The sequence below is a fragment of the Anopheles merus genome, unplaced genomic scaffold (assembly GCF_017562075.2).
Source record: "Anopheles merus strain MAF unplaced genomic scaffold, AmerM5.1 LNR4000033, whole genome shotgun sequence".
Lineage (NCBI taxonomy): Eukaryota > Metazoa > Arthropoda > Insecta > Diptera > Culicidae > Anopheles > Anopheles merus.
The window spans coordinates 8,423-80,511 of NW_024427613.1; the positions used below are offsets into that span (position 1 = coordinate 8,423).

General features: G+C 41.6%; 1 protein-coding gene and 4 long non-coding RNA genes across 9 annotated transcripts; 3 read left to right on the forward strand and 2 right to left on the reverse strand.

The window, feature by feature from the left end:
- Positions 1 to 7,007: 7,007 nt before the first annotated feature.
- On the forward strand, positions 7,008 to 7,705 carry LOC121601140. The gene is made up of 3 exons (XR_006006023.1): positions 7,008 to 7,083; positions 7,177 to 7,242; positions 7,313 to 7,705. It is a non-coding gene; the product is annotated as an uncharacterized LOC121601140 (long non-coding RNA).
- An 808-nt stretch (positions 7,706 to 8,513) lies between these two features.
- On the forward strand, positions 8,514 to 9,367 carry LOC121601138. 2 transcript variants are annotated; one of them, XR_006006022.1, is made up of 3 exons: positions 8,514 to 8,600; positions 8,695 to 8,758; positions 8,825 to 9,367. It is a non-coding gene; the product is annotated as an uncharacterized LOC121601138 (long non-coding RNA). The 2 variants fall into 2 exon arrangements; XR_006006021.1 differs by having other exon boundaries at positions 8,828 to 9,367.
- An 8,089-nt stretch (positions 9,368 to 17,456) lies between these two features.
- On the forward strand, positions 17,457 to 35,374 carry LOC121601141. 4 transcript variants are annotated; one of them, XM_041929935.1, is made up of 5 exons: positions 17,457 to 17,477; positions 17,644 to 17,801; positions 30,194 to 30,313; positions 30,379 to 32,718; positions 32,799 to 33,796. In XM_041929935.1, exons 2-5 carry the CDS (start codon positions 17,787 to 17,789, stop codon positions 33,018 to 33,020), a joined length of 2,697 nt encoding a protein of 898 aa, XP_041785869.1. In that variant the 5' UTR covers positions 17,457 to 17,477; positions 17,644 to 17,786; the 3' UTR covers positions 33,021 to 33,796. The 4 variants fall into 4 exon arrangements, with proteins under 4 accessions (XP_041785869.1, XP_041785870.1, XP_041785872.1 ...); XM_041929936.1 differs by adding an exon at positions 33,898 to 35,374 and having other exon boundaries at positions 17,463 to 17,801; positions 32,799 to 32,895; XM_041929938.1 differs by having other exon boundaries at positions 17,463 to 17,801; positions 30,379 to 30,540; positions 32,477 to 32,718.
- On the reverse strand, positions 34,590 to 41,362 carry LOC121601142. Its single transcript, XR_006006024.1, has 5 exons — positions 41,108 to 41,362; positions 40,438 to 41,021; positions 35,290 to 40,326; positions 35,131 to 35,202; positions 34,590 to 34,675 (listed from the first exon to the last, which is right to left on the reverse strand). It is a non-coding gene; the product is annotated as an uncharacterized LOC121601142 (long non-coding RNA).
- A 10,390-nt stretch (positions 41,363 to 51,752) lies between these two features.
- On the reverse strand, positions 51,753 to 53,511 carry LOC121601143. Its single transcript, XR_006006025.1, has 3 exons — positions 53,352 to 53,511; positions 52,682 to 53,265; positions 51,753 to 52,570 (listed from the first exon to the last, which is right to left on the reverse strand). It is a non-coding gene; the product is annotated as an uncharacterized LOC121601143 (long non-coding RNA).
- Positions 53,512 to 72,089: the final 18,578 nt, after the last annotated feature.

Sequence of the window (72,089 nt, forward strand, 5' to 3'; positions counted from 1 at the left end):
CACAAACAAACTTATTCTTTGTTACACATAGATTCGGCGTTTAAGCGAAACTTGTTTCAACACGTTTTCCGTATTCTGCATTAAAGCAAATTAACAAGGGAGCAATGTTCATTCTTTTAACCTCACTTTTCACTTGGGTAGTCCTGCATTAGCCGGTCTCATGGTACAGTCGTCAACTCGTACGACTTAACAACATGCCCGTCATGGGTTCAAGCCCCAAATAGACCGTGCCGCCATACGTAGGACTGACTATCCTGCTATGGGGGGAAATCAATAAGTCACTGAAAGCCAACCCCACAAGTGTGTTGGCAGGCCTTGGCCGGCATCGGTTGTTGAGCCAAAGAAGAAGAAGAAGAAGTCCTGCATTTAAGCTAATTTTCAATTGGCTTCATTTTTCATCAGCTTTTACGCAAGGCCGAATTGAATCGGGGTTCACTGCATTTAAGCAAATTGCAATACAAATGTACTTTCAATCACATTTCCCTTCTTTCACATTTCCGAAGTAACAAAACGAAGTAAGCTTACCAATCGTATTCATTGTATCTTGCCGTCTGATTTTATTCCACTGCTAGTTCTCTTTGCTTCTTTTTACTCGTCGCCAAATGTAGTATCGTGATAATGCACGTCTTGACTCCTCGTAGTTCCACATGCGATTGATCTTTATTGTTTTTCCATCTTTCATCTGTCAAGCAACATAACAAGGTTTATATATACAACGTATCTATAAGTGCTATACTACAGTTGGCACCTCTTTGACTACGGCGTAACAAGAACAATGCTGAAGGGATGGAAATCAGGCAAATTAGGAGGGGGTGCCAAGTGGTCTGAAGAAACAATAAGCAATATTGATGCTTTGCTGAAGGAGGTGGAACTTCCTTTAGAGTTTCACCGCAAACTCCGTTCTATTGAAGACATTGGATTGTGGAAAGCTAGTGAGATCCAAATGTTTCTACATTACGCCAGTTTTATCGTTTTGAAGGATGTGTTAACAGATGTACAGTATGACCGTTTTAAGAAGTATAACTGTGCGGTAAAATTGTTATCATCCGAAGTGTATAAGAATGATTGGCTTGAGGCGAAACGCTTGCTAAGAGAGTTCGTTTTAGACTATGGTGTCATCTACGGGGATGTTATCTACATATTTTGTTGCATGTGTATGATGATGTAGACAAATTCGGCCCGCTTTACACCATTTCATCTTATCCCTTTGAAAGTAAGCTCCAGCATGTCAAGAACTGTCTTCGAAACGGTCATAAGGTTTTGGTGCAGGCTGCAAATAGGATATCGGAGCAAAACCCACATACTGCGTCATCAAGTACAGCAAATCTCTCTTTTCCATTTTTGAAAACCAAAACTAATGAAGTAGCATTGCACATTAATCGACAATTAACTCTTTCTCCTGGTATTCAGTCCAATTGGTTTTTGACTCATGATAACTACATAGTTAAATATTGTAGCGCAGAACAAAAAGATTCAACTATAATAATTAATGGGAGAGCATTCAATTATATAACGGAAACCCACTCGTACTATATTTCACCTTTTATGAAGGATATATATGAAGAAACTATAAATAACCCTCGTACCGATGAAATGGTATTTTTACCCAGGGATATAAAGTGTAAATTAGTAGCTATTAAAACTACTGATAACTGCTTAGTGTTAGTTCCCTTTCTTAGGGCGTTAACCGAATAAAACTTTAAAAAAATCGATGTTATAGAAATGTTATTAACGTTAAATTATGAAAAAAAATAAAAAAATACATTAAATTTTATGTATAACATATAAATATTGTTTTACTTTACTTCATATATACTTCATTCATACTTACTTTATTATATATATATATATATATATATATATATATATATATATATATATATATATATATATATATATATATATATATATATATATATATATATATATATATTATATATATATATATATATATATATATATATATATATATATATATATATATATATATTGCTCTGTAATGGGATGGGATCCGAAGCCCTCCGAGGGATAACACAGGCTCTCCCATCCAACTCCTATTCCGACACGTCCTCGTCGTGCAGAGTGGTAACATGTGCCTTCATATATCCTAGCTTGGGTACACGGGCTAGATCCAACCCCTTGGGCGGATGGTGGCATATGGCGAACCAGGAGGGGGGTGGGTATCCCAGGAAACTGGGTGCCTGAACGTCGGGGGGGCAACCCGACGCTAAATAAAACGGCCACGTGGGCGCAGGGCCAGTCACCCAGTCCCATGGAACAACTGACTACAGAAAGCATCAGAAGGATACGAAACGGACTTAACGATACCGACCATACGCAATGCCCCCGGACAACGATTAAAATGGGCTCATGGAACGTACGCACTCTTAGCAAAGCCGGAGCCTTGAAACAACTTGATGACGCCCTAGCCACATTGAGCATGGACCTCGTAGCTCTACAAGAGATTCGGTGGCTAGGGAACGGTGTGCACAACAGGCGTGGTAAGCAATGCTACGATATTTACTACAGCTGCCACGACCGCCACCACGTGCTCGGAACGGGTTTCGCCGTAGGTCCCCGGCTGAAATCCGTAATCATAGATTTCAAGGCTATAAACGATAGGCTATGCACCCTGCGCATGCGAGGCAAATTTTTTAATATAAGCCTCATAAACGTTCACGCCCCTACCGAAGATAAAGAGGAAGAGGAGAAGGACCTTTTTTACGGCCGCCTCGCTAGAACTATAGATGCGTGCCCCAGGCATGACCTCAAAATCATCCTGGGGGACTTCAACGCAAAAGTCGGTAGGGAGCCAATGTACCGCCAATACACTGGCTGTCACAGTCTGCATGAGCACAGTAACGATAATGGTAGTAGATTGGTCCAGTTCGCCGCAGCGAACAATCTGGTTGTAGGAAGTACCAAATTTGCGCGGAGGGACATCCACAAAATGACGTGGGCGCACCCGGATGGCGAATCCTTCAACCAGATCGACCACGTGTTAATAAGCCGCCGACGACAGTCGAGCCTGTTAAACGTCAGAACTTATCGAGGAGCCAATATCGATTCCGATCACTACTTGGTTGGCTTAGTGATACGTTGTAGAATCGCCCGCCCCCGCACCAATGGGGGCGGAGAAAACACGCAGCCTCGGCTCAACACGGACTCTCTAAGGGACATTACTGTCCAACAGGAATTCAAAGCCGCTTTAGACGAGTCTCTACTACCAGAAAACAGATATGAAACTACGAGCGAGAGGTGGAACGCTCTAAAAACAAAATAATAAACTGTGCAAGAAATATACTCCCACCACGTCGTGGCAACACCAAATCTGGCTGGTTCGACGATGAATGCAGACAAGTGACCGAACGTAAGAATACTGCATACCGAGCAATGCAGCAACGGCATAGAACGCGGGCATGCGCAGAGGAATATTCACGGCTCAGACGCGAAGAGAAACGAGTTCACCGCTCTAAGAAGCATGCTTTGGAAGAGCAAAACATGCGGGAACTCGAGCAAACCAGAGAGGCGTACGGACCGACACGAAAGTTTTACCAAGCGATAGCAGGTCACCGAAACAACGTGGTACCTAAGGTAACCTGCTGTCGCAACAAGGATGGAGATCTGGTTAGTAACCAGCCAGAGGTCCTCTCGCGGTGGGCTCAGTACTTTGATGAATTACTCAACGACCAGTTAAACGAACAGCTAGAAGCGCCACTAGCAGATAGTGTCATGCTACTGCCACCTAGCATAGAAGAAACACGAAAGGCTATCCGTCGGCTGAAAAATAACAAGGCACCCGGAACCGACGGAATTGCAGCTGAACTGGTCAAGAATGGAGGTGCACGACTAGAAAACGAGATTCATCAAATTGTTACTGAGGTGTGGGATAGCGAATCGATGCCTTGTGATTGGAATCTCGGCATCATCTACCCCGTATATAAGAAGGGAGACAGGTTGGACTGCAACAACTACAGGGGTATTACGGTGTTGAATACCGCCTATAAAATATTCTCCCTGATCCTTCAGGATCGCCTTGTCCCGCACGTCGAAGAGATAGTAGGAAACTATCAAAGAGGATTCCGAAACGGAAAATCAACCACTGATCAGATCTTCACCATGCGGCAGATCTTGGAGAAAATGGCTGAATACAAAAACGACACATACCATCTCTTCATAGACTTCAAAGCCGCATACGATAGCATAGCCAGGGTAAAACTGTACGACGCTATGAGCTCATTTGGAATCCCGGCCAAACTGATAAGGCTAGTTAGAATGACTATGACCAACGTCACATGCCAGGTGAGGGTGGATGGAAAACTCTCAGGACCTTTTGCTACCACCAAAGGTCTGCGCCAGGGGGACGGGCTTGCCTGTCTCCTATTCAACTTGGCGCTAGAGAGGGCCATCCGCGACTCGAGGGTGGAGACTACGGGAACCATCTTCTATAAGTCAACCCAGATCCTGGCATACGCTGATGATATAGACATCATTGGTCTGCGGCTCTCCTATGTAGCAGAAGCCTACCAAGGGATTGAGCAGGCGGCAGAGAGCCTCGGATTGCAGATAAACGAGGCAAAGACCAAACTGATGGTGGCAACATCAGCGGACCTACCAATAAATAATCCGAATCTACGTAGGCGTGACGTACAGATAGGTGAACGCACTTTTGAAGTCGTCCCACAATTCACCTATCTTGGGTCAAAGGTCAGCAACGACAACAGCATGGAAGCAACGTCCCAGCCCGTAAAGTCTTTTTAGGCCGTCCACAAGGACAGAGGAGGCGTGGTAGGCCCAAACTGAGGTGGCAAGATGGCGTGGAGGCGTCCGCCATTAAGGCCGGGATAACGGACTGGCAGACGAAGGCGCGAGACCGTGAGCGGTTTCGGACACTCCTGAGGCAGGCCAAGACCGCAAAGCGGTTGTAGTGCCGGTTAAGTAAGTAAGTAAGTATATATATATATTCAAATAAGGTTATTTGAATATAAATTTATTCAAATAAGGTTGTGTTAAATTATTGCTTAAGAATTTCCACCGGGAATTCTCTGACAGCTAGTTCCCGCTGTCAGTTGAGCACATCAATCCGGCCTCTTCTATCACAACCGTCGACAAGGAAGGACGTTAATAAAGAACGGGGAGTAACAAACGATAACTGGCGCAGCCGAAGCTTTTGAACGACAAAAAAAACGAAACCCTAATCAACGTTGCTTATCCAGTACATCCAAGGCGGTTCTGGTGATGAACTGGTGAACAATTAACGATTATTTTTGGAGAGTATTGGACTTCGAAAGGCGAACCCGAGCAACCGGTTTACCCATCTCTGGCGGAATACCAGCGGATTTGTGCTGCTCGATAGACGTGACCTCGCATTAACAATACAATTGTGAGCATAGGTTTGCGATACCGAGTGAATAATGGAGAAAACCGTCGAAAATTTGCAAGCGCAGATAAACAATCTAGCTAGGAGGTTAGCGGAAAGACAAATAGTAGAACAGCCCAACCGGCATTATCGCGCGAATTTTAAGTGTATCTATCATTTTTCTCATTCTAACATTCAGAAATTTTTTCTCTCTGCCTCGCTCTTCTGGGTGGTCTGGTTTTGCTCTCAACTTGGCTGTGTCACACCAAACATCCTCATGTTTCATATGGCTCTTCTCTTTCCATCGTTGGAGAGAAACTCTTGCGTCTCGCTTTTCTGGGACTTGTCCAATTTCGCTTGCTACATCAATCGTTCACGCAAGCGTTATCTCGAATACTAGCGAAAGTCGAATTTCGAGGTTTTCAGTCAAGTTATTGCTAATTTTCGTATAATTTTGCATGAAGTGGTGGGTTTTAGTCACTAAATTAGTGTGATTTGATCTGATTTCAACTGAATTTTACAATTTTATACCTTTTGAAATGGTTTTTAATATTCAACCAAAAGGGAATTTATTTTGCATTGGCTATTCGATTTCCAAAATTAGTAAAATTTGCTCAAAGAACCGTCAAATTAAAAAAAAAGCGTAGCGGAATTTGGGGCAAGTGTGCCATACGGGGCAAGAGTGCCACCAAGCATTTTTCCTTAAAAACTTTAGTTTAATGATCAATTGTGTATACAGTTGGTTGCTTTCCAATGACTAGGTATTCTGAGCCTAATTTCATATAGACCAATCGATATTTCCCATTGTTTTAAACTGATTTATATTCAGTTTCAAAATTGAGCAGAATATTATAATTTTTTAATCCAACCAAATAAGCTCTCAAAAATCATGCGAACAATCAACTGAAAAAATATTTACACCACCGTATAGCTGAGAAAACGTGAAATTTTTTGTGGGTTTAGTAGAAAAAAAAATCTTTTTGTCACTGAAAAATTCAATTTCAAAAAAGTTACAACTTTTGGGGCAAGTTGGCCATCTCTGTTTGGGGCAAGTGTGCCACCATCTTTCATAGGCGCGAGCTGTCAAAAATGTAAACATTGTTGTAGCGTGCTGCGGAATGGTGCGCTATTGTGAGCGGATTCCACCCCGGTAAAACAGAACAGTAACAAACCATATTGTGGTACAGTTGGTGGTCAAAAATGGTTCATTGAGGACTAAATACATGTAGGAATACATACACTAGTGGTACAAACGTAATAATTTCCAATTATCTAAGAAACACGGTTATTTTAACCAGGTGGCCGTCTTGTCCCATACGAGTGGCACTCTTGCCCCATAGCCCAAAAAATAACGTCTTTTTGGACCCTTTTTAAAACGCTTCAAAAACTGTTTTGTTTGCACTTTTTTCAAGCGAAACTCATTTATAAGTGAGGAAATAGATGTAAAATGGTTCTGAGATTTAATTCGGCTTTTGAAAAACACGTTTTAGTGAGTTATAACTTGAAATGCTTAAGGTGGCACACTTGCCCCAAGTTCCGCTATAACGAAATCGCGTATTTCGAGTATGGCGTATATCGAGGACTACCTGTATATCCACATGAGGAAGGCGCTGCTTTGCGTTCTCATGAAAAAGTGGTAGTGTTAAATCAAGTTTGCAAGCAGAAGGAAGCGTCGATGCGTACTCGTTTTTTCTCTAGTGAAACCACTACGAAAAAACTATTTGGTAGGTACAGCTTTTAATAAAGGGTTACATCAATCTTTATGAAAATAAATGGTATTAATTATTGTGATATAAAATCAATTTCGTTTTCTATAGAAATCGTACCACACGCACGAACGGGATTGAGCACGGACCACGATAGAAACAATATTCAATTGGTTGGTAAGTATTGCGCTTCGCGTTAAATGGAACAGCTGTTGGCAAAATAGTTAATATTTCCCTCTATCCCTAGGAGTGCCGAAAACAACAGAACAGGAGAGGAAAGAAGGGGGGAACGATCATTCAAAGCGCTAGAGCTGGACGAAGTAGAAGCGGCACGATGGCAGGAACGATCCTCCAACGTGCTAGTGCCTGGTAGAAGAGAAGCGGCAGGAAGGTAGGGACGATCATCCAGCGCGCTAGCGCTGCATATTGGAGCAGCGAGAGGGAGGCAAGCAGGAGCAATTTTAAACGTGTGGACACCATTCGACGAAGACAACGCTGGATGAAAGGAAGAACGAGGAGAGAAGGCAGGCAAGACGGGTACGTGTGTATCCCGCACCGGTTTTCGGCAGTGTGAATTGTGTGAGTATGTAAATTTGTATGTGCGTGTAAGAAGGTAAAATAAAGAGTGTAAGCATGTGCGGAATCGACAAATGAGAGAAAGAGAGAAAGTAAGAATGGAGAGAATGAAATAAATTGAGAAGGGATGTAGCATACAGAAACCAAATGTATGATACACGCTGTCACACGGTTGGAAAAACCTTCTCTATACCCAACCGGCATTATCGCGCGATTTTTATGTGTATCTATCATTTTTCTCATTCTAACATTCAGAAAATTTTTCACCCTGTCTTGCTCTTCTGGGTGTTGGTCACTTTTTGCTCGCAACTTGGCTGTGTTTCACCAACCATCCTCATGTTGCATATGGTTCTTCTCTTTCCATCGTTCGAGAGAAACTCTTGTGTCTCGCTTTTCTGGGACTTGTCCAATTTCGCTTGCTACACCAAGCGTTCACGCAAGCGATATTCTCTCGTCCGCTCTTTGTATCATTTTGCAGGTACTCCCCGATATACGCTATTAATGCGGACCGGAGGCAATAGCGTATCTCGAATATTAGCAAATGTCGAGTTTTCAGTCAAATTATAGCTAATTTTCGTATAATTTTGCTTGAAGTGGTAGGATTTACCACTTAATTAGTTATTTGATCTGATTCAACTGAAGATTACAATTGTACACCTTTTGAAATGGTTTTTAATATTCGATCAAAAGGGAATTTATTTTGAATGTGATATTCGATGTGTCAAATTAGTACAATTTGCTCAAAGAACTTTCAAATTTAGAAAAAAAGCTTATAGCGAAATCGCGTACATCGAGTATGGCGTATATCGGGGAATACCTGTATAGCCACCCGAGGAAGGCGCTGCTTCGCGTTCACATGAAAATGTGGTAGTGTGAAATCAAGTTTGCAAGCGGTAGGCTACGTCGATGCGTGCCCGTTTTTTTCTCTCGTGAAACCAGTACGAAAAAAAAACTATTTGGTAAGTACAGCTTTTAATAAAGGATTATATCAATCTGTATCAAACTGAATGGTATTAATAATTGGTGATATCAAATCAATTTCGTTTTCTATAGCAAATCGTAACACACGCACAAACGGAAGTGAGCACGGACCACGATAGAAATAATCAATTGGTTGGTAAGTATCATCAAGTTAAATGGAACAGCGGTTTTCAAAATAGATAATATTTCCCTCTTTCACCAGCAGTGCCGAAAACAAAAGGACAGGAGAGGCAGGAACGATCATTCAACGCGTTAGCGCCGGACGAAGGAAAAGCGGCAGGAAGGCAGGAACGATCCTCCAACGTGCTAGCGCCTGGTAGAGGAGAGGCGGCAGGAAGGTAGGGACGATCATCCAGCACGCTAGCGCAGCACCTGGGAGCAGCGAGGGGGAGGCAAGCAGGAATAATTTTTAACGCGTGCACACCATTCGACGAAGACAACGCTGGATGAAAGGAAGGAGGAGGAGAGAAGGCAGGCAAGACGGGTACGTGTGTATTCCGCACCGGTTTTCGGCAGTGTGAATTGTGTGAGTATGTAAATTTGTATGTGCGAGTAAGAAGGTAAAATAAAGAGCGTAAGCATGTGCGGAATCGACAAATGAGAGAAAGAGCTTTGTAGGGAGAATGAAGAGAATGAAAGAAATTGAGAAGGGATGTAGCATACAGAAACCAAATGTATGATACACGCTGTCACACGGTTGGAAAAACCTTCTCTATAGTTCTGCTATAGAGAACGATTTGACCGCGCTATAGAGAACACTTTTTCAATACAAAAAAAACCGGTTGCAACGTGACAATGTCGGTTGGGTAGTTCTGCTATCGAGAATGATTTGACCGCGCTATCCCAACCGACATTATCGCGCAACAGTTTAAAATTTTGTATGAGAAAAAACGGGCTCAAAACGTTCTCAAATCGTACTCATTAGCAGCACTAAAGAGCACGTCCCTGCAACGGTGCGACAGCGTGTATCATACATCTAGTTTCTGTATACTACATTATTGTTCAATTTCTTTCATTCTCTCCATTCTCCCTACAAAGACTCTTACTCTCATTTGTCCATTATGCACAAGCTTACGCTCTTTATTGTACCTTCTTACTCGCACATACATATTTACATACTCACACCATTCACACTGCCTAAAACCGGTGTGGGATACACACGTACCCGTCTTGCCTGCCTTCTCTCCTCGTTCTTCCTTTCCTCCAGCTTTGCCTTCGTCGAATGGTGTGTACGCGTCCTGCTTGCCTCCCTCTTGCTGCACCCACGTGCTGCACTAGCGATCTGGATATTCGTCTCTACCTTCCTGCCGCTTCTCCCCTACCAGGCGCTAGCACGTTGGAGGATCGGATCGTTCCTGCCTTCTTTCATCTCCTGATCTGTTTTCGGCACTCCTAGGAATAGAAGGAAATATTAACTATTTTGCCAACAGCTGTTCAATTTAACGTCAAGCACCATACTTACCAACCAATTGAATATTGCTTCTGTCGTGGTCCGTGCTCACTTCCGTTCGTGCGTGTGTTACGATTTCTTTAAAAAAACGAAATTGATTTGATATCATCAATTATTAATACTATTCAGTTTGATAAAGATCGATATAACCCTCTATTAAAGGCTGTACTTACCAAATAGTTTTTCCGTACTGGTTTCACGAGAGAAAAAACGGACACACACCGACGCGTCCTACCGCTTGCAAACTTGATTTCACACTACCACATTTTCATGTGAACGCGAAGCAGCGCCTTCCTCGTGTGGCTATACAGGTATTCCCCGATATACGCCATACTCGATATACACGATTTCGCTATACGCTTTTTTTCTAAATTTGACAGTTCTTTGAACAAATTGTACTAATTCTAGAAATCGAATGTCAAATGCAAAATAAATTCCCTTTTGGTTGAATATTAAAAACCATTTCAAAAGGTATAAAATTAAGAAATTCAGTATAAATTAGATCAAAAACTAATTTAGTGGCTGAAACCTACCACTTCATGCAAAATTATACGAAAATTAGCTATAATTTGACTGAAAACCTCGAAATTCAACTTTCGCTAATATTCGAGATATGCTATTGCCTCCGGTCCGCATTGATAGCGTATATCGGGGAGTACCTGTACAACGATACAAAGAGCGGGCGAGAGGAGAACGCTTGCGTGAACGATTGGTGTAGCAAGCGAAATTGGACAAGTCCCAGAAAAGCGAGACGCAAGAGTTTCTCTCCAACGATGGAAAGAGAAGAGCCATATGAAACATGAGGATGTTTGGTGTGACACAGCCAAGTTGCGAGCAAAACCAGACCAACACCCAGAAGAGCGAGGCAGAACGAAAAATTTTCTGAATGTTAGAATGAGAAAAATGATAAATACACATAAAAATCGCGCGATAATGCCGGTTGAGATAGAGAACACTTTTTCAATACAAAAAAAAACGGTTGCAACGTGACAATGTCAGTTGGGCTTTGTGTCGAACAGAGTGTCGCAAATTCAAGCTGAAACGGGGATTAAATGCTGGTATAATGTTCCTGGCATGGACAATGCAACAGACGATGTATCGCGTGGTCTTCTTCCGGACAAATTAGAATCAGATCATCGGTGGTGGCATGGGCCACGTTGGCTTAGTGGCATGGAAGTCAACTGGCCAAAAAGAGAACCTGCAACAGAAGAAGGCGAATCAACAGAAGAGGAACGAGTAGTAAAATTACCGGTTGCTGCAGTAGCCACCGTCCAAAACTTTAACAGCAGGTTATTTTGACGGTTTTCTACTTACCTACAACTTCGCCGAACTACTGCATACTGTTTACGGTTCATTAAATGTTTGAGGGCAAAGAAACCATCGGAAAGGTTTACAACGAATGGAACAATTCAGGATCTCATTGCTTCAGTTATGCCACTTACAAGCGATGATTTAGATTAGCGGTCGGCAAACTTTTGAGGGAACGGGCCAAATTTAGTAAATGATCTAAAGCCACAGGCCAGGAGAATGCGATTTTTCTATTATTGTGATTTAATTATTACATTATAAAATTTTAGTAACAAAATAATTGGTTAATATTGGATATCAAGCAATGTGATTGGTATTACAGGGTTTTCCAATTGAGTTTAGACTAGCAGCATACTTTTTTTGAATAGTCGCAATAGATTCTTGACTAGCATCCTCTATTTTTGATTACGAGCAATGGATTATTGACTAGGAGCAATTTATTTCAGCAGGTCCCTGCATGACAGCCTAAGAGCGACGGGTTTATAACATCCGGTGTGACAGATCGACTTGAATAATAATCTGTGAATAATATTTAATTTCATCCCAAGTGCCACAAATCCTCTAAACGACCACTAAACGGCTTCTAAACGACTCAAGTTCTCTACTTAAACGGAATATAGAAAGACTTCGTTTAGCAGACGGCAAACGACTCATTCATTCTAAAAATAGCAAAAAAGCTGGTGGCGCTCTCTGTTGGTGGGATACCCCAACCAGTTGAGCTTCATCGCTTGGAGGAGAGCTTTCTCATTTCCTCTGTACTGTTGTATGGTTTCGCATTGAAGTTATGCATCGCTAGAACTAGAACGGCGATACAATTGTTTAATTACTAAACTCCAATGGAAACCACCAGTACTGAAGCAAGTGAGAATTGAGTTATGGTCGTTGGTGTTGATACCCACGTATCTGACCACACGACCATTCAGATAGATTTTTGCTCAGAAAGTTATAAGGCTATATAGGTCATGATAAGATGAAACTTGTCGAAACACATTGCAAGAACAGGATAGCAATATAATGATGAGTTGTAATACGCCATCTATTGATCAAACCAATGAAGCTGTGGAGCTTTCATTTTTTATATGGATATTCAATTTTCCAGTCGTTTAAGCTTAATCTGTGGCGCTTGGGATCTGCTCATTTGTTTAAATAATTTGTTTTACTGTTATATATCATCCACAAAGAAAGATATATTTTATCTGATAGGTTTTCGATGCTATTGTTTTGATTTTATGAATGCACAATACAACACAAAAGCACTTAACAGCCGAATTGAAATATGCAGTAGTGGACCCATAGACATAACCTAACCAAAAGCTAGATTGCACACGTTTTTCAGAGTGACCATATGTAGTTCTATCGATTTTCGATCGAATATCGGTTTACAATTGAGCACACTAAAACTCAATTTTTCTGACCGAAAATCAAATATTTTTCTAAGTATTCACCGTTCAACAATAAAATTGGAATTTAAAAACTTTGGGAGTGAATAAAAAGTTGTTTTTACCGAAAATTACCGAATTTGCTTTAAATTTCCTACCGATAACCTCTAAAAACAATCTGGTCACTCCGCGCCAGCAACCGGCCTGCTGAAATCAATTGCTCCTAGTCAAAAATCCATTGATCGTAATCAAAAATAGAGGATGCTAGTCAAGAATCTACTGCGACTATTCAAAAAAAGTATGCTGCTAGTCTAACCTCAATTGGAAAACCCTGTAAGTGCTTTTGTGTTGTATTGTGCATTCATAAATTCAAAACAATAGCATCGAAAACCTATCAGATAAAATATATCTTTCTTTGTGAATGATATATAACAGTAAAACAAATGATTTAAACAAATGAGCGGATGAAATTAAATATTATCCACAGATTATTATCCAAGTCGATCTGTCACACCGGATGTTATAAACGCGTCGCTCTTAGGCTGTCATGCAGGGACCTGCTGAAATCAATTGCTCCTAGTTAATAATCCATTGCTCGCAATCAAAAATAGAGGATGCTAGTCAAGAATCTATTGCGACTATTCAAAAAAAGTATGCTGCTTGTCTAAACTCAATTGGAAAACCCTGTAAAGATGATCTGCATTATTCGGTTGTTAAAGACCAACCCGTTGAAAGGTGTTAATATCAAACTTATTTCGATAACTCTAATAAAAGGAGAAATGAGATACAAATTTCTCCCATCCTGATAATGAAGGGTGAATATAGTTTAATTATTATGTTGTTTAAAAAGGTTATATTTTAATTTTGCTTCACATAAATTTTGTTTACATTAATCATAGTAAGAAAATATTAATTTAAAAAGAAATAAATGAAGAAAAAAGATCATAAAAATCAGGATTTGAGCGCACGCTTTCTCGATTCGGAACCAAAAGCGTTGTCACTGCTCTATTTGGCAGTTACATTAGTAAGGGTGCAAAACCAGTATTTAAACAAGCTAAGATTAAACAATTTAACAAGCTAAGATTGATTACACGTATCAGGATAGTCAGTCTTACGTATGGGGGTACGGTCTGGTCTATTCGGGGCTTCAAACCATGACGGGCACGTTGTTAAATCCTACAAGTTGACGACTGTACCACCAGTTCGCCCCAAAGGCCGCTTAGTTTGCGTAGTTGTTAATCCGCCCCTGCGTATCTCATAAAAAGGGCAGGGAAGCATTGCAAACTTTTACCTCCATTTAAATAATTGATATTTTCAATAATTTCAATATTTTTTTCCAATAATTGTCACGATAAAACAACTACAGTTTTTCTGAAGTTTGTAAACGTGGTAATCAACGATAATGCTTGTTTTTATCTAAAACCAGTCAGAAAGTATGGAAGCAAGTATAACTCTCAGAAGCACGATTCGTATGAAAGCCTGTTTTTGCATAGGCCAGGGTTCGGTAATCGCTTCAAAAAGCAAAGTGAGGTAGTATAATCGTGTGTAAATGAATAGTTGGGGGTTTGAACAAATCGGTTTTGAAACGGTTTGTAAAAATATTAATAATAATGCATACAAATGTATTTGAAAAATAAGCACCATATGGGTTACCATGGTTGTTAGGTGCCTTTCCGTGGAACGATAGTTGATGGTGAATCTGAATTTTAAAAAAATAAAAATATTTGAAACACGTTTTAAACCAATTTTATTTTGGTGCTAGCACAATAAAAACGTGTTTTAATTTTGTTATTTAATTTTTTTTTTATTTTAATCCAACTACGTTCGATATTTTGTTTAACGGATGGTTATGGTTTTATGAGCATGGTTACTAGGATCATTTGAAGTATATTGTACCAAATCCAAGAATTAGAGAAAGAAAGCAAAGTACACGATAGGAACGAATAGAAAAAAGGAGAGCGCAATCTAGAGCGTAAGGTGCATTTGAGAGATTTGGTGAGAATAATGCTCGCAAAACACGGCGATGTGACGACCATTACATTCTTCTGTCGATTCGAAAATGGCGATTTAATTAACGTTTGCACATTAACTATGGTTTTTACCAAATGGAATTCACTAAAAACTTTGTGTATGTAACAAGTGTATGCATACCAATAATCATTTAGATTTTTGATTTATTTACTTATTTATGTTTTATTAACGTGCGAAAATGTTTATTTATTTAAAAAATAATTTAGCTCTACTCAAACTACCGTACACTTGTACAATGAACATTTGACAGTTTCACGATTTTTAGATCAACCCCCCCCCTACCCCCCCCCCCCTCTCCACAACAATTGAATTGTAACGGAGAACAAAAGCACTGCCCGAGTCTCTTTCAGGCAAATCACTGAATGAGTTAAGGAGTTGCAGGTTGCCAACCTCTGATCAATTGGGTCAATGCATCTTCGCCTGTTATCCGGTTCAACTACTTTCTTTTGCTTCATTAATTTTTCGGACGTACAAATTACTTGTACTAGATCCGTTAAGGTTAGCAAGAGTGCGGATATATTTGTTTTCAACACATTCAACGTTGTGGAAAAGCTTCTTCCGCAATACTGTGCAATGTAATGTAAAAAAACGGAGTTTTTTTTAACTCCCTTGGAACCGCATTTTAATCGGGCGGATGTAGATGAATGCGGATGTTACTTTAGACTTCCGGAACTTTGTAGTCTTGTGGATATCAAAATGCAAAATCAACTTTTGATTACACTGAAGATAATTTAATGTATTAAACTAAGGTGTAACCAAGATGAATAGGTAGGATGATTGATGTTTATGTTCATATTCATTTGTGAAAAGTTTTCGCCGAATAGCTTTACTAAATTTAGATAAAAAAATAAAATTTTGTTGATGACATAGACATCTATATAAAGAAATGACATAGACATCTGCATTAAATAATTAATAAGCAAGGTTTTCGGTTAGATATATAGACATTAACAAATTAAATAAATGTAGATGTAGATAAGTTTTAATGAAATAACAAACCTGTAATGTCAATAATGTTTAAATAAAACTATTTGGAATGAGAACAGCACGAGATGCAACAAATAAATTATTGTTATTAATTGGAATAAATGTATAATTTATGTGTTGTTAATATATGTTAATATACATAAATGTTGTTTAATATGTCCATAACGGTGTCATACATACAAATATTTTCGTCTTTGACAGAAACCTTTTCATCAATGAACAATGTTAGTTTTAAGTTGTTAGATGTTGTTGCAGTAGAAATAAGTAGTGTAATAAATGATACATACACAGTAAAATTTTAAATATATTAAACATTAGACTCAATATAAATTTCTTAATTGTAAGCTACACTTCTGTTCATTCGTGTAAGCACGCATTTTTTTTTCAAAATTATGGATGAAAAATAAGTTCAATCAAAATAACAAAAAAAAAATATTCAGAAGGTACGTTCCAACAAAAAAACATGTATTGCAACCACATCTTTATTTGTTTGCAAATATTTATCCAAGTACATTAATACGTCAAACCGATGTGGAAATTTCCCTTTCTCTTAAATATTGCATGAAAACTATACATGAGTAGATCAGTGGTCTCGAATCTGTGATTCGTTAACTACTTGTGCTCGGTGATGTAAACAGACACAGTCCAGATAGGAATTCATTTTTTGAAATAGAAGCTTATTCTAAAGTGTTGCACATAGCTTTGGCCTGCGGAGCTGTACAAAAGTTTCGTGAAATGCAATTTAAATGAAGAAATGCGATTGAACCCATCGTTTAAAATAGGAACTAAGCAGAAAAGTTCGTCAAAGTCTGTATTTATGAATCTATAAAAATAGTCTTTACTTTGATTGGCTCGTCGTTATTTTTACTAATTGAAATTTACATTATTTCATTATTTTTATTAATATTACGGACAAAGAGAGCGATTGAGTGATATAGAGAAAGAGAGAGAGATATATAGAGAGATAAAGAGACAGAGAGAGAGAGAAAGAGAGAGAGAGAGAGAGAGAGAGAGAGAGAGAGAGAGAGAGAGAGAAAGAAAGAAATCATTGGCAAACTTTGCACGTCACCAAAAAACTATCGTTGTTAATTATCATTTCTTTTGTTTTGTTGTGTCGGCTTTGATAGTGCACCAATGCAATGCAACATTATTTGCTAAAAATTACTACAAGTTCGTGTAATTTTTAGTAAAACTTGTTTGATTATTTGTTCAATGATCGTTGTTTAAATAACTACATGTTTGTCAAGCAATACTGTTCATGATAAAAAGCATAAAATATATGCAGCCGATACCTATCAAGTGCTGGAAACTAGCTGTCGTACCCCTTGTTTCTATATTCAAACTCACCTATCCAAACTGAAGAGAGAGTAAAGATGTGTTGAGAGAAAGTTCAAAATGTTTAAAATAAAAACTCAGCGCAGCATAAACATGAGAGAATGTTATGTAAGGTTGTACGGCGGAATTGCAATTGAGGATGAAATATAGTTGAGGTTCCAAAGATGATGACATGCAGAGTAAAATTGTATGAATGTGTGTGGCTTCACGGTAACACAATTCCGCAACACATGCGTGTTGTATACTCGCGAAACATGTGGATTGGCTGCTTCTCACACACTGAAATGAAAATGGGGAGAGTAACAATTTATAGTAAACATTTCTTTCATTGATCGCCAGTTCCGTCTTGGATGTAAACGCGTACGGTTCGTTGAGTGATACTGATATTAACGTTGATTTTTGTGTACTCGTTGAATATGTTATTTATTGTTATCGAATTCCCTCTAACCTATAACTTTTTCAGAAACATGAAATAAATCCATAGAAATGATAAAAACGTAAAAAATTATTAATTCGTGAAATTTCGTTTAGTTGTAAAAGTGGCATAACTTATACTAAACAGTGGTTAATACTAAAATAAGTTTTGTTTCAAAAGTAAAAATAGCAGTAAGCAGATTGCAGAACAGTTGAAAATATCTACCTTCGACCATTTGTACCTAGAATCAATACAGGACATGGGGAAGTACTGTGTAAGTGAATCTATAACATATATAGTGTAAATTTGTCCAACAGGTAACGATTATGTTAGATTATCATAAAAAACCATAGCTACTTTTGATTAGTGTGATATTATATCACATATAAAATTAAATGCCAAAAAGAAAAGAGGTTAAATGGTAACATAATCGAGTAATTACCCCTGTTTATTCATACGATCGATAATTCACTAGATGATATTTAAAGCAAACATAATTATAAGGCAATAGATATGATAAAAGAAATCGTGAACAAGTGTAAAATGGAAAGTCAAAAAACTTATAAAGAGGTATAAAAAATCTGGTTTCTTATGATTGTTAATTATGGTTCACATGCACTCAATACATAAACAAGCAACAAGTAATCAATGTAAAGCAAACAAGATAGGTTATGAACAATAATGTGCATAGATAGAGAAACAAAAATTGCCAACACATTTGCTTTAATGGATTAAGTAATAGCACTTCTGAGATCGAAATGCATATGATGTTAAACCAAATCAATGGTAACAATTTTACTCATTTTGTAGGATGTTTGAGTGTTGGCATGTGTTATGTGTTTCGTAGTGGAGCAAGTTTATGTATTTTTTTTATTTGCTTGATAGATGTATGCATAAATGACAGATAAGATTTGTTGTTGGTAAAAATATCATAAAGTTTGACCTTTGTCGTATTATTTCTTATTGGAATAATATTAAAATATCTGTTTTATCAATTTCCACCTATTTTAATTCGACATTTTAACATTAATGTACATGATAACCTTCAGTAATAACACACTTACAGTAAAATACTTAATTTAATTAAAATATATTGCATCCCAAAAAATTTTTAGTGACTATTCAAAAACTGTATCTTCGAATCTAACGATATGTCAAATACAAACAATATTACAATTATGAAAAAAAAAATCAAATTTATCCAATTTTTTATTCTATAATTCAACTAAACATTTTTCAATTATAATTATGATAAACTAAAACTCTGAAAAAATTAATTGAAACAAGTGGTTCAGATGCCGGAAAACCATTTATGTTAATTTATATTCAATAGGTAAATATTCGGTATTTTCGAATAAATGGAATTGTAAATGGAATCTTAATTGTAGTAACATATATTAAATATCTATCTCGAAAATTGTTATACAACAGAATTTTACATATTCTTACGGTAAGCTAATTAAAGACGTACAATCTTAAAAACCTGGGAATATATCAATATAACGACCATGTAAATGTGCATACATTATCTTAAACTCATGTTTCATCAGAAAATGTGTTGAATCTTTAAAGTTTCTATCGATTTTTATGTTTTCTTCATGAAATAAAAACATTTGTTTTCGTTCTGCTTTGAAATGTTCGGATAAGATGGACATCTGATGTGGGAATGATGAACATCATGAAGGGTGAGATGGAAATCTGTAGAAACCGGTGGGAAGTTTATAGTATTTTAATATATCCCATTGATTTCCACGTCTTAGTACCCCGCAGCGCAAAGCGATCGAAAACTTGTCAGCCACTCACTCAATGTAGATAGAGAGCAAACCCAATAACGATAAAACGTGGTGAAAGGATGAAGAAAAGGGGAAGGAGGGGAGAAAGAGAACGTGGGTGTGAACTATTTTTCGGCAATCATCATTTTTGCGCCAACACGGTCGCGTACCGGAGTTTTTCTGTCAGAAAGAAGCAAACACATCCCGCTGCGCAAAGCGATCGAAAACTCAGTGTCTCGCTCAATGTAGCTAGAGAGCAAGAACCAAAAAAAGGTAAAAGGATGGTGAAGAGGGGAAGGAGGGGAGAAAGAAAACGTGGGTGTGAACTATTTTGCGACCATAATCATTTTTGAACCAACATGGTCGCGTACCGCAGCTTTTTTTGTCAGAAAGAGACAAACACCCCGCTGCGCAAAGCGATCGAAAACTTGTCAGCCACTCGCTCAATGTAGCTAGAGAGCAAAAACCAATAACGCCCGCTGCGCAAAGCGACGCAAGAAATCATGGCGTTCGGAGAATTTTATCATGCCTTCTTTTTCCCTCCAACGGCAAATTTGTCAAGCAGCCAGTCGAGCTACCCGTCCCTGGCTCCGCCTCATACCCCTCGCCTGAACGCGCTGTCGAAGGTTTAGATGTGTTGGTGCGTCAGACGGCCAATCGCTGTCAGCCGTCGTCCGTGCTTTTTCCCTCCATAGCGCTATCTCTTTCTCGCTTGTGGCCAATGCTCATGAGTTGCTGTGGCGCTTAAAAAGCCGTTACTAAACATTGCAGCGAGGAAGTTGCATTTTCACAAATCAAACCAAAAAAGCGCAATGAGTTCAATCGCTGCAATGTAAAAATGACCAAGGAATCGCTAGCTCACGCTGGAGGGTTTGCTGTGCAACGGGCAGAACCCTAATTCGCATTAGCACGTTCAGCCTGGCGCTGTTTTTCATCAACATTCCGTTCCGCCGGCATCTAGAACGCAAGCTGATTGTAAAATCGGCATACTGGAAAGTTCACTGGCAGTCCCTGGGGCCTGCCATCGAACTGAACGTGCTAAACATAAAGCATAATTTTATTACACTAAGCTTTTGCTTTCGTATGGTGTAGATTACACAGATATACCAAGCCGCCTGCGCATGGGTGTGAGTGTGCGTGTGTATGCAAAACTGTCGCCGAATGTATGCTCTTCCGGAATGTTATGATCGACCGGTCAAAGAAAGGAAGGTGTTCATGACAGTGACGGAGTAGGGGAATCGGGTGCCCTAGGCGGAAAGACGGTCGCTGTAAATGGTAACTGATGACCGGGAGGAGGGGGTACTGGAGGGGGTACAGCTGTTGGGAGATATAACAGTATACTTAAATCGTTGGCGCGGGGGGGGGGGAGGGAGTGGGACCCCTACGATCATCACAGGCCCTAAAATTGTTGTCGGCATGGGGGAGGGGGGGGGGTAAATGTTTCTCCAGCCACAGGACCATCTTTCCAGGGGCCTTTATCGCTAATACTCTGTCCACTTGTTGTTGTTGTTTTATTTTTTTACGAGGCCTCTGTCCACTTGTAGACATACGGCATACTACAGACTAGAGATCTTCGGCGACCGCCTAGTCCGCCTACCGTTAGATCCGCCGCTGGTTCATGACGGTGTTTTTTTTTTATTGTGGAGGTGCATCCTTCCCTATGCCTGCAGCGTATGCATCGGGTAGGAGACAGTGTGACAGTATGCAAGTTGCCCGCAAGATAGGAGCTGTCCCGCGGCAGCGCCACCATTCCGCACATCGTAACAGCATGCCCGTCGCGGGTTCTAACCACGTATGAACCGTCCGCCGTAGCAAGGGCTGACAAACCGGCTACGTGGTACTCAAGTCCTAAAATGGCCGGCATGATCGCGCTGGCTATTACGCCAACAATAATAATAATAATAAGAAGAAATTAGCATAACATTCCACGCCCGGGGAAGAGTTTGGCTTGTCTTTGATGCTGCCGGGCTACCGATGTGACGCGACAAATGCACGGAATGCACTCGACCAAAGGACATTAACCTCCCGAGCCGAACCCATTCCAAGGCAGTGCCGGTCGCTCGGCGTCATGATACCGGCTTGCCCAGCCAACAAGCCGCCAGATTCTGGACGGACAGGTGCAGCACCATACGCGCACCGTAATAAACAAATCCAGAATCCTCTTTTGTATGAATTCAATTCAAGTTTTGTTTCAACTTGCATCCGCTAGCAGAATTGTGTTGTCTCTCAGGTAGCGAGATAAAAAATGCACGGACTTTGTTGTCGCAGTGGATGAAAATGTACGCATCAGAATCAAACCGTTTTGGGGTTTCCACACGCACGCACACACACACACGCAAACACACACACGCATGCACGCACACTTGCACGTACGCGCGCATGCGAGCGCACACCCACGAAAGCGCGAACGCAAGCACGCACCCACGAAAGCGCGCAGGCGAGCGCGCACCCACCACCAATCCCCCCCCCCCCTCTCCCGCACGAGCGAGTACGGCTACCTTATCGGAAGAAAGGCTGGTTCAGCTATCTTGTAGCGCATCCTCATCCCTAGCGCCGGGCGGGGTGGGGGATCGCGACATGATAGAGTGAACGGTCACTTTCCCCGCGCTGTGTGTGTGTGTGTAACGAGACCCAAAAACTCGAGACAGATTTCGGCACATTAAAAAAAAAATTTATAGCCACTATACATTGTGCTACATGATGCTTAGAAGGTCGTTGAAGCATCAAACATGTTCAAATAAAAAAATATTAGATTAGTGTTAGACGTTCTCCTACGCTTGTTTTAAATAGGCTTCGTCACCCTCGACCGGCACGGGCATCGAATGGTCTCATCAGCAGCAGCACGAAATAAAATAAACCATCAATACACCGATAACACTTTGAATCCCAATCCAGCTTCTCCCACAGCGTCTCAAGGTCACACACTAATTAATAAATGCTAACACCCACCAATTACAATACACAACCGCAATGCACACCCGCACAACAAAATCGAGCAGTTTTTGAGCTCGCTTTCTAGCTCGCTTTCCGCCGAAACCGATCGAGAAAACGAGCAGAAACGTCCGAAGAATCGATCGAAGCTCTTGATCTATCGAAGCGTTTACGGTCGTTCCCCGCACAACAAAATCGAGCAGTTTTTGAGCTCGCTTTCTAGCTCGCTTTCCGCCGAAACCGATCGAGAAAGCGAGCAGAAATGTCCGAAGAACCGATCGAAGCTCTTGATCGGTTGAAGCGTTTACGGTATTTCGAGAGAGCGCGCTGTATGTGTATGTCTCTTTTTGACAAAAAAGCTCCGGTACGCGACCGTGTTGGCGAAAAATGATAATGGGCGAAAAATAGTTCACACCCACGTTCTCTTTCTTCTCTCTTTTCCCTTTCACCTCGCTTTATCGTTATTGGTTCCCGCTGCGCAAAGCGATCGAAAACTTGTCAGCCACTCGCTCAATGTAGATAGAGAGCAAGAACCAATAACGATAAAATGTGGTGAAAGGATGAAGAAAAGGGGAAGGAGGGGAAAAAGAGAACATGGGTGTGAACTATTTTTCGGCAATCAACATTTTTGCGCCAACACGGTTGCGTACCGAAGCTTTTTTGTCAAAAAGAGACAAACACATACAGCGCGCTCTCTCGAAATACCGTAAACGCTTCAACCGATCAAGAGCTTCGATCGGTTCTTCGGACATTTCTGCTCGCTTTCTCGATCGGTTTCGGCGGAAAGCGAGCTAGAAAGCGAGCTCAAAAACTGCTCGATTTTGTTGTGCGGGTTTTTGCTCTCTAGCTATATTGAGCGAGTGGCTGACAAGTTTTCGATCGCTTTGCGCAGCGGGTCGAGAGAGCGCGCAGTATGTGTTTATCTCTTTCTGACAAAAAAGCTCCGGTACATGACCGTGATGGCGCAAAAATGATAGTGGCCGAAAAATAGTTCACACCCACGTTCTCTTTCTCCCCTCCTTCCCCTCTTCTCCATCTTTTCACCTTGCTTTATCAATATTGGTTCTTGCTCTCTACCCGCTGCGCAAAGCGATCGAAAACTTGTCAGCCACTCGCTAAATGTAGATAGAGAGCAAGAACCAATAACGATAAAATGTGGTGAAAGGATGAAGAAAAGGGGAAGGAGGGGAAAAAGAGAACATGGGTGTGAACTATTTTTCGGCAATCATCATTTTTGCGCCAACACGGTTGCGTACCGAAGCTTTTTTGTCAAAAAGAGACAAACACATACAGCGCGCTCTCTCGAAATACCGTAAACGCTTCAACCGATCAAGAGCTTCGATCGGTTCTTCGGACATTTCTGCTCGCTTTCTCGATCGGTTTCGGCGGAAAGCGAGCTAGAAAGCGAGCTCAAAAACTGCTCGATTTTGTTGTGCGGGCTAGCTACATTGAGCGAGAGGTTGAGAATTTTTCGATCGCTTTGCGCAGCGGGCATCCCGCACAACAAAATCGAGCAGTTTTTGAGCTCGCTTTCTAGCTCGCTTTCCGCCGAAACCGATCGAGAAAGCGAGCAGAAATGTCCGAAGAACCGATCGAAGCTCTTGATCGGTTGAAGCGTTTACGGTATTTCGAGAGAGCGCGCTGTATGTGTTTATCTCTTTTTGACAAAAAAGCTCCGGTACGCGACCGTGTTGGCGCAAAAATGATAATGGCCGAAAAATAGTTCACACCCACGTTCTCTTTCTCCCCTCCTTCCCCTCTTCTCCATCTTTTCACCTTGCTTTATCAATATTGGTTCTTGCTCTCTAGCTACATTGAGCGAGAGGTTGAGAATTTTTCGATCGCTTTGCGCAGCGGGATGCAGAATTTATGGCATTTTTGAAATATTGGGCACTCATACAGCGGACGTTGCTCCAGGTTACAGAAAAACAGTCTAGACCTTCCCTTTAGGAAATTACTAAAGTCCAAGACCCTAGCACCTTTGATGGACTTGGTAAAATAGGTTAAGGCCATTTTTCACCAAGTTGTCTAAATTAACTATTTATTAGGATTATTTTTTAATCTTTTGATCTTTGTAATACCATAGAAAATCTCATCTATTCCTGAGCGTTGCCATACCAATGCCTCTTCTTTTTGTTGATTGAAGTCGAGGCATGATTTTGGGTTTGGTGAAGTACTTAATCAGTATGGAGTGTGCAGCATAACGCATAACTACCATTTTAATCTGTGTTTCATTTCTCGCTCATTTTAATACTTTCTGTTGTTTCTGGATGATTTATATCTTCGGAATACCCGCTGCGCAAAGCGATCGAAAACTTCTCAACCTCTCGCTCAATGTAGCTACAGAGCAGGAATTAATAATGATAAAGCGAGGTGAAAAGATGTGGAAGAGGGGAAGGAGGGGAGAAAGAGAACGTTGGCGTGAACTCCCGCTGCGCAAAGCAATCGAAAACTTCTCAACCTCTCGCTCAATGTAGCTACAGAGCAGGAATTAATAATGATAAAGCGAGGTGAAAAGATGTGGAAGAGGGGAAGGAGGGGAGAAAGAGAACGTTGGCGTGAACTCCCGCTGCGCAAAGCGATCGAAAACTTCTCAACCTCTCGCTCAATGTAGCTACAGAGCAGGAATTAATAATGATAAAGCGAGGTGAAAAGATGTGGAAGAGGGGAAGGAGGGGAGAAAGAGAACGTTGGCGTGAACTGTTTTTCGGCCACTATCATTTTTGCGCCATCACGGTCGTGTACCGGAGCTTTTTTGTCAGAAAGAGATAAACCCATACAGCGCGCTCTCTGGAACGACCGTAAACGCTTCAATCGATCAAGAGCTTCGATCGGTTCTTCGGACGTTTCTGCTCGCTTTCTCGATCGGTTTCGGCGGAAAGCGAGCTAGAAAGCGAGCTCAAAAACTGCTCGATTTTGTTGTGCGGGTACCCTTTTTTAAGGTGTCCCGCACAACAAAATCGAGCAGTTTTTGAGCTCGCTTTCTAGCTCGCTTTCCGCCGAAACCGATCGAGAAAGCGAGCAGAAATGTCCGACGAACCGATTGAATCTCTTGATCGACTGAAGCGTTTACGGTATTTCGAGAGAGCGCGCTGTATGTGTATGTCTCTTTTTGACAAAAAAGCTCCGGTACGCGACCGTGTTGGCGCAAAAATGATAATGGGCGAAAAATAGTTCACACCCACGTTCTCTTTCTTCTCTCTTTTCCCTTTCACCTCGCTTTATCGTTATTGGTTTTTGCTCTCTAGCTACATTGAGCGAGTGGCTGACAAGTTTTCGATCGCTTTGCGCAGCGGGGGATGTTGCGCTCCGTGTTATGCTGTGTGGAGTCCTGCGGTGATACAACAGATAGATCCATGACAAACAGGATGCTTTGATGGTTTTTCTATATACTCACTCCTAAGTATATCCCGAATTTTCACAATTTTACACGATATTTAATTACAATTGGAGGTCTGTTGAAAGGAACAAAACGATGTATGCGCTGGCACTCTGATATTTTCCACAGTTCAAGTATGATATTGTATTTGATTCGGTTGGTACACTGCTCCTTGCTAATTGGCAGAACGGATTTAATAAATGTAGCCTATGCATCAGATTTTGCAACGGAAATGTTAGGTTGGAATCATGTAACCTTCAGATCTTGGTTTTAATATAAGAACTAACCATCACGCAAGTTGTTTGGCTACGCTATTCGTGCTACGCCTGAGCAAATTCACCTACCATTTGTGAGAGATACCGTTTTAATTTTAAGGCTGACTAGGTTTTGTTATGGAACAAACTGTCAAATTGTGTATCGATATATTATTATATATATGAGCAAGAACACTATAAGCCCAGCTGATATACCTACTTTTCTATCTCATTAACGTGGCATGGAGTTTGGTTTTTAGTAATTCATCACTTAAAACCGACCACGATCAGGAAACTGGCCTCTTAGCTTTGGTACTATTGAGATACACATGATTTCGTCCTAATTTTCGGCACTGCTCTTGTTAATCTTAATGAACTTTCTAAAAATATAAAGAATGAAAACAACGTAGTGAAAATGACCAAAAATGCATATAGACCACTGCATGCACCACAACTAAATCCACAATGCATGCTGCGATGAAACGAATAATACTTTTTCTTGAACTGAAAAAGAACTGTACTATCAAAACTTTCTCACGATTGTTGATCAAATGTTTTGGATGACTTGATCTTTGTACAATATAGACTTGGTAGTAAAACTCAATTCAACCGTACCGACACGCGTTCGATCGTAAAGGAGGCGGCACAAGATTCAATTCAAACGGAACGAGATTCGAACGTAGGTGAAACCTGGTGTAATTACCACGAGATCACGTAAGGTGATAACACAATTAGCTGTAATATATTGCTATGGCGGAGTTTACAGTTACATGCTCATTTCATAGTTGAACGTATAATTACACAATACAATGCAATAAAACTCAATGGAGCTTTGAAATATTTCAATATGAAGCCTATAGCTTTTTGATTTTAAGTACATTTTTCCCCCTTTCATATGGAAAACCTGTGTCCTCTTATTTGTGTAAATTGTCGCTACGGTTATGGAATGAAGTATACTCAAATTTGCAATCGTGATCGCAGCTCCCTACCGCAACAGTCAAGGTTGCAAACTTATGTTCTTTCTCTTTCTGGTTTGTATGAACTTCTCTTTCACTTTCAATCTCTTTAATTTGAAGTCTCCTCTAATGACAGTCCCATCCGCTCTAACATAATAGAGAGAGGACTGTAATATGACCAAGAAACCGAAAGATTTAAAAATTACAATGTATATGGCTAAGTGAGCAACTGATGCATATTTGATTCAATAAAGTTAAATATGTTATTATCTATAAGATGCCAATAAAATAAGTTCAATAATTTCAAAAATAAGATAACTTTTAAAACATGTTATGCACAATTTTTAAAGTTTTTAGCGATTTCTGAAACACATGTATTCATTTTTAAAAATAAGTTCATATACATGTTAGATGAGTCTTTCTGGATATGATAGATTTGACATCGATGTTTTCGGGCTTTTTAATATTGTTTGACAAATTGAGCATTTGAGGTCAAATCGTCAAGAGTGCATATTTGGATATTGGAGATTTTGTTTCATTCAGGGCTAAGGTCAACGGTATAATTCGAATCACAGAGTTCATTAGAGAAGCAGCCTTCATCTTTGCCGACTTTCTTAACTTTCACGTTGTTTATCCATTTTATGTATTTACGTTTGCGTTTTACAACAAAAATTGTTCACTCTACTCTCTCCCTCTACTACTGAGGAAATAACAAACAGAAAAATGAGATGACATAATTGATGTTTGATGGAGTTGATTTTAATTGCATTGCATGTTATTGCACTACTCAAACAATTGCAGAACATGAGGGCTGTCTTGTCACCCATTATACATTTTACAGATTAGAGTTGGGATTTTACGCGTTCAAAACCTAGAGTTACCAAGTTGAAAAGTGTTTACGGATTCGAATTGTATGTACGATGTTGACAATCGTTTAACGTGTTGGAAATGTTTGAAATAGTGTTACGATGTTGAGCTAGCTTGAGAAACCCTGTAAGAATGGGTCTTTAACTGAAGGAACCCATCGAAACGCTTATTTTGATACTTCATCTGCCTTTTCATAGCCAGTGATCCCAGCGTCCAAATCAGAGATATACAAAACGCTCGGTTGAAAAAGGAGTATTTAGGACTTTTAGTATTTGTTGGAAACCGTTATAAGGTTCCAACGGACTGTCAGCCAAGGCGATGTTTTGTGCGTGCGAAAAGAGATAAAAAGGCAAGGAAACCACGTAAACAGGGCAATAGCAAGAAAATATCCAAAAGTTAATAAGCGATAAAATGAATGAAAATGATAATGAAAAAAAAAAAAATTTTTGGTGCACTTATAGTGCCAACCTAATAAATTCATTTTGTTCACTTTTCCCGAGTTAGAGCGGCAATTTCTAACAGTATTTTTTTATTTTGTAGTATTTAGGGTATTTACATCTAGTATTAGTTTTTTAGTCTTGTGAGCTCCCATATCAGAGGCTGTCTGTAAAAACGAAATGTTAATCGGGTGGTCTGGCACTACAGTCAATACAGGGCTTCACACTTTATCTCAAGACCGCGGGATCCCTTCCCCATTCTGTCTTAGCCAATGCCAAGACTGCGGTATGATGCTTGAAAACCCTGATTGATGATACCTGAATTCATCGGATACAATGCTGAATCTGCGGCGCATTTCTCGAACACACTGTTCCGCACAGAGGACATGCGGTGGAACTTTTTTTTTACATGTATAACCGGCATGACATGTTAGTCCGGCATGACGGTTGCAAATTTCTTGTATAGTATAAATTTTCTTCATGTATCTCGTCTGACTTTTTAGCGTCCTTGTAATCGTTGTGCGTATGTGTGAGACTATGTATACTATATATGCTGTAATAATATTGTAAACTGTATATATCGAGTGGTCCTTCCAAATAACCAAATCGTCCTTAACCCACTGTAAAACCACTTCAAACCCACGTGGGTTTGTGGTGGTCGATTTAGTCGTGAACCCACCAAATTTTAGAACAATCGGAGCTGCCAGTTCCGATCCGATGTATTTATCTTGCCCACCCTTATCACAACTTTTCCAAAAATGCTTTGAGGAAAAGTTTGGTAAAGGGTTGGCTAAGGTCAATATGCTGGATTTTAATTCCTCGGTTGATTAAATTCATTCACTTACATCACTGCACTTCAACTTCAGCAATATTATTAGTCTATAAACTATGCACTGACCAGCGAAATGGAAGAGTTCATTCGCAAGTAAACAAACACACATGTACACATATTACACATGAATGTTTTACAACAAACCAACTTAAACACAAATGTTTGATTGCTTCCTTTGCACAATTAAATAACATTTTAACACAGGTGAAACATGTTGAGCAAATAAATTGCCCCTGCATAAAAATCTGACTTCAACAACATTGTAGTGGCTGCTTCTGTGGCCGTGTGGCTTAACCCACCAAACTGATAGTTTTTTAGCTTTGTTTGATGCAACTGGATTTTTAGTACAAAAAATTGGTGGCGTTTTCGGTATCTTGGTTATATGGGTTATGAAGTCCGTCGATTAATTAATACATATACAAATATACAAATAACACTTTCAGTAGAAGTTTAAGCACGCGGTGAAAAGCCTTCAACGCAGTCTTGTTTGATATAAACACAAAGTATGTTATTTATTTATTTATTTATTTATTTCTCACCTTGTTATTTTTAAGTCCTGCATTTTTTTTTCTCCAGTCTGGATCTTAGATAAATTAAAACGATATATGTGATAAACTGCTATGATTGTAGAAGCTCTAGAAAGCCAGATGACTTTTTTCACTTAATTATGTTTTAAATAATTTAATGATACTTTTAAAATTATAATAAGACCAATAATATTAATAAAATAATAACAATAACAATAATAATGATAATAATAATAATATTAATAATAATAATAATAATAATAATAATAATAATAATAATAATAATAATAATAATAATAATAATAATAATAATAATAATAATAATAATAATAATAATAATAATAATAACAAAAATAATAATAGTAATAATAATAATAATAATAATAATAATAATAATAATAATAATAATAATAATAATCAAAATACGGGGTTTCTAACAAATTACTGGTCGCTTCCCATATTTTTTTAGGCTCGTTTCACGATTTATTCATCGTATCTCGTAGATGTTTGGTTCATTCCCATAATTCATTGGTCTCGCCCGACCGGCTATCAATACAATTTAACCAAAAACTTATGGAAATCAGCCAAAAAATCGTGCGAACACATAAAAAATGGGAATCTACCAATACATCGTGGGAAACCCTTGATAACAGCATATGATTAAAAACGAAGATTATTTTAATGTTCTGTTTATGTGAATTTTTATTTCAGCTGATTTTATTATTACCTTTGGCAGTGTGGGCTGGTAGATCACCTGCCGCGGTGTTCGAAGATGTATATGAACTAGGCCGTCCAAATGCATCCTTTTTGGCAACAACGGAAAGCTGGAACGTAAGATTCGTTGTAACGTTTTAGAAATGGGTTGATGATATTTATAATAATTCAGATTTTTTTAGGGCATGAAGGCATACTTGAGGAAAAAATATCGTCAAATGCAAGAACCACTTCAACAAGCATCAATGATCGCTGCTTACACCGCTGCTCATGAACGATACCAAAACTCAGAAGAGAAACAACATGACCGTGTTCGTATCGAAAACATGGGTAAACTAGCATCAGTACGTACAAAACGATTGGGTAATCTTCCATCAGCTGTGCGAAACTCAAAAATGATAGATATTGTTCCACGAGAAATGATCAAGTTTGAATTGTCGGATGCTGTAGCTTACTCTTTTAACTATGACTCGCCTTTACACGCTTCACATTGCCCAAAATCTCGAACAAAAAGAGAAAAACAAGAGAAACGAATGGAACCAATTCCAAGAGAAATATTACGATTTGATTTGAGTGATGCAGTAGTTTCTAAATTGAAAAATAACGCTAATTCAACGACAAGTATTAGACACCGACGGTCAGCTAGTCCCGATCCACGCGATTACGTTAAATTCGAATTGGAAGATGCCAAGACTTATAATGGCTATGCAAACGCCAAAGCAAATGCAACAGAAAATTTGCGACACCCCTTTACGTCATCGGATATTTACAGACGTGGAAAGGTGTTTGATGAAGCATTCGAACGTCCAAAGGCAAATGTACAGAAAAATGGAGCAAGTAAGAAGGAAAAACGGGAGAGTATAGAACCGATGGATAAAGATGATGCTAGGGATATGAGCTCTGAAGAGTCTCGACGCATTAAAATCACAGGGAAAAAACAAAAGCAAAGTGCCAATTATGAGGATCTTCCTGTTGGTATACAAAAAGCCATAGACATAGCAATTAAAGCAAATGAGCGCATTAATGGAAAAGGCGGTGATACGATTTTGAAAACAGCAGCTTTGCAATCTACATCAAAATACTTCTTTGGTGATAAAAAACCGAAAACTAAAAATTCATTCATTACAACGCCAAAACCAAATATTAACCTATCAGATATTGAGCAGCCTGTGGTAGAAGAAACATCAAATGGTCAAACCGATATTATTTCAAGCAGCCCATTGGAAACAGAATCGGGAACGATGTCGGACACCATCAATTTAAAAAATACAAAAGACTCATCCCTGCAAGGTATCCCAAAAGCCTGGTGGTCTTTCTCTGATTTGCAACGACCGAAACGATTATACCAGAAGGTTCCACTCTCGCCGCTGGCCGTAAGTTCACAGTATGTAAACACATTCAAGCCGTCCATCGAACAAAGCAAGATGAATGATCTTTCACCAGGTTATCATCGTCAACAGGATCTATTTTCCCCTGTTACTTCATCAAACACAGAAACAGCTGCTCTATCTGACCTTGACAGTTACAGAACATCCGTATCAATTATTCCACAAGAAGTGATCATTAAAGAACGACCAAAGATTCAGTACGTTATTAAAGAGATACCAGTATCAAAGCAAATGAAACACCAGCGTACAAAAATAACAATGCAACCTAGCATTTCGATCTCTTACGGTCAGGATATCTCAAACCCTAGGAAAGAAAGTGTTATTAATCGCACCTATGACAAAGTTTATATACCAACCAAAGCCGAATATGGACATCGTAAACCCGTAGAAGAACCAGTTCACTCATTTCAAAACATGAAATTTTTAGTGCCTGATTATAAAGAAGAATCTCACACACAACATTACTTTGATAGTAACAAAAATAATCAAATATTTCAGACAGAACAACCATCCTCAGTACAAATGAATGAACTCAATTCTTCTCAAGGGAATATTGCAGCCTTATCCGCTTTAATTGGACAACAACCAAACGCGCAATTAAAGGGACTAAATCAACTATTGAATACGCCTCTTTCAATGACACAAAATGACCAACAGCATCGACCGCAAGATAGCACAGCTCCAGTAACATTTCCGGAAACATCCACTATGAGACCAAAGCCATTTCGACCGAGTTATCGATCGATACAAGTCAATCACGAATCAAACATTATTTACGACGACAATTATCATCACGCATTGCAAATAGATCCTCATTTACAATTTGATTTGAAGAAAGAATATACGCCGATTCAGGAAGAAACTACAGATGTTTCCGAATCTGAACTTATAGGGCCTGCTGTTGCAACTGCTAGTTATGCAGCAAATGTTGTTGGATCGCAGAAACCAATAAAATTTAGAATAGCAGAACATCAGAAATTCAATGAAGCAGAAGCTGGTCACGAAACAAACACATATCGCCACATTAAAGGCCACAGTCCACCTGACTCTCCTAACGATAAATCAATGTCGCGCCATCACCTGGAACAGCATCATACTTATCACGATTCCAGAAAAGAGCATTATGATGGAATAGTAAGTAAACCTGTGTAGTTGTCCCAGCCTTAAATCACAGACGTAACGCACTTAATATGCATCATACGTACATCTTTCAGAATTCCGAAGGATATGCTTTCGGTTACAGAGTACGCGATTTTCATACAGGAAATGATTTCGGTCACATACAGAATCATGACAACGGTGTAACGCGTGGTGAGTATCACACCTTGCTGCCAGATGGCCGAGTTCAAAATGTACGATATACTGCTGATGACAAGGGTTTCCACGCAGATGTATCTTATGAAAGTGTGCATTCACCCTTCCATAGCAGTAAGTAGATGCTAAGATTAAAAGAGAGATTAATGACTACCAACAATTGATTTCAGACGCAGGAGATACATGAAACATGGTTTTGTTTATGCTTTTGAATATTTTATTGAACAATCAATATTAAATATTTTAAATATTTACAGTTACAATTACAATATACAACAGACAATAAAACGTTACGAGCAATATACGAACCAATACCAGTAGACGAATTCCAATCTTTAAAAATCCAGAAATCAATATAAGAAAATTGCCTTGCGCTGATTTCATAATTTTGTTTTTTAGAGCTTCTAATTTATAAATTTTATCAAGTGCTCACGGTTTCTCAAAGAAAATATTTAACTATGAAAGTTAGCCTTTAGTTCTTTACGATCGATAAGTTAAAAAGATATGTTGTGATGAATGGGAGATGTGCAATAAGAATCAGTTAGTTGAATTCAGAATAATTACGGAACGGATGCATAATCATAAATTACCAAACTGTTGTTGTTATGTTAGATAACTCTATTGTTTATGTTAAATTCAAACCAAACAGGGATCGAATCTTACAATACCTTTTACAATATGAGACATGACAGAAGTAATGTTTAGCATCAATACAAATAAAAAAGTAATGATTTTGTGTTCCTTTTTTGTTTTTTGAGACATATTAGTGTTAGGCCCTGGTTTGTGATAATATTGGAGAATATGTGTTGCTAAATTGTAGGGACGAACTGTCCAATTCATGTTTTGGGAACATATATATTGCATGAGAAATAAATCAATTAATGTTTATGAGTGTTTATGCCTATTATTGTTCAATTTTCCGCTGTAATAGTTTTTAATCTTATATCTGCTTCACTTTATTCTCACCTGACCTGATGCAAAGTCCATTCATTTGAACAGTTTCGGTGCGCGACATGGCTGGTTGATGACCATAACAGATAACGTTGAACTAACGGCACATACTATCCCGCTGCGCAAAGCGATTGAAAACTTGTCAGCCTCTCGCTCAATCCCACTCGACAAACAAGTGCTCGAATTTGCATACAACTCCCTAATTTTGTGTCACCAAACCTTGGAATATAAAAAAAATGAAGACGTTTTCGTTCGGACTGGGGGTAAAATTAGAGGATATGAGAACAGGCTTTTGCGTGTGAATGTACGCGACCTTGATTTACATGTATTGGTGAGGTACGAGAGTTTTTATGTATGTAGTTGTCATATCAATTTTCTTTCGGGGCCAAATGAAATGTCACGTTTGAATTCAAAGAATTTAAGAGATCGTATTGTTCACTAGATTCACTTCGTGTAGAGCCTCTCATTGTTTGACAAAAAAAGCTTAACTGGTCGATATAGATTTGGTCGATACACAAGGTAAGACAATACTTATAGGATACGTTTAAATACAAATCTATAAAACAAACTTTTTTAGATGGAGGACAAAAACAACAACGTGTCAGTACCAACTGATTTGGCAAAAGAATGTATGATGTTACGCTGAATGGTAGCTCAGCTAAAGGTCCAGAACGAAGTGATGAACAACAAGCTCGATGTTCTGACCGGGATGATGCAACAACTGTTGGCGAATCAAAACACCTGCTTGAACCTCACGGATAAAACCCCTTTGCCAACCTTTTGCACAGTGGAGTCCATTGAGGAGATAAATACCCTGCAGGAGATGCTGAAAAAAAAGTACCGTGATGAATTTGTGCAATGGGTGAAACAAAATATTGCAGAGGGCGATTTTAAACAACGTGCTTGTGAAGCTCTTCACTTAATCCTAGGGCCTAACATTTTATTGCAATGTTCGTGGACAGGAAAAGCAAAAGTAGGAGATAAAATACCGTTGTGTAAATACAAAAATAAAGTACTAGTTATACAAGAATTAGTAGGAAATTGCTCAGATAAGACATTAAAAGATTGGATTCAGCTGAAATCAAATCATAGTGATAATTTAAAACGAAACAAATACATAAATAAGTCTAGTTGCCATAAGCCGAGATCCAGTAGTGTGTAAATAGTAGAAGATAAGTAGATTATCATTCTTAAAATTAGTGGGAGCTCTATTATAATCTAGATAAACTATTTAATTAGAATTAGAACATCAAAACAGAATTCAAATGCAATAATACTCACTTCTTAGAGTTGTGTAAATGCACTATATAGAATTATGAAATAAATCCTTGATATGAGCAATGTTCCAAAGAGCTGTACAAAAGTGATAATATTGCATTATTACTGAATATAAAGTAAAAGAAGTAAATTGTAGAAATGAAACAATAAATGTTAACTTACCTCTTATTTAAAAAACAAGCGGAACTGTTGAGGCTGGATGAAATGCCGTAGTAAGCGCAGTTGTCACGTAAGGGGATAGCTTTTCCTCGATGTATCCTCGTATGGGATGCGAAACGCATTGAGTAGTATTAGAAGAAAAAAAAATAGATGTTGGAGATTAGTGTTTGTACGGAATGATCAAAAGATACCATACGATCAATCAACTATTCTAAAATTTTAGTTATAACTGTGTTACTGGATGTTACACTACTTATGGATCTCAGGTAGATTGGATAATTTGTTTAAAGATTGGTATTGTCGTTAAAATGTAGTAATAGGTCCAAATTACCAAAAATAATTGTGTTTACATAATACTTGATACTTTTATCAACAAACATGAAATGAATCACTTGGTTTTGTCACTAACTTTTACAATTATTATTAAAAGCATGTACATGCGACAGTTTGTGCTGATCTGTTCATTAAAAAAACTTCAATGAAGTTGCCTGTAGATTAAACAAATATCTTTCCCTTGTAACTGTGTAATGAAAATTATTTTATATTTTTATTATGATATACCCTCTTTGAAAATGTTATTTAATACATCCTTAACCTTTACCCTCTACAAAATACATTATATGATATATTATTTATGTGCAACGTAGAAGAAAAGAGGGTACGCGGAAAGAGATGGTTTTACAGTTCACTTTATTCACTTTCGTCTGCTTCGCTTGACATCTCCCGCGTGAATGTTTCGCTCTAGCTAAACCTACTGCGTCGTCAGTTAGATTGCCTTTTGAACATTATTTACAAACTTAAACCAATTTTCGGGATTTTCATACGACAACTTCGCTAATGTAGGGATAATTATGCGGTGTACACGCTCTACTTGGCCATTCCTTCGTGGGACTCCTCTAACATTGTGATGCAATTCTATATTGGCTTCTTCGCAAAATTTTGTAAATAAACCAGAGGTAAAAGCAGATCCTCTATCGCAAATTATCCTTGGCGGATTTCTAAACGTATCAGATATAATCGTCAATTTTTTTATAACCTCTTCCGCACTAGTAGTTTTGGTAGCAAATAGCCAAACATGCTTCGTAAACGCATCGACAACGGTAAGAATGTAATTGTAACATTTGCGGGTAGATGGCATAGGGCCAATATGATCAACATGAAAAGTATCCAACGGAACTTCTCCTTTCGGTATTCGATGAAGTTCTCCCTCTGCCCTGCCTCGTTTTCTGTCATTCACTATGCATCGGACACAGTTATCAATACAATATTTTATCTTCTTTTCTATTTCTGGAATAAAATAATCCTCTATTAGTTGTTCTTTCATTTTCTTGATCCCAAAATGGCCTCGTTCGTGTACTTCTCTTATCATACCCGTCTTCATTGCTCGAGGTACACATATTTTGTTATGAGCATTCTCATTTTTATAAAGTACTCCATTTACCAAACAAAAACCTTTTCTTTCTTCGCCCTGATCAAGCGCCGTCCTAATTGCCGTAAGATCTTCATCGCGCAATTGTCCTTGTATTATTTTCTCACATACACCTGCCGATATTTTCAGTACGTTTGCTCTTGAAAGAGCGTCATCACCTGAACGATGTTCTACTTCAAAATCAAATTCGGACAACGTTACAAACCAACGACTCACTCGTGCATTGGGAACTTTTTTGTTTAAGGATTGTTTAAACGCTATACAATCGGTCACAACTTTAAATTTCTTACCTAGCAAGTAACACCTGAACTTCTTTATGGATTCCACAACGGCTAACGATTCTAATTCGAATGAGTGATAATTTTTCTCGGCCTTATTAGTCAACCTACTATAATAATAGCAAGGATGTAATAAACCATCCTCCTCAGAACGCTGCAACAATATGCCGTCCAGAGCATCTTTACTCGCATCAGTATGCAATTCGGTATCCAAACTCGCCTTGAAAATGTGTAATACTGGAGATTCCACTAATTTTTCTTTAATCGTTTCAAAAGCTGCTCTTGCCTCTTCATCAAATTCAAAAACACTGCAGCTGTTTCACCGTTTGTGGCTGCAGATAATATTTAACTTTTTCTATTTTTTGGGGAGCAGGTTCAATCTTACCTTCATAGACGGTATACCCCAAATACTCCACACGCCGTTTGAGGAACGAACACTTTTTCCAATTGAAGTGAAGTCCTGCCCGCTGTGCCACTTCTAAAACTCGCCGCAAAGACGCCAAACCATGCTCCTCGTCTCGAGACGGAATGATGATGTCATCTACGAAGGCCATCACGGTGCCGTCTATGATCAACTCATGAAGTACTGCATCGATGAAGCGTCCAAACGCATTGCCGCTGAGACACAATCCAAACGGAGCACGTAAAAACTCATACTGCCCATCCGTTGTTACGAAAGATGTGCACTGGCGACTTTCCTTCTCCACCTTGATGTGAAAATACTAATTTTTCAGATCTAATACACTGTACACACGAGCATCTGCCAACTGATCAATCTGGTCTTCGATATTGGGCATCGGATAAGAGTCCCGCACGATCCTCTTATTCATCTCACGATAATCCACACACACACGGTGAGATCCATCCTTCTTCGGTACAACCACAACTGCGCTAGCGTAAGGGCTTCGCGATGGCTGAACTATTCCGTCATTTAACCATTCGCGAACTTGTTTCCTTACCACCTCTTTCTCTACCGGAGCTATTCTTCTTGGCAACGTACGCACTACTTCCTCTTTGTTCACTAATATTTTCATCTCACTTTCAACGTTAGAAATCATTGCTGGTTCATAATTATTCACCATATCACAAATCACGCGACGATAATTTGACGGTGCGTCTATTTCTTGATGACTCTCACAAACTATACGATACACCCAACGATCATCACACTCGTGGGGTTTTCCTCTTCCTCCTGTTGCTTTGTTATCTTTGCATGACCGTTTGTGATAACGTAGTTAACCCTTTTGAGCACATCGATTCCTATCAGCATTTTGGTGTCGATAGAATTCGAAGGTACCACCACGAAACGAATTATCTCCTCAACTTCATCGATGGTAGCACGGATCGTCAACTCACCACACACGTTGCTTTGTTTTCCACCATAGCCTTTTATTACCCGTGCAGACGGTTTCAACTCGTTACAATTGAGTTTTTATTCCAGGAACAAATCCCAGCGCATCAGCGTCACATCACTGCACGTATCGATCACCGCTTCGCACAACTGGTTTCCAACTGACACACGCACAATTGGAAATGAGCTCGTCATTGTTTGAACTCTATTATTATTACTGTTGTTCGGGCATCGTGCAGCAACATGCCCAACTTCGCCCCAAGCGTAACAATGCGGTCTTCTTCCTTGCGCTGTCGTACAATCTTTTGCGCAATGTCCTTTTGTTCCACATTTGAAACACGTCGGACCCTCTTGTTTTGTTGGACATTCGATAACTCGATGAGAAGCGCTGCCACAATTGAAACAATGGCGTTGTTTTAACTTATCCGGAATTCGTTGCCCGACGACTTTTGGGCGTTCCTGTTGAAACTTGTTCGCCGCTCTCTCGAACAAACGTATTTTCTCCTTAAGTTCGTTAATATTATTTGCCTCGTAGAACATTGACCTCTGCTTTTCGTCGTTAGTTATTCCATCTGCCACATATTCTACGAGACTGGCTTCGTCTAAATCGATTTGCTGCGCAATTTGCTGCATGGCGTAAACAAATTATATCACGGTCTCCACTTTTTTCTTGCGACGCGTCGATAGCTGCCTGTGTATGTCGCTTGCACGCACACTTGGAGCAAACTCGTTAATCAACGCCCTACGTAGATTTGCATATGTCGTCACACCTTTCAGCGTATTTAGAAAACCAAGTGCGACTCCGGTCAACTTTTTACGGCACATGATAAATTTCTGATCCTCTTTCCCTCCAGCCATCGTAATCTCCTCAAAACTTCTGATCCATGCGCGCACAACTTGCGTAGATCCGGCGCCAAATGCATCAACACCATCTTCGACATCGCGCAAGGAGTATGGTTGCACTCGGTTAACCGTGGGCAACTCAGCATCCGCAAAATCAGCTACATCAGCTCGATCATACGCGACGACGCGTGCGGCCAGCTCCTCTTTTGTTCCGATCGTACTTAATTCACGCTCTTCACATTTTTTCACCAAACCCAACCGCGTATGGTCTTCGACCATCGCTGCAATCAACGCGTTCACCATTTTCTCATTAACGTTTTGCACAACTTTAGCTTTTATTTAAACACACTTTACAACGTCACAATCGCAACTTTAACAACCTTTATGCGTCACAACGTCAACTTTTCGGCACAAATTCACACTTTCACATCGGATGAAACACCAACTAATTCAACTTTTCCAATTCGAACCACTACTGCAACTTAACAACTTTACTAACTTTACGACTTGAACGACTTTAACAACTTTACAACTTTATCAACATTACGACATGAACAACTTTATCAACTTTAAGACATTATGCAACTTTTCATAACTGTAAACTCATCACTTTGCTTAGCCTCATCCCGGTTGAGCCCCCATGTAGAACGTAGAAGAAAAGAGGGTACGCGGAAAGAGATGGTTTTACAGTTCACTTATTCACTTTCGTCTGCTTCGCTTGGCTTCTCCCGCGTGAATGTTTCGCTCTAGCTAAACCTACTGCGTCGTCAGTTCGATTGACATCAGCACAGGGTGATCCTAAATTCATTCCTTGACACTCGTCTCACTTCCCTTGTCTGACTACTGACAACTGTCTCCTATTTCCTACATATATACTATGATATACCCTCCACCAACAAGTTTTAAAATAACACAGTTGACAGTTGACAGCTGACGACTGAGTGTGTTTTCTCACTGTGCTCCGCGTAAATTCGTGAATTATTTTGTTGTCTCGACCTAATTTTCGTCAAACTGCCGCTTAGCTGTGACATAAGCTGTCTCTGGTAGTCCTGCCTTCAATTGTTCGCCACAACCATTCCTGACTTTGCTGTATTCCTGCGTTTGTTCCTGAGTCCTGTGGCATCTATCTGCAACGGCAACTAAAATGGAGGGAGTTTGCTGTGACTGCTCTGTGCCACTTGAATCGCTTGAATGTGGTATTATGTGCTCGTTCTGTGATGCTGTATATCACTCAGCGTGCACTAAATTACCTTTCACTGTGATCGAAGAGGTAAAACGGACGGCATCTCTTCATTGGAGCTGTGTAAGGTGTTCGAATGCTCTTGGCAACCCACATAGTAAAGCAGTTAAAACAACGGGTATGCAGGTCGGCTTCCAGGCGGCTCTTACTGCCGCTGTCGAGGTGATGAAAGCTGCTTTAGTCCCGCCTGTGATGCACGAAATCCGTGAGGGCTTTGCCAGTTTTGCCGCGGCTCACCAAGCTCCTAGCGAACGCTTCAACGTATCGCCCCCAGATGCCCTCCCGAGTGGAAAGCGTAGAAGGTTGTTCCGTGACGTTGTTGCATCCACGGAAGCCATTGTTGTTGACAATGCTCCACTATACCCTGTAAATACAGACACCGACAATACTCACCAAAGAAATCGCCCTTCACTACCACCAATAATAATAGGAACCGATACCACCACCACGTCGATCCCAACCGTGTCACAACTACCAAGAGCAAACTATATGTGGCTACATCTGTCTAAGTTAGCTAAAACCGTCACCGTTGACCAGGTAGTGTCGATGGTAAAATCACAGTTGGACACCACGGACGTCATCGCTTTTAGTTTGCTGAAAGCGGGAACAACCATTAGCTCGGTTAGTTCACTAACTTTTAAGGTTAGAATTATCGCTGCTCTTCGAGATATAGCACTTACCGCAGGATCTTGGCCGGTCGGGCTCGGTGTGCGTGAGTTTATCTCACTCCCACAAAGGCCGTCTCACCATCGTCCTGAACTTACCAACACAAACACACCTATACCTGTTCGACATAGCCCGATGCACCCTGTACAATTATCACCCGATATGAATTGTACTGTGGTGTTCGCCTGTTCAAAATAAGAGAGTTAAAAAGGACGGCTTTTTCCCATCACTTGAGGTCTGTGATGTTAAGGCTTAACTAGGGTCTCAAGTAGATAGTTAGAGAGGTTAGCAAATAACGGGAGAGTCGGGCAGGACACGCATAATGAGCGCGAGAAATGCGTAGCCTCGCGAGAGTGCGTAGGTGCGCGAGAAAGAATAGGTGCGCGAGAAAGAATAGGTGCGTGAGAAAGAATAGGCGCGCGAGCGTAAGGCGAGAGAGAGAGAAGGTATAAATAGGATCATCCGATCGGATAAGCCCTCTCTTTTTTCTGAATACTCCTGTGTACCGCAACAAAACGATTCTCCTGTACACGAAATAAAGATTGTAATTGTAGAGACCTACAAATTGGTGACCCCGACGTGATCTGAAGTGTGTCGTGAAAAGTGTCGTGATTGGTGCAACAAGTGCTAAGTGCATGGCTATTGAGGAGAGAAAACGACAACCGTCGTTGCTAACGCACATCACGGTCCCACCTCTTCAGCTCATCACGTCCCTGTTATCATCGTGCTGCAGCGCAGGACTGGAGTATAACGCACACGGATACATACACTGTGTGTCGAAATATTAAGGAGAGTGCAACGCGTTACCGCGTGGACAGTGTTTTAACGCTACTACGAAACCTGTCAATGCAACGTACGGGGTGAATGCCATCGTGAAATCCGCGTTTCGGACCATGCGGTAGCCCACATTGTGAGTGTCGCAAAGGAAACCACTCACAGGGTTTTTCTTTTCGTTTTCGGACCGGGAAGAAGCCAGCCCTCTGAAAACTGACTAGTGCCACACGGGACCACGCCGAAGCAGAAATTTTCCCGTGTGAAGAACGAGGCATAGGGAGCATCGCGATCTTCTATGTGGCCAACCTCGTGAAGCAACCATCGCGATCTTCCATTTGGCAAACCACGTGACGCAGCCATCGCGATTTTCTATGTGGCCAACCTCGTGAAGCAGCCATCGCGATCCTTCATTTGGCAAACCACGTGACGCAGCCATCGCGATTTTCTATGTGGCAAATCTGGTGAAGCAGCCATCGCGATCCTGTATGGTGGAAACCATATGCCGCAGCCATCTCGATCCTCTATGTGGCAAACCACGTGAACCCATCGCGCAGCAGAAATCGAGCTGTGTAAAACACAACGGGAAGTAGCATAAGATGACGTGCCAATCATTTGACGGAACATCATAGTGAACGAACGGGCGCAGTTCTCAACGTGAACGAACGTGCGGAACATCGTGGATGACGGGTGCAGTTTTTTACGGTGCAACATCGTGGATGACGTGTGCAGTTTTTCGTCGGCGCAGCCATCGCAATAACGTGTCGAGATTTTCATCGGCGCAGCATCGTCTTTGCTGCAGGAACCACAACGCCGCAGCCGCTATCGAGAACAACGAGCTGAGAACCTCGTGGTGACCTACCGGCTGCCGTCGCTATACGCCACGATATCGGTGAGCTCGTTCCTTTATTTTATTTTATCTTTTCTCTTATTATAACGTATTTTCCCGCGTTCCATCATTATATTATTATCGTATATACTATTGCGTTAAATATTTACATGCGTCAAATTTGAATTTGCCGACCTATTTATATATATGCATATTTATACAAAGTTCACAATCGTTTCGTGATACGTCGCAAACATTTCAAACAATTTTTTTTTTCATCATAATACGCAATTTTCATTAAAAAAAAAAAAAAATTCAGCTCAATAGTGTAAGCATTTTAGAGAGAATTAGGTACATTTTTTTTATTAGATAGGGAATATTCTGTGAACCCAAAATGTCAAAGAACGAAAGTGATGATAAAAATGCTGGTCCCAGTGCAATTCCGGTGCGAGCCGCGGGGCCGTCATCAGTGGCGGGAGCGATGGAACAAGAAAACTCTCATTTGGCCATAGAAAAAATTTCCACAAAATTGCCTTGTTTTTGGGAAGACGCTCCAAGCGCATGGTTTGTGGCAGCAGAAGCTGAGTTCGATATATCAAACGTTACAAGGGAACGCTCGAAATATTCTCACGTTCTAAGCGTGCTCCCGAAACACGTCTTGCCGAAAATAATGGACATAATAACTATGCCATTACCGAACAACCCGTACTCACATTTAAAAAGTCAACTTCTAGAAAGGCTTAACGTGAGTGAAGAACAACGAATCACTCAGTTATTGTATCACGTACAAATGGGTGATCGTAGTCCGTCTGAATTTTACAGACACATGGTTCAGCTGGCCGGTGATTCTGCAAACCTCACTTCCGAACTTATTCGTAAGCTTTGGTTATCAAGATTGCCAAAAACAATGGAAGTAGCGCTCATTGCCATCGGGTACCGAGAAATCAATGAGCTGATTAAAATTGCAGACAGGGTGTGGGAAGCAACCCAAGCCGGAGCGGTATCATCAATCGCAGGTGTTTCTTCTAGTGAATCATCAATCGCAGGCGTTTCTTCTAGTGAAAGCTCGGGAAGAAATCCCTCGAATGAAACTGCAATGTTGCGACAGGAAATTTCTGAACTGCGTAGTATGCTAAGGAGAATTTCCTTCCAAACAGGAAATAATAGAGGAAGACAGCGGGACAGATCTCAGAGCCAAAAACGTGCAAGAACACCATCACAGGTTCGGAAGCACCCCATGTGTTATTTCCATTTTCGGTTTGGTGAACAAGCACGAAGGTGCCAAAAACCCTGCAATTTTTCGCAGCAAAAAAAAACTAATTTGCTCAACGGCGGCGGCGGGCAACCCGAGAGCAATATTGGGCTCCTCTCGTCTTTTCATTGACGATGAAAAAACAACATTTACCTTCCTTGTAGATACAGGAGCCGACGTGTCCGTCATACCGTACAATCTTTTTGGAAATGTCATCAAACAAGCTGAACACCAACTAGTAGCAGCTAATGGTAGCCCTATTGCTACTTACGGAACCAAGTTGCTACAGTTAAGTCTTGGACTTAGGAGAGTGTTTTCGCACTGTTTCACACTTGCTGAAGTGAATCGACCAATCATAGGGGCCGATTTTTTAGTGAAACACGATTTGTGGGTCGACTTAAAAAGAAAGAGGTTGATCGATCATCTTACAGGACAAGAAACGATCGCAACCATCGCTTTAGTGGATACACCTACCCCCAAAAACTGGATGATTGAATCGAACATGTTTGGAGAAATTTTTAAAAAATATCCAACTTTAGTGGATCCACCAGATTATAAAAAACCAGTTAGGCATTCGATAGTACATAATATCGAGACCAAAGGAAGCTTACCATTTTCTAAACCACGGCGTCTGGATCCGAAAAAGCACAAGATTGCTCAAGCAGAATTTCAACATATGTTGGATCTGGGAATCTGCAGAGTGTCCTCGTCGTCAGCTTCGTCACCGCTACACATGGTACCCAAACCTGATTCAGATTGGAGACCTTGCGGCGATTATAGGCGTTTAAATGCCATTACAATACCTGATCGTTATCCGATCCCGCATGTGCAGGATTTTACGATGAACTTGGATGGTTGCAAATTTTTTTCTAAGCTGGATATCATTCGGGCGTACCACATCATACCAGTTGCCGAGGAAGACATCCACAAAACGGCGATAACCACGCCGTTTGGATTATTTGAATTTCTAAGGATGCCGTTTGGTCTTAGAAATGCAAGCCAGTGTTTTCAACGACTCATGAATAATATTTTTCATGATTTAGATTTTGTGTTTGTGTACATAGATGACATTCTGATAGCGAGTTCGACGCGTGAATCCCATTTAGAACATTTGCATGTTGTTCTAAAACGTTTAACGGATCACGATATAAAACTTAAGCCATCAAAATGCATTATTGGTGTGAATCAAATATCATTCCTGAGCCACACAATTTCGGCGAAAGGAATAACACCATCGCCGGAAAAAATAATGGCTATCCGAGATTTTCCTTCACCATGTTCGATGAAACAGCTTCAAAGAGTTTTGGGAATGGTGAATTATTATCATCGCTTCATTTCTAACATTTCAGATAAGCTAAGAGTGCTTCACCAGTTAGTAAAAGAGCACAACAAAAATAGGAAAATCAAATTCGAATGGACTGACGCTTGTGAACAAGCACTAAATCAAATAAAGGATGAACTTTCAAACGCTACCATGCTCGTGCATCCGAAAAGTAATGCTACTTATACACTAACAACAGATGCTTCTAGTGTTGCTGTAGGGGCAGTATTACAACAAACTAGCGAAGGCATTTTGGAACCTCTTGCGTTTTTTTCCAAAACAATGACGCCCACGGAACAGAGGTATTCCACATTTGATAGAGAATTGCTCGCTATTACTCTCGGGATAAAGCATTTCCGACATTTTTTAGAAGGCAGATCGTTCACGGTGTATACAGATCATAAACCATTGATCCATGCCTTAAATTCAAAAACAGAAAAATCCCCAAGACAATGCCGACAACTAGACTTTATTTCACAATTCACAACGGATATAAAGTACATTACAGGCGAGAGCAACGTTGTGGCAGATGCGTTATCTCGAATAGGAGAAACCAACGAAATCATAAACTTCACATATGAAGCAATTGCCAAGGAACAACAAAAAGACGAACAGCTAAAACAACTATTTGAAGACTCAAATAGTCAGGCAAACTCCAAATTCAAATTGAATCAATTAATCTTGGATAAGAACAAGCTAGTATTCGAGTCGTCGACCGGGCAGAATAGGTTGTATGTTCCTCAATCTCTAAGAAGAAGCACTTTCGCCAACCTACACAACCTATCCCATCCGGGCATTCGCGCATCACGCAAGCTGTTATCCGAAAGATTTTTCTGGCCGTCGATGAACAAGGACGTGGGAAACTGGACTCGTTCATGTGTTGGATGCCAAAAAGCTAAAATTGGTCGTCACACTCGCTCGCCTTTGGAAGCATTATCCGTTCCGAAAGGGAGATTTGAACATGTGCACATGGACATCGTTGGTCCATTGCCACCATCCGAAGGAATGAGCTACTTACTAACCATTGTTGACCGTTTCACACGTTGGCCGGAATGCTATCCGATGCCTGATATTTTGGCTAAAACGGTAGCTGAAACATTTGTCAGGAATTACATTCCAAGGTTTGGTTGTCCATCTACAATCACAACAGATAGAGGCAGACAGTTCCAGTCAAAACTTTTTGAAGAACTAACAAAGTTGTTAGGGACACATCACATTAAAACGACTGCGTATCACCCTCAATCCAATGGAATGGTTGAAAGATTCCATCGACACTTAAAAGGAGCGTTAAAAGCCTGTGAAGACAATACGCATTGGATTTCTCGATTGCCACTGATTCTGCTGGGCATTCGAGTAGCATACAGAGACGCATTAAAAGGCGCTCCAGCAGAAATGGTATATGGAGAAAGTTTGCGACTTCCTTCCGAAGTATTTTTACCCTCTGCTGCAAAATCCGTCGAGGACGTACCTGAATTTGTGCAGGATTTTAAAAAAGCGCTAAAATACATTGAACCATGCCCACCAAAAATTAATGATACAACACCAGTCTACTTACCAAAAAACCTTCAAACCTGTAAACATGTTTTCGTACGAGTAGATAAAGTGAGAACGGGTTTACAAGCACCGTATGAAGGACCTTTTGAGGTTGTTCGACGGTGCAGGAAATTTTTCACGGTTAAAATCAAAGAAAAGAATGAATCTATTTCGATTGACCGCCTCAAACCTGCTTTCGAAATGGAGGGTGTCTCCAAAACAGGCAAGACCACAAATAGCCAAAAGAATGTTCGCTTTGCAAAAAAACTAAATGAAATCGCAATCTAAAAGACAAACACTCTCACAATTCTTTTTCTATCGCGACTCCGTCACTGGTGGGGGGTTCTGTGGTGTTCGCCTGTTCAAAATAAGAGAGTTAAAAAGGACGGCTTTTTCCCATCACTTGAGGTCTGCGATGTTAAGGGTTAACTAGGGTCTCAAGTAGATAGTTAGAGAGGTTAGCAAATAACGGGAGAGTCAGGCAGGAAACGCATAATGAGCGCGAGAAATGCGTAGCCTCGCGAGAGTGCGTAGGTGCGCGAGAAAGAATAGGTGCGCGAGAAAGAATAGGTGCGTGAGAAAGAATAGGCGCGCGAGCGTAAGGCGAGAGAGAGAGAAGGTATAAATAGGATCATCCGATCGGATAAGCCCTCTCTTTTTTCTGAATACTCCTGTGTACCGCAACAAAACGATTCTCCTGTACACGAAATAAAGATTGTAATTGTAGAGACCTACAGTACCTTAATATCGCCTGCTCCACCAAAAACAACTACAGCTACACCAAACACCGTTAAAATGCACCAACACGCTTACCACTCAATGTCCGTTCCACGTCTATAACTGTATACTATCAGAACGTGCGAGGTTTACGATCCAAAGCTGATGAGTTCCGTTTAACTGTATTAGAAGCGGACTATGATGTTGTGGTACTCACTGAGACTTAGCTCGATCCCAGCCTTCCCACAGCTCTCCTATTTGGCGATGCGCACTGTGTCTATCGATGCGATAGAAATGCCGCAAACAGCTCTCTATCTCGAGGCGGTGGAGTACTAATTGCGGTGAGTTCCGCTCTCCGCTCTCATGCGCTTCCAGTGCTTGCGCAAACACTTGAATTCGCTTGCATCTGCATTCAGCTCCCGACGTACCGATTATACTTTGCTGCTGCCTACCTTCCTCCCAACCACAGCACGGACGAAAGAAAAATAAATGCATTACTGGACACCGTCAAAAGCATTTGCGACACACTAGGTCCAAACGACAGATTCGTGCTCGTGGGAGACTTTAACCAACCCGCTCTTTCCTGGTCGCCTGCGCAATCGAATCATGAAACCCCTTTTGTGTTTTTTGAACCTCATACTAGTTCAGTTCGTAGCGCCCAATTCGTCGATGGACTGCTCCAGAATGCGCTGTACCAACTTAATAACAACACTAACTCTATGGGGCGCATTTCAGACCTTGGATACGGAAATTGTTCAAGTGCAACAACTTCTTCGCTCATACGCGTCAGCGAGCACTCGCTGCTGCCAATAGACTGCTATCACCCACCGCTCGAATTTGATTTGGAAATCACAGCATCGTCTATGAATCACGCTACCACTGTTACGGAAATAAAGCGCACGTACTGACTTTACTAAACTCAAGAGACTGATCTGCTCCTTCAACCAATCCTTTGAACGCTCAAACTATACATCCATTGACCATGCCACGAACGATTTCTCAGAGTTTATGTGGGCGGCATTGCGTGAATGTGCTCCTATTAAAAAGCCCCATCGCGGACCGCCGTGGGGTGACCGCACATTGCATGCCCTAAAAAAAGCAAAGCGAGCCGTTTATGACTATTTGCGCGCTAGTCGGTCCACACCGTGTCGGCTTTACTACAATGGTGTTCATGCACTTTATCGACGTTATAATAGAGTCTGCTATCGTCGATATATATGAAACACTGAACGAAGCTTGCAAGAGTACCCTCGCCGCTTTTAGAGCTTTGCCGACAACATGCGCAAGTCAACTGGCTCCCCGGGACTATTCGGTATAAGGATAATTGTGCACACTCGCCATTAGATATTTGTGAACTGTTCGCCACGTGTTTCGAGGATAGCTTCATCTCTAACATCACACATCCGGAGGTTGTTGCTTCCGCACTCGTGAACACTCCGGCAGATGCAATTCATGTCACGCAACCTATCGTCACCGAGACCCTGGTTACCCAAAAAATCGAGCGTCTCAAGTCGTCATACTCCGAGGGGCCAGATGGTATCCCAGCGACAATTCTCAAGCGTTGTGCCGTATCGGTAGCTCCTGTTTTAACTAAGATTTTTAACGAATCTCTGCGCACAGGAACCTTTCCATCACTGTGGAAGGTCTCATGGCTAACACCCATCCACAAAAAGGGCAGCAAAACGAAGCAGTGAACTATCGAGGTATTACCTTTTTAGCTGCCTGCGCCAAAGTGTTCGAGCTCCTCATCTATGAACCATTAATAGCATCTGCCGGCAAATACATCAGCACCAACCAACATGGATTCATGCCTAAGAGATCAACTACGACAAATCTGATGCAATTCATGCAGGTATGCAGGTTGATGCCATTTACACGGACATTAAGGCGGCCTTTTGACAGTGTGTCCCACAACTTTCTTCTGGCAAAACTTGATAGACTTGGATTATCACCACCCCTGGTAAAGTGGATGAAATCGTATTTATGTGGTCGTTCATATGCAGTTAGAATGGGCTCCCACCAATTTAGAGCTATCGGTGCCTCTTCCGGCGTACCCCAGGGCAGCAACCTGGGGCCTCTGTTGATTCTGCTCTACATAAACGACTTGTGCACGGCACTCCCGGATAATAGTTGCCTACTCTACCCAGATGATGCTAAAATCTATCGTGAAATCCGTGAGCCCGAGGACCATCTTCAACTTCAAGCCACTTTGACTGAATTTGTCTCCTGGTGCAAGCGTAACGCACTAAGCGTCTGTATCGATAAATGCGCCATAATCTCATTCAGCCGTTCAAGAGCTCCAGCGCTGTTTGATTATACGCTTCATGGTCAGAACCTCGAAAGAGTGAACTGTGTAAAGGATCTAGGAGTCCTCCTAGATGCTAAACTCTCCTTCGAAGAACAGATAGACCAAGTAGTCGCTAGTGGCAATCGTCTACTTGGCTTGGTCATAAACATGACGCGCGAGCTTCGTGATCCTATGTGTTTCAAGACACTGTACTGCGCACTTATCAGACCACTGCTGGAATATGCTAGCATTGTTTGGTGGCCAGCATCTACTCGGGCACTTGCGCGGCTAGAGTCCATCTAACGGAAGGCAACGCGCTTCGCCCTTCGTGATTGGCCGCGTCATCTCGACTAGAGAACTAGGTGTTTGCTGCTTGGGATCCCGCCTCTCGCCGAACGTGTTGAGCACGCCAGACTGGCATTTATCACGGGAATCTTAAACGGAACCATCGACTGTCTCGAGCTGCTTTCAAGGATTCACCTCTATGTTCCTGCCAGAATACTCCGTCGCCGACCAATGCTGGCAGTCGCTGAAACCCGAACAACATTTGGCTCTCGCAACCCCTTTCTTTGTATGTGCCGTCTATTAAATTCAGCTGACGATATTTATGAGCCTAGAATGACGATAACGGAACTGACTTCAATTTTAAGTGTTCGGAATGCGTTCAATAATAACAATATATAAATGTTTTGTTCATTATCTTATGTGTATTGTAAACAAATTTTGACTCGAGAGGGCTTCATAGTCCATCGATTAATAAACTAAACTAAACTAAAACTAAACTAAACTAAAAAACCCTTAACGTAAACCTTTGGACAAAATCGATACCATTATAATTTACACTAAGACAAAACAAGTCACAAGCATGATTTTAATATAAAAAATATGGTTAGTTTGAAAGAAAAGTGTGTAATAATGGAAAACATAGTACAGATGGAGGCATAGAATCTTGAAATTCTTCAACATCAAAGTACACAAGAGGACAAGGGGGTAAATTAACGGCAACTAACTTACATTTAATATACTTAAGGTCAAGTATCGCAATACTAGATGGTGAATAAGAATTTAGTTTATAAATGTTCAGTTCACTACACTATATCTCTACAAAAGATACATTATCTTTAAATGTAGCCATAAAATAATTTTCCGTATTATCATTCTTGATTCCAACGATAACCAACAAATTCTGCGGAGAGATTTATACTCTCAAAAATGTTACTATACCATTTGATTTTGTTAAAAACCATTGATCCCGAAATTTTGGTTTTAAACAAAAGCTTTCAGTTACATGCACTCCACAGCCATCTATAGTCAAACAGGGATATTTCTTTTCTTTGGGACCATGATGCACATTAATTGAGGCATATAACTTGCATCTGCCCGCTACTTGTTCCACACATTTTGAACCTGTCTTAACATCTCGTTTCATAAACTGTAAAAAGTTTTCATAATCATAAGACGACCAATCGTCCGATGGACCAAGTTCTTCAACGTCTTCAAATACGTGTAGAAGATTGTGTACATTACTGCTCATATGGGTGCGACCATAGTACAGTGGGAAATCAACAACAAATTGTGCAAGTGGGTTTAAATGTTTATATACTGACGATGAGAAAATAGTTATGCCACAAAAGTAGAGCAAATAATGGTTAAAGCCTTAAAGCAAATAATGGTTAAAGTGCATAACATATTTATATATAACAGGTGTGGCGAAGCAACCGATTCTTCCTACCCAAATATCTATAAAAACGTTTTTATGCCGAAATTAGAAACGTGTATAATGTATTTATAATTCACAAAGTGGCGCTAAAAAATCACGTGCGTATGCTCGGGTGCGCGAAGGAATCTGCTCGTCATCCTGCTGCACCGGTCATTCCCCCTAAGGACTCCGGTTCGTACTCAGTTGCTTTCCAATACTGAAGAGCGTCAAGAGATCGATTAACGTTTTGCACAACTTTAGCTTTTATTTAAACACACTTTACAACGTCACAATCGCAACTTTAACAACCTTTATGCGTCACAACGTCAACTTTTCGGCACAAATTCACACTTTCACATCGGATGAAACACCAACTAATTCAACTTTTCCAATTCGAACCACTACTGCAACTTAACAACTTTACTAACTTTACGACTTGAACGACTTTAACAACTTTACAACTTTATCAACATTACGACATGAACAACTTTATCAACTTTAAGACATTATGCAACTTTTCATAACTGTAAACTCATCACTTTGCTTAGCCTCATCCCGGTTGAGCCCCCATGTAGAACGTAGAAGAAAAGAGGGTACGCGGAAAGAGATGGTTTTACAGTTCACTTATTCACTTTCGTCTGCTTCGCTTGGCTTCTCCCGCGTGAATGTTTCGCTCTAGCTAAACCTACTGCGTCGTCAGTTCGATTGACATCAGCACAGGGTGATCCTAAATTCATTCCTTGACACTCGTCTCACTTCCCTTGTCTGACAACTGACAACTGTCTCCTATTTCCTACATATATACTATGATATACCCTCCACCAACAAGTTTTAAAATAACACAGTTGACAGTTGACAGCTGACGACTGAGTGTGTTTTCTCACTGTGCTCCGCGTAAATTCGTGAATTATTTTGTTGTCTCGACCTAATTTTCGTCAAACTGCCGCTTAGCTGTGACATAAGCTGTCTCTGGTAGTCCTGCCTTCAATTGTTCGCCACAACCATTCCTGACTTTGCTGTATTCCTGCGTTTGTTCCTGAGTCCTGTGGCATCTATCTGCAACGGCAACTAAAATGGAGGGAGTTTGCTGTGACTGCTCTGTGCCACTTGAATCGCTTGAATGTGGTATTATGTGCACGTTCTGTGATGCTGTATATCACTCAGCGTGCACTAAATTACCTTTCACTGTGATCGAAGAGGTAAAACGGACGGCATCTCTTCATTGGAGCTGTGTAAGGTGTTCGAATGCTCTTGGCAACCCACATAGTAAAGCAGTTAAAACAACGGGTATGCAGGTCGGCTTCCAGGCGGCTCTTACTGCCGCTGTCGAGGTGATGAAAGCTGCTTTAGTCCCGCCTGTGATGCACGAAATCCGTGAGGGCTTTGCCAGTTTTGCCGCGGCTCACCAAGCTCCTAGCGAACGCTTCAACGTATCGCCCCCAGATGCCCTCCCGAGTGGAAAGCGTAGAAGGTTGTTCCGTGACGTTGTTGCATCCACGGAAGCCATTGTTGTTGACAATGCTCCACTATACCCTGTAAATACAGACACCGACAATACTCACCAAAGAAATCGCCCTTCACTACCACCAATAATAATAGGAACCGATACCACCACCACGTCGATCCCAACCGTGTCACAACTACCAAGAGCAAACTATATGTGGCTACATCTGTCTAAGTTAGCTAAAACCGTCACCGTTGACCAGGTAGTGTCGATGGTAAAATCACAGTTGGACACCACGGACGTCATCGCTTTTAGTTTGCTGAAAGCGGGAACAACCATTAGCTCGGTTAGTTCACTAACTTTTAAGGTTAGAATTATCGCTGCTCTTCGAGATATAGCACTTACCGCAGGATCTTGGCCGGTCGGGCTCGGTGTGCGTGAGTTTATCTCACTCCCACAAAGGCCGTCTCACCATCGTCCTGAACTTACCAACACAAACACACCTATACCTGTTCGACATAGCCCGATGCACCCTGTACAATTATCACCCGATATGAATTGTACTGTGGTGTTCGCCTGTTCAAAATAAGAGAGTTAAAAAGGACGGCTTTTTCCCATCACTTGAGGTCTGCGATGTTAAGGCTTAACTAGGGTCTCAAGTAGATAGTTAGAGAGGTTAGCAAATAACAGGAGAGTCGGGCAGGACACGCATAATGAGCGCGAGAAATGCGTAGCCTCGCGAGAGTGCGTAGGTGCGCGAGAAAGAATAGGTGCGCGAGAAAGAATAGGTGCGTGAGAAAGAATAGGCGCGCGAGCGTAAGGCGAGAGAGAGAGAAGGTATAAATAGGATCATCCGATCGGATAAGCCCTCTCTTTTTTCTGAATACTCCTGTGTACCGCAACAAAACGATTCTCCTGTACACGAAATAAAGATTGTAATTGTAGAGACCTACAAATTGGTGACCCCGACGTGATCTGAAGTGTGTCGTGAAAAGTGTCGTGATTGGTGCAACAAGTGCTAAGTGCATGGCTATTGAGGAGAGAAAACGACAACCGTCGTTGCTAACGCACATCACGGTCCCACCTCTTCAGCTCATCACGTCCCTGTTATCATCGTGCTGCAGCGCAGGACTGGAGTATAACGCACACGGATACATACACTGTGTGTCGAAATATTAAGGAGAGTGCAACGCGTTACCGCGTGGACAGTGTTTTAACGCTACTACGAAACCTGTCAATGCAACGTACGGGGTGAATGCCATCGTGAAATCCGCGTTTCGGACCATGCGGTAGCCCACATTGTGAGTGTCGCAAAGGAAACCACTCACAGGGTTTTTCTTTTCGTTTTCGGACCGGGAAGAAGCCAGCCCTCTGAAAACTGACTAGTGCCACACGGGACCACGCCGAAGCAGAAATTTTCCCGTGTGAAGAACGAGGCATAGGGAGCATCGCGATCTTCTATGTGGCCAACCTCGTGAAGCAACCATCGCGATCTTCCATTTGGCAAACCACGTGACGCAGCCATCGCGATTTTCTATGTGGCCAACCTCGTGAAGCAGCCATCGCGATCCTTCATTTGGCAAACCACGTGACGCAGCCATCGCGATTTTCTATGTGGCAAATCTGGTGAAGCAGCCATCGCGATCAAGTATGGTGGAAACCATATGCCGCAGCCATCTCGATCCTCTATGTGGCAAACCACGTGAACCCATCGCGCAGCAGAAATCGAGCTGTGTAAAACACAACGGGAAGCAGCATAAGATGACGTGCCAATCATTTGACGGAACATCATAGTGAACGAACGGGCGCAGTTCTCAACGTGAACGAACGTGCGGAACATCGTGGATGACGGGTGCAGTTTTTTACGGTGCAACATCGTGGATGACGTGTGCAGTTTTTCGTCGGCGCAGCCATCGCAATAACGTGTCGAGATTTTCATCGGCGCAGCATCGTCTTTGCTGCAGGAACCACAACGCCGCAGCCGCTATCGAGAACAACGAGCTGAGAACCTCGTGGTGACCTACCGGCTGCCGTCGCTATACGCCACGATATCGGTGAGCTCGTTCCTTTATTTTATTTTATCTTTTCTCTTATTATAACGTATTTTCCCGCGTTCATTATATTATTATCGTATATACTATTGCGTTAAATATTTACATGCGTCAAATTTGAATTTGCCGACCTATTTATATATATGCATATTTATACAAAGTTCACAATCGTTTCGTGATACGTCGCAAACATTTCAAACAATTTTTTTTTTCATCATAATACGCAATTTTCATTTAAAAAAAAAAAAAAATTCAGCTCAATAGTGTAAGCATTTTAGAGAGAATTAGGTACATTTTTTTTATTAGATAGGGAATATTCTGTGAACCCAAAATGTCAAAGAACGAAAGTGATGATAAAAATGCTGGTCCCAGTGCAATTCCGGTGCGAGCCGCGGGGCCGTCATCAGTGGCGGGAGCGATGGAACAAGAAAACTCTCATTTGGCCATAGAAAAAATTTCCACAAAATTGCCTTGTTTTTGGGAAGACGCTCCAAGCGCATGGTTTGTGGCAGCAGAAGCTGAGTTCGATATATCAAACGTTACAAGGGAACGCTCGAAATATTCTCACGTTCTAAGCGTGCTCCCGAAAAACGTCTTGCCGAAAATAATGGACATAATAACTATGCCATTACCGAACAACCCGTACTCACATTTAAAAAGTCAACTTCTAGAAAGGCTTAACGTGAGTGAAGAACAACGAATCACTCAGTTATTGTATCACGTACAAATGGGTGATCGTAGTCCGTCTGAATTTTACAGACACATGGTTCAGCTGGCCGGTGATTCTGCAAACCTCACTTCCGAACTTATTCGTAAGCTTTGGTTATCAAGATTGCCAAAAACAATGGAAGTAGCGCTCATTGCCATCGGGTACCGAGAAATCAATGAGCTGATTAAAATTGCAGACAGGGTGTGGGAAGCAACCCAAGCCGGAGCGGTATCATCAATCGCAGGTGTTTCTTCTAGTGAATCATCAATCGCAGGCGTTTCTTCTAGTGAAAGCTCGGGAAGAAATCCCTCGAATGAAACTGCAATGTTGCGACAGGAAATTTCTGAACTGCGTAGTATGCTAAGGAGAATTTCCTTCCAAACAGGAAATAATAGAGGAAGACAGCGGGACAGATCTCAGAGCCAAAAACGTGCAAGAACACCATCACAGGTTCGGAAGCACCCCATGTGTTATTTCCATTTTCGGTTTGGTGAACAAGCACGAAGGTGCCAAAAACCCTGCAATTTTTCGCAGCAAAAAAAACTAATTTGCTCAACGGCGGCGGCGGGCAACCCGAGAGCAATATTGGGCTCCTCTCGTCTTTTCATTGACGATGAAAAACAACATTTACCTTCCTTGTAGATACAGGAGCCGACGTGTCCGTCATACCGTACAATCTTTTTGGAAATGTCATCAAACAAGCTGAACACCAACTAGTAGCAGCTAATGGTAGCCCTATTGCTACTTACGGAACCAAGTTGCTACAGTTAAGTCTTGGACTTAGGAGAGTGTTTTCGCACTGTTTCACACTTGCTGAAGTGAATCGACCAATCATAGGGGCCGATTTTTTAGTGAAACACGATTTGTGGGTCGACTTAAAAAGAAAGAGGTTGATCGATCATCTTACAGGACAAGAAACGATCGCAACCATCGCTTTAGTGGATACACCTACCCCCAAAAACTGGATGATTGAATCGAACATGTTTGGAGAAATTTTTAAAAAATATCCAACTTTAGTGGATCCACCAGATTATAAAAAACCAGTTAGGCATTCGATAGTACATAATATCGAGACCAAAGGAAGCTTACCATTTTCTAAACCACGGCGTCTGGATCCGAAAAAGCACAAGATTGCTCAAGCAGAATTTCAACATATGTTGGATCTGGGAATCTGCAGAGTGTCCTCGTCGTCAGCTTCGTCACCGCTACACATGGTACCCAAACCTGATTCAGATTGGAGACCTTGCGGCGATTATAGGCGTTTAAATGCCATTACAATACCTGATCGTTATCCGATCCCGCATGTGCAGGATTTTACGATGAACTTGGATGGTTGCAAATTTTTTTCTAAGCTGGATATCATTCGGGCGTACCACATCATACCAGTTGCCGAGGAAGACATCCACAAAACGGCGATAACCACGCCGTTTGGATTATTTGAATTTCTAAGGATGCCGTTTGGTCTTAGAAATGCAAGCCAGTGTTTTCAACGACTCATGAATAATATTTTTCATGATTTAGATTTTGTGTTTGTGTACATAGATGACATTCTGATAGCGAGTTCGACGCGTGAATCCCATTTAGAACATTTGCATGTTGTTCTAAAACGTTTAACGGATCACGATATAAAACTTAAGCCATCAAAATGCATTATTGGTGTGAATCAAATATCATTCCTGAGCCACACAATTTCGGCGAAAGGAATAACACCATCGCCGGAAAAAATAATGGCTATCCGAGATTTTCCTTCACCATGTTCGATGAAACAGCTTCAAAGAGTTTTGGGAATGGTGAATTATTATCATCGCTTCATTCCTAACATTTCAGATAAGCTAAGAGTGCTTCACCAGTTAGTAAAAGAGCACAACAAAAATAGGAAAATCAAATTCGAATGGACTGACGCTTGTGAACAAGCACTAAATCAAATAAAGGATGAACTTTCAAACGCTACCATGCTCGTGCATCCGAAAAGTAATGCTACTTATACACTAACAACAGATGCTTCTAGTGTTGCTGTAGGGGCAGTATTACAACAAACTAGCGAAGGCATTTTGGAACCTCTTGCGTTTTTTTCCAAAACAATGACGCCCACGGAACAGAGGTATTCCACATTTGATAGAGAATTGCTCGCTATTACTCTCGGGATAAAGCATTTCCGACATTTTTTAGAAGGCAGATCGTTCACGGTGTATACAGATCATAAACCATTGATCCATGCCTTAAATTCAAAAACAGAAAAATCCCCAAGACAATGCCGACAACTAGACTTTATTTCACAATTCACAACGGATATAAAGTACATTACAGGCGAGAGCAACGTTGTGGCAGATGCGTTATCTCGAATAGGAGAAACCAACGAAATCATAAACTTCACATATGAAGCAATTGCCAAGGAACAACAAAAAGACGAACAGCTAAAACAACTATTTGAAGACTCAAATAGTCAGGCAAACTCCAAATTCAAATTGAATCAATTAATCTTGGATAAGAACAAGCTAGTATTCGAGTCGTCGACCGGGCAGAATAGGTTGTATGTTCCTCAATCTCTAAGAAGAAGCACTTTCGCCAACCTACACAACCTATCCCATCCGGGCATTCGCGCATCACGCAAGCTGTTATCCGAAAGATTTTTCTGGCCGTCGATGAACAAGGACGTGGGAAACTGGACTCGTTCATGTGTTGGATGCCAAAAAGCTAAAATTGGTCGTCACACTCGCTCGCCTTTGGAAGCATTATCCGTTCCGAAAGGGAGATTTGAACATGTGCACATGGACATCGTTGGTCCATTGCCACCATCCGAAGGAATGAGCTACTTACTAACCATTGTTGACCGTTTCACACGTTGGCCGGAATGCTATCCGATGCCTGATATTTTGGCGAAAACGGTAGCTGAAACATTTGTCAGGAATTACATTCCAAGGTTTGGTTGTCCATCTACAATCACAACAGATAGAGGCAGACAATTCCAGTCAAAACTTTTTGAAGAACTAACAAAGTTGTTAGGGACACATCACATTAAAACGACTGCGTATCACCTCAATCCAATGGAATGGTTGAAAGATTCCATCGACACTTAAAAGGAGCGTTAAAAGCCTGTGAAGACAATACGCATTGGATTTCTCGATTGCCACTGATTCTGCTGGGCATTCGAGTAGCATACAGAGACGCATTAAAAGGCGCTCCAGCAGAAATGGTATATGGAGAAAGTTTGCGACTTCCTTCCGAAGTATTTTTACCCTCTGCTGCAAAATCCGTCGAGGACGTACCTGAATTTGTGCAGGATTTTAAAAAAGCGCTAAAATACATTGAACCATGCCCACCAAAAATTAATGATACAACACCAGTCTACTTACCAAAAAACCTTCAAACCTGTAAACATGTTTTCGTACGAGTAGATAAAGTGAGAACGGGTTTACAAGCACCGTATGAAGGACCTTTTGAGGTTGTTCGACGGTGCAGGAAATTTTTCACGGTTAAAATCAAAGAAAAGAATGAATCTATTTCGATTGACCGCCTCAAACCTGCTTTCGAAATGGAGGGTGTCTCCAAAACAGGCAAGACCACAAATAGCCAAAAGAATGTTCGCTTTGCAAAAAAACTAAATGAAATCGCAATCTAAAAGACAAACACTCTCACAATTCTTTTTCTATCGCGACTCCGTCACTGGTGGGGGGTTCTGTGGTGTTCGCCTGTTCAAAATAAGAGAGTTAAAAAGGACGGCTTTTTCCCATCACTTGAGGTCTGCGATGTTAAGGGTTAACTAGGGTCTCAAGTAGATAGTTAGAGAGGTTAGCAAATAACGGGAGAGTCAGGCAGGACACGCATAATGAGCGCGAGAAATGCGTAGCCTCGCGAGAGTGCGTAGGTGCGCGAGAAAGAATAGGTGCGCGAGAAAGAATAGGTGCGTGAGAAAGAATAGGCGCGCGAGCGTAAGGCGAGAGAGAGAGAAGGTATAAATAGGATCATCCGATCGGATAAGCCCTCTCTTTTTTCTGAATACTCCTGTGTACCGCAACAAAACGATTCTCCTGTACACGAAATAAAGATTGTAATTGTAGAGACCTACAGTACCTTAATATCGCCTGCTCCACCAAAAACAACTACAGCTACACCAAACACCGTTAAAATGCACCAACACGCTTACCACTCAATGTCCGTTCCACGTCTATAACTGTATACTATCAGAACGTGCGAGGTTTACGATCCAAAGCTGATGAGTTCCGTTTAACTGTATTAGAAGCGGACTATGATGTTGTGGTACTCACTGAGACTTGGCTCGATCCCAGCCTTCCCACAGCTCTCCTATTTGGCGATGCGCACTGTGTCTATCGATGCGATAGAAATGCCGCAAACAGCTCTCTATCTCGAGGCGGTGGAGTACTAATTGCGGTGAGTTCCGCTCTCCGCTCTCATGCGCTTCCAGTGCTTGCGCAAACACTTGAATTCGCTTGCATCTGCATTCAGCTCCCGACGTACCGATTATACATTGCTGCTGCCTACCTTCCTCCCAACCACAGCACGGACGAAAGAAAAATAAATGCATTACTGGACACCGTCAAAAGCATTTGCGACACACTAGGTCCAAACGACAGATTCGTGCTCGTGGGAGACTTTAACCAACCCGCTCTTTCCTGGTCGCCTGCGCAATCGAATCATGAAACCCCTTTTGTGTTTTTTGAACCTCATACTAGTTCAGTTCGTAGCGCCCAATTCGTCGATGGACTGCTCCAGAATGCGCTGTACCAACTTAATAACAACACTAACTCTATGGGGCGCATTTCAGACCTTGGATACGGAAATTGTTCAAGTGCAACAACTTCTTCGCTCATACGCGTCAGCGAGCACTCGCTGCTGCCAATAGACTGCTATCACCCACCGCTCGAATTTGATTTGGAAATCACAGCATCGTCTATGAATCACGCTACCACTGTTACGGAAATAAAGCGCACGTGCTGACTTTACTAAACTCAAGAGACTGATCTGCTCCTTCAACCAATCCTTTGAACGCTCAAACTATACATCCATTGACCATGCCACGAACGATTTCTCAGAGTTTATGTGGGCGGCATTGCGTGAATGTGCTCCTATTAAAAAGCCCCATCGCGGACCGCCGTGGGGTGACCGCACATTGCATGCCCTAAAAAAAGCAAAGCGAGCCGTTTATGACTATTTGCGCGCTAGTCGGTCCACACCGTGTCGGCTTTACTACAATGGTGTTCATGCACTTTATCGACGTTATAATAGAGTCTGCTATCGTCGATATATATGAAACACTGAACGAAGCTTGCAAGAGTACCCTCGCCGCTTTTAGAGCTTTGCCGACAACATGCGCAAGTCAACTGGCTCCCCGGGACTATTCGGTATAAGGATAATTGTGCACACTCGCCATTAGATATTTGTGAACTGTTCGCCACGCGTTTCGAGGATAGCTTCATCTCTAACATCACACATCCGGAGGTTGTTGCTTCCGCACTCGTGAACACTCCGGCAGATGCAATTCATGTCACGCAACCTATCGTCACCGAGACCCTGGTTACCCAAAAAATCGAGCGTCTCAAGTCGTCATACTCCGAGGGGCCAGATGGTATCCCAGCGACAATTCTCAAGCGTTGTGCCGTATCGGTAGCTCCTGTTTTAACTAAGATTTTTAACGAATCTCTGCGCACAGGAACCTTTCCATCACTGTGGAAGGTCTCATGGCTAACACCCATCCACAAAAAGGGCAGCAAAACGAAGCAGTGAACTATCGAGGTATTACCTTTTTAGCTGCCTGCGCCAAAGTGTTCGAGCTCCTCATCTATGAACCATTAATAGCATCTGCCGGCAAATACATCAGCACCAACCAACATGGATTCATGCCTAAGAGATCAACTACGACAAATCTGATGCAATTCATGCAGGTATGCAGGTTGATGCCATTTACACGGACATTAAGGCGGCCTTTTGACAGTGTGTCCCACAACATTCTTCTGGCAAAACTTGATAGACTTGGATTATCACCACCCCTGGTAAAGTGGATGAAATCGTATTTATGTGGTCGTTCATATGCAGTTAGAATGGGCTCCCACCAATTTAGAGCTATCGGTGCCTCTTCCGGCGTACCCCAGGGCAGCAACCTGGGGCCTCTGTTGATTCTGCTCTACATAAACGACTTGTGCACGGCACTCCCGGATAATAGTTGCCTACTCTACCCAGATGATGCTAAAATCTATCGTGAAATCCGTGAGCCCGAGGACCATCTTCAACTTCAAGCCACTTTGACTGAATTTGTCTCCTGGTGCAAGCGTAACGCACTAAGCGTCTGTATCGATAAATGCGCCATAATCTCATTCAGCCGTTCAAGAGCTCCAGCGCTGTTTGATTATACGCTTCATGGTCAGAACCTCGAAAGAGTGAACTGTGTAAAGGATCTAGGAGTCCTCCTAGATGCTAAACTCTCCTTCGAAGAACAGATAGACCAAGTAGTCGCTAGTGGCAATCGTCTACTTGGCTTGGTCATAAACATGACGCGCGAGCTTCGTGATCCTATGTGTTTCAAGACACTGTACTGCGCACTTATCAGACCACTGCTGGAATATGCTAGCATTGTTTGGTGGCCAGCATCTACTCGGGCACTTGCGCGGCTAGAGTCCATCTAACGGAAGGCAACGCGCTTCGCCCTTCGTGATTGGCCGCGTCATCTCGACTAGAGAACTAGGTGTTTGCTGCTTGGGATCCCGCCTCTCGCCGAACGTGTTGAGCACGCCAGACTGGCATTTATCACGGGAATCTTAAACGGAACCATCGACTGTCTCGAGCTGCTTTCAAGGATTCACCTCTATGTTCCTGCCAGAATACTCCGTCGCCGACCAATGCTGGCAGTCGCTGAAACCCGAACAACATTTGGCTCTCGCAACCCCCTTCTTTGTATGTGCCGTCTATTAAATTCAGCTGACGATATTTATGAGCCTAGAATGACGATAACGGAACTGACTTCAATTTTAAGTGTTCGGAATGCGTTCAATAATAACAATATATAAATGTTTTGTTCATTATCTTATGTGTATTGTAAACAAATTTTGACTCGAGAGGGCTTCATAGTCCATCGATTAATAAACTAAACTAAACTAAAACTAAACTAAACTAAAAAACCCTTAACGTAAACCTTTGGACAAAATCGATACCATTATAATTTACACTAAGACAAAACAAGTCACAAGCATGATTTTAATATAAAAAATATGGTTAGTTTGAAAGAAAAGTGTGTAATAATGGAAAACATAGTACAGATGGAGGCATAGAATCTTGAAATTCTTCAACATCAAAGTACACAAGAGGACAAGGGGGTAAATTAACGGCAACTAACTTACATTTAATATACTTAAGGTCAAGTATCGCAATACTAGATGGTGAATAAGAATTTAGTTTATAAATGTTCAGTTCACTACACTATATCTCTACAAAAGATACATTATCTTTAAATGTAGCCATAAAATAATTTTCCGTATTATCATACTTGATTCCAACGATAACCAACAAATTCTGCGGAGAGATTTATACTCTCAAAAATGTTACTATACCATTTGATTTTGTTAAAAACCATTGATCCCGAAATTTTGGTTTTAAACAAAAGCTTTCAGTTACATGCACTCCACAGCCATCTATAGTCAAACAGGGATATTTCTTTTCTTTGGGACCATGATGCACATTAATTGAGGCATATAACTTGCATCTGCCCGCTACTTGTTCCACACATTTTGAACCTGTCTTAACATCTCGTTTCATAAACTGTAAAAAGTTTTCATAATCATAAGACGACCAATCGTCCGATGGACCAAGTTCTTCAACGTCTTCAAATACGTGTAGAAGATTGTGTACATTACTGCTCATATGGGTGCGACCATAGTACAGTGGGAAATCAACAACAAATTGTGCAAGTGGGTTTAAATGTTTATATACTGACGATGAGAAAATAGTTATGCCACAAAAGTAGAGCAAATAATGGTTAAAGCCTTAAAGCAAATAATGGTTAAAGTGCATAACATATTTATATATAACAGGTGTGGCGAAGCAACCGATTCTTTCTACCCAAATATCTATAAAAACGTTTTTATGCCGAAATTAGAAACGTGTATAATGTATTTATAATTCACAAAGTGGCGCTAAAAACTCACGTGCGTATGCTCGGGTGCGCGAAGGAATCTGCTCGTCATCCTGCTGCACCGGTCATTCCCCCTAAGGACTCCGGTTCGTACTCAGTTGCTTTCCAATACTGAAGAGCGTCAAGAGATCGATTAACGTTTTGCACAACTTTAGCTTTTATTTAAACACACTTTACAACGTCACAATCGCAACTTTAACAACCTTTATGCGTCACAACGTCAACTTTTCGGCACAAATTCACACTTTCACATCGGATGAAACACCAACTAATTCAACTTTTCCAATTCGAACCACTACTGCAACTTAACAACTTTACTAACTTTACGACTTGAACGACTTTAACAACTTTACAACTTTATCAACATTACGACATGAACAACTTTATCAACTTTAAGACATTATGCAACTTTTCATAACTGTAAACTCATCACTTTGCTTAGCCTCATCCCGGTTGAGCCCCCATGTAGAACGTAGAAGAAAAGAGGGTACGCGGAAAGAGATGGTTTTACAGTTCACTTATTCACTTTCGTCTGCTTCGCTTGGCTTCTCCCGCGTGAATGTTTCGCTCTAGCTAAACCTACTGCGTCGTCAGTTCGATTGACATCAGCACAGGGTGATCCTAAATTCATTCCTTGACACTCGTCTCACTTCCCTTGTCTGACAACTGACAACTGTCTCCTACTTCCTACATATATACTATGATATACCCTCCACCAACAAGTTTTAAAATAACACAGTTGACAGTTGACAGCTGACGACTGAGTGTGTTTTCTCACTGTGCTCCGCGTAAATTCGTGAATTATTTTGTTGTCTCGACCTAATTTTCGTCAAACTGCCGCTTAGCTGTGACATAAGCTGTCTCTGGTAGTCCTGCCTTCAATTGTTCGCCACAACCATTCCTGACTTTGCTGTATTCCTGCGTTTGTTCCTGAGTCCTGTGGCATCTATCTGCAACGGCAACTAAAATGGAGGGAGTTTGCTGTGACTGCTCTGTGCCACTTGAATCGCTTGAATGTGGTATTATGTGCTCGTTCTGTGATGCTGTATATCACTCAGCGTGCACTAAATTACCTTTCACTGTGATCGAAGAGGTAAAACGGACGGCATCTCTTCATTGGAGCTGTGTAAGGTGTTCGAATGCTCTTGGCAACCCACATAGTAAAGCAGTTAAAACAACGGGTATGCAGGTCGGCTTCCAGGCGGCTCTTACTGCCGCTGTCGAGGTGATGAAAGCTGCTTTAGTCCCGCCTGTGATGCACGAAATCCGTGAGGGCTTTGCCAGTTATGCCGCGGCTCACCAAGCTCCTAGCAAACGCTTCAACGTATCGCCCCCAGATGCCCTCCCGAGTGGAAAGCGTAGAAGGTTGTTCCGTGACGTTGTTGCATCCACGGAAGCCATTGTTGTTGACAATGCTCCACTATACCCTGTAAATACAGACACCGACAATACTCACCAAAGAAATCGCCCTTCACTACCACCAATAATAACAAGAACCGGTACCACCACCACGTCGATCCCAACCGTGTCACAACTACCAAGAACAAACTATATGTGGCTACATCTGTCTAAGTTAGCTAAAACCGTCACCGTTGACCAGATAGTGTCGATGGTAAAATCACAGTTGGACACCACGGACGTCATCGCTTTTAGTTTGCTGAAAGCGGGAACAACCATTAGTTCGGTTAGTTCACTAACTTTTAAGGTTAGAATTATCGCTGCTCTTCGAGATATAGCACTTACCGCAGGATCTTGGCCGGTCGGGCTCGGTGTGCGTGAGTTTATCTCACTCCCACAAAGGCCGTCTCACCATCGTCCTGAACTTACCAACACAAACACACCTATACCTGTTCGACATAGCCCGATGCACCCTGTACAATTATCACCCGATATGAATTGTACCTTAATATCGCCTGCTCCACCAAAAACAACTACAGCTACACCAAACACCGTTAAAATGCACCAACACGCTTACCACTCAATGTCCGTTCCACGTCTATAACTGTATACTATCAGAACGTGCGAGGTTTACGATCCAAAGCTGATGAGTTCCGTTTAACTGTATTAGAAGCGGACTATGATGTTGTGGTACTCACTGAGACTTGGCTCGATCCCAGCCTTCCCACAGCTCTCCTATTTGGCGATGCGCACTGTGTCTATCGATGCGATAGAAATGCCGCAAACAGCTCTCTATCTCGAGGCGGTGGAGTACTAATTGCGGTGAGTTCCGCTCTCCGCTCTCATGCGCTTCCAGTGCTTGCGCAAACACTTGAATTCGCTTGCATCTGCATTCAGCTCCCGACGTACCGATTATACATTGCTGCTGCCTACCTTCCTCCCAACCACAGCACGGACGAAAGAAAAATAAATGCATTACTGGACACCGTCAAAAGCATTTGCGACACACTAGGTCCAAACGACAGATTCGTGCTCGTGGGAGACTTTAACCAACCCGCTCTTTCCTGGTCGCCTGCGCAATCGAATCATGAAACCCCTTTTGTGTTTTTTGAACCTCATACTAGTTCAGTTCGTAGCGCCCAATTCGTCGATGGACTGCTCCAGAATGCGCTGTACCAACTTAATAACAACACTAACTCTATGGGGCGCATTTCAGACCTTGGATACGGAAATTGTTCAAGTGCAACAACTTCTTCGCTCATACGCGTCAGCGAGCACTCGCTGCTGCCAATAGACTGCTATCACCCACCGCTCGAATTTGATTTGGAAATCACAGCATCGTCTATGAATCACGCTACCACTGTTACGGAAATAAAGCGCACGTGCTGACTTTACTAAACTCAAGAGACTGATCTGCTCCTTCAACCAATCCTTTGAACGCTCAAACTATACATCCATTGACCATGCCACGAACGATTTCTCAGAGTTTATGCGGGCCGCATTGCGTGAATGTGCTCCTATTAAAAAGCCCCATCGCGGACCGCCGTGGGGTGACCGCACATTGCATGCCCTAAAAAAAGCAAAGCGAGCCGTTTATGACTATTTGCGCGCTAGTCGGTCCACACCGTGTCGGCTTTACTACAATGGTGTTCATGCACTTTATCGACGTTATAATAGAGTCTGCTATCGTCGATATATACGACACACTGAACGAAGCTTGCAAGAGTACCCTCGCCGCTTTTAGAGCTTTGCCGACAACATGCGCAAGTCAACTGGCTCCCCGGGACTATTCGGTATAAGGATAATTGTGCACACTCGCCATTAGATATTTGTGAACTGTTCGCCACGCGTTTCGAGGATAGCTTCATCTCTAACATCACACATCCGGAGGTTGTTGCTTCCGCACTCGTGAACACTCCGGCAGATGCAATTCATGTCACGCAACCTATCGTCACCGAGACCCTGGTTACCCAAAAATCGAGCGTCTCAAGTCGTCATACTCCGAGGGGCCAGATGGTATCCCAGCGACAATTCTCAAGCGTTGTGCCGTATCGGTAGCTCCTGTTTTAACTAAGATTTTTAACGAATCTCTGCGCACAGGAACCTTTCCATCACTGTGGAAGGTCTCATGGCTAACACCCATCCACAAAAAGGGCAGCAAAACGAAGCAGTGAACTATCGAGGTATTACCTTTTTAGCTGCCTGCGCCAAAGTGTTCGAGCTCCTCATCTATGAACCATTAATAGCATCTGCCGGCAAATACATCAGCACCAACCAACATGGATTCATGCCTAAGAGATCAACTACGACAAATCTGATGCAATTCGTTAGCGGCTGTTATAAGTCCATTGATGATGGTTTTGCAGGTTGATGCCATTTACACGGACACTAAGGCGGCTTTTGACAGTGTGTCCCACAACATTCTTCTGGCAAAACTTGATAGACTTGGATTATCACCACCCCTGGTAAAGTGGATGAAATCGTATTTATGTGGTCGTTCATATGCAGTTAGAATGGGCTCCCACCAATTTAGATCTATCGGTGCCTCTTCCGGCGTACCCCAGGGCAGCAACCTGGGGCCTCTGTTGTTTCTGCTCTACATAAACGACTTGTGCACGGCACTCCCGGATAATAGTTGCCTACTCTACCCAGATGATGCTAAAATCTATCGTGAAATCCGTGAGCCCGAGGACCATCTTCAACTTCAAGCCACTTTGACTGAATTTGTCTCCTGGTGCAAGCGTAACGCACTAAGCGTCTGTATCGATAAATGCGCCATAATCTCATTCAGCCGTTCAAGAGCTCCAGCGCTGTTTAATTATACGCTTGATGGTCAGAACCTCGAAAGAGTGAACTGTGTAAAGGATCTAGGAGTCCTCCTAGATGCTAAACTCTCCTTCGAAGAACAGATAGACCAAGTAGTCGCTAGTGGCAATCGTCTACTTGGCTTGGTCATAAACATGACGCGCGAGCTTCGTGATCCTATGTGTTTCAAGACACTGTACTGCGCACTTATCAGACCACTGCTGGAATATGCTAGCATTGTTTGGTGGCCAGCATCTACTCGGGCACTTGCGCGGCTAGAGTCCATCTAACGGAAGGCAACGCGCTTCGCCCTTCGTGATTGGCCGCGTCATCTCGACTAGAGAACTAGGTGTTTGCTGCTTGGGATCCCGCCTCTCGCCGAACGTGTTGAGCACGCCAGACTGGCATTTATCACGGGAATCTTAAACGGAACCATCGACTGTCTCGAGCTGCTTTCAAGGATTCACCTCTATGTTCCTGCCAGAATACTCCGTCGCCGACCAATGCTGGCAGTCGCTGAAACCCGAACAACATGTGGCTCTCGCAACCCCCTTCTTTGTATGTGCCGTCTATTAAATTCAGCTGACGATATTTATGAGCCTAGAATGACGATAACGGAACTGACTGCAATTTTAAGTGTTCGGAATGCGTTCAATAATAACAATATATAAATGTTTTGTTCATTATCTTATGTGTATTGTAAACAAATTTTGACTCGAGAGGGCTTCATAGTCCATCGATTAATAAACTAAACTAAACTAAAACTAAACTAAACTAAAAAACCCTTAACGTAAACCTTTGGACAAAATCGATAACATTATAATTTACACTAAGACAAAACAAGTCACAAGCATGATTTTAATATAAAAAATATGGTTAGTTTGAAAGAAAAGTGTGTAATAATGGAAAACATAGTACAGATGGAGGCATAGAATCTTGAAATTCTTCAACATCAAAGTACACAAGAGGACAAGGGGGTAAATTAACGGCAACTAACTTACATTTAATATACTTAAGGTCAAGTATCGCAATACTAGATGGTGAATAAGAATTTAATTTATAAATGTTCAGTTCACTACACTATATCTCTACAAAAGATACATTATCTTTAAATGTAGCTATAAAATAATTTTCCATATTATCATACTTGATTCCAACGATAACCAACAAATTCTGCGGAGAGATTTACTTACTTACTTATCCGGCACTACAACCGCTTTGCGGTCTTGGCCTGCCTCAGGAGTGTCCGAAACCGCTCACGGTCTCGCGCTTTCGTCTGCCAGTCCGTTATCCCTGCCCTAATGACGGACGCCTCCACGCCATCTTTCCACCTCAATTTGGGCCTACCACGCCTCCTCTGTCCTTGTGGACGGCCTAAAAAGACTTTACGGGCTGGGTCGTTCGTTTCCATGCGTACAACATGGCCAGCCCACCGGAGCCTGGCGAGCTTGATACGCTGTACGACAGTGAGGTCGCCGTACATCTCGTATAGCTCGTCATTATAGCGGCTCCTCCTTTGTCCTTCCACACATACGGGGCCAAGTATCCTTCTGAGCATCTTCCTCTCGAACGCGGCTAAGAGGGTTTCGTCAGATTTGGACAGTGTCCATGTCTCAGAGGCGTATGTGAGTACTGGTACTATATAGGTACTATATAGTCCCAGCTTCGTCCGTCGCGACAGGTTCTTTGAGGTAAACTGCTTTTTCAGGCTGTAGAATGACCGGTTGGCAGCCAGTATCCTTGCGCGCAACTCAGCTTCCATGCTGTTGTCGTTGCTGACCTTTGACCCAAGATAGGTGAATTGTGGGACGACTTCAAAAGTGCGTTCACCTATCTGTACGTCACGCCTACGTAGATTCGGATTATTTATTGGTAGGTCCGCTGATGTTGCCACCATCAGTTTGGTCTTTGCCTCGTTTATCTGCAATCCGAGGCTCTCTGCCGCCTGCTCAATCCCTTGGTAGGCTTCTGCTACATAGGAGAGCCGCAGACCAATGATGTCTATATCATCAGCGTATGCCAGGATCTGGGTTGACTTATAGAAGATGGTTCCCGTAGTCTCCACCCTCGAGTCGCGGATGGCCCTCTCTAGTGCCAAGTTGAATAGGAGACAGGCAAGCCCGTCCCCCTGGCGCAGACCTTTGGTGGTAGCAAAAGGTCCTGAGAGTTTTCCATCCACCCTCACCTGGCATGTGACGTTGGTCATAGTCATTCTAACTAGCCTTATCAGTTTGGCCGGGATTCCAAATGAGCTCATAGCGTCGTACAGTTTTACCCTGGCTATGCTATCGTATGCGGCTTTGAAGTCTATGAAGAGATGGTATGTGTCGTTTTTGTATTCAGCCATTTTCTCCAAGATCTGCCGCATGGTGAAGATCTGATCAGTGGTTGATTTTCCGTTTCGGAATCCTCTTTGATAGTTTCCTACTATATCTTCGACGTGCGGGACAAGGCGATCCTGAAGGATCAGGGAGAATATTTTATAGGCGGTATTCAACACCGTAATACCCCTGTAGTTGTTGCAGTCCAACCTGTCTCCCTTCTTGTATACGGGGTAGATGATGCCGAGATTCCAATCACAAGGCATCGATTCGCTATCCCACACCTCAGTAACAATTTGATGAATCTCGTTTTCTAGTCGTGCACCTCCATTCTTGACCAGTTCAGCTGCAATTCCGTCGGTTCCGGGTGCGGAGAGATTTATACTCTCAAAAATGTTACTATACCATTTGATTTTGTTAAAAACCATTGATCCCGAAATTTTGGTTTTAAACAAAAGCTTTCAGTTACATGCACTCCACAGCCATCTATAGTCAAACAGGGATATTTCTTTTCTTTGGGACCATGATGCACATTAATTGAGGCATATAACTTGCATCTGCCCGCTACTTGTTCCACACATTTTGAACCTGTCTTAACATCTCGTTTCATAAACTGTAAAAAGTTTTCATAATCATAAGACGACCAATCGTCCGATGGACCAAGTTCTTCAACGTCTTCAAATACGTGTAGAAGATTGTGTACATTACTGCTCATATGGGTGCGACCATAGTACAGTGGGAAATCAACAACAAATTGTGCAAGTGGGTTTTTTTTAAATGAAATAAGCGAAATGATTCCATTTCTAATGCGGCACTGTTCGATGGATTTTTACGATGTTTTATTTGCTATCAACTTTCTGCATGTGCTCTGTTCTCGATCTCCTAGCGAACACACACTCACACAACGCTTCGGCTTGTGGTTTGACAGTTCAAAAACGCGGTAATCTGTCAGAGCGCAGGTTGCGTCACTCGGTGGCTGTCAGCGGCCATGATGCCAAGCATTCTTAACATAGCCGGCCCTCGTGGAAATTGAAATTTCCACCACTTATTCCGTGCTGGAATGGATGGGCAAAACGCAGATCTTCGTAATTGCTCGTTTGTATTCGCCGTCCTTTGTCTTCACCGTGACCACGCGGATGTTGCCGTCGTCTCCTCAGTAGATTTGAGTTACTCGTCCATAACTCCATTTCAACGGTGGCAAGTTGTCTTCCTTCATCAACACGAGAGTTCCGATATGGATGTTGTCCCGTTGTTTCGTCCACTTCGTGTGGGGCTGCAAGCCAGACAGGTAGTCTGTACTCCATCGGTTCCAAATGCGTCTCCCGAATTCCTAATTCTGTTGATATCTATCCAGGCGATTAGATGGCACTTCCTCGTATGAAGGTTCAGGAACAGCAACCAGAGGACGATGGATCAGGAAATGCCCTGGAGTAAGCACCTCCAAATCCTCGGGTTCCGTGCTGATGGGGGTCAAAAGGCGCGAATTCAAGCAGCTTTCCACCTGGGCGATGATCGTCTCTAAGTCGTCTCGACGCAGGATCGAAGTTCCAATAGTAGCTCTAAAATGATGCTTAAAAGACTTGACGGCGGCCTCCCAGATTCCACCAAAGTGGGGAGACCTAGGAGGGATAAAACGATACTCTATACCTTCTGGACCGCAATACGACGAAATTGATTGTGGAAATTGTTGTTGCTGCAGTTGTTGATGAAACACTTTCA

Bases quoted from the DNA above. Each gene is read 5' to 3' on its own strand.
- LOC121601141 (XM_041929935.1), top strand. The intron at 30,314-30,378 runs GTAAGATTCGTT...AGATTTTTTTAG, and splicing joins CAACAACGGAAAGCTGGAAC to GGCATGAAGGCATACTTGAG. The intron at 32,719-32,798 runs GTAAGTAAACCT...TACATCTTTCAG, and splicing joins AAGAGCATTATGATGGAATA to AATTCCGAAGGATATGCTTT.